General features: G+C 40.8%; 2 protein-coding genes across 2 annotated transcripts in view; one reads left to right on the top strand and one right to left on the bottom strand.

The window, feature by feature from the left end:
- The window catches only part of LOC140491390 (caspase-1-like), a 19,717-nt gene extending 9,725 nt beyond the window's left edge, over positions 1-9,992 (top strand). The window contains exons 6-10 of the mRNA XM_072589499.1: positions 90-266; positions 952-1,186; positions 3,381-3,509; positions 5,750-5,859; positions 7,109-9,992. Of these exons, the coding sequence (XP_072445600.1) occupies positions 90-266; positions 952-1,186; positions 3,381-3,509; positions 5,750-5,859; positions 7,109-7,201 (744 nt within the window). The 3' untranslated portion in view covers positions 7,202-9,992. The remainder of the gene's footprint in view (positions 1-89; positions 267-951; positions 1,187-3,380; positions 3,510-5,749; positions 5,860-7,108) is intronic.
- A 15,445-nt stretch (positions 9,993-25,437) lies between these two features.
- LOC140491389 (BICD family-like cargo adapter 1) lies at positions 25,438-59,091 on the bottom strand. The gene is made up of 10 exons (XM_072589498.1): positions 58,509-59,091; positions 54,406-54,621; positions 45,498-45,614; positions 44,525-44,671; positions 38,638-38,823; positions 38,327-38,485; positions 35,886-36,008; positions 32,646-32,776; positions 30,902-31,022; positions 25,438-26,455 (listed from the first exon to the last, which is right to left on the bottom strand). The coding sequence occupies exons 1-10, from the start codon at positions 58,734-58,736 to the stop codon at positions 26,279-26,281; spliced, it is 1,605 nt and encodes a 534-aa protein (XP_072445599.1). The 5' UTR covers positions 58,737-59,091; the 3' UTR covers positions 25,438-26,278.
- Positions 59,092-72,089: the final 12,998 nt, after the last annotated feature.

Raw genomic sequence — 72,089 nt, 5'->3', positions numbered from 1 at the left:
ACTTGATTGGATTGTTATTAAATTTTCTCATCTCAGTGAATAATTCCGTACTGGTTAAAGCCAAAATACAGCTGTAATTTATTTTCCAGGTATACCAGATATTGCCAAAACAGGACAGGAAACGTCTGGCTTTACTGATTAATAACATTGATTTTGAGGAACCTGCAATGAACAGAAAAGGTGCAGAGGTGGATGAAAAACAAATGCAGAAACTGCTGAATGGCTTTGGCTACCAAGTGGAAAAGCACAATAATTTAACAGGCGAGGTAAATATTAATGTTTGGAATGTTCTTAGCTTTATCTGATTCTTGGAACAAACGGCTGCAGCCATTTTTGTAATAGCAGACATAACACCTTAAACAAAACTTTGGCCCCAACTGGCTGATAGTTATTTGTCAGATGATTTTCCTTTAACCAAACTATTTCCAATAGAAGAAAAGATATATCTTGACAAAATATGTTAACTCCTGACTCATAAAACCACATTTCTTTGAGGAACATCCAGTAATTGTCACACTTTGGGTAACTAAATACTCAATATAAATATATTATTACACAGCATAAACTTTTAATGAATAAACCTCTATCTTCCTGTACACTTAACTGTAATGGGCATTTACCTACTTGTCATGAAAAACTGCACAGATACAGAACAATACAGTATCCATAATGGACTTAGTTTAGACATACAATATAGAACATGGTGGTTCCTGCAATTCTTCTGCCAAATGTTCTAAGAGTTCTAGATAGGGCAGGGAGTGTATGGCACAGTAATTACTCTGTAGTGGTCGTCTTTATGAATCAAATTGATCCTCAAAAATTCAGCAACACTTTGTTAATATTACTCATCATAAATGACAATTTCTTTTTACTATATATGGGATCTAGTGGAATTCAGACTGTATCAGTGTTGCTCAAAAAACTATTAATGTACCATGAATTGTGTTTCAGGAAATGAAAGAAGCACTGATTGCATTTTCAAAACGAGAGGAACACTTAAAGTCTGATAGTACTTTTGTTGTTCTCATGTCCCACGGGCTCCGAGACAAAATCTGTGGCAAACTTCACAATGAGGACAAGGAAGATACTCTTCACACCGACAATGTTTTTAACATTTTAAACAACAAGAACTGCAAAGGCTTGAGAGGAAAACCCAAAGTTATCATTGTGCAGGCATGTCGAGGAAGTGAGCATCCTTCTATACCATTATGCAATCTAATCGTACAAATGTGTGAATTAAAGGAAGTGACAGGTTTGATATTAGATGCTAGCCGAAATTGTCTATCTGTTAGAGAATAGCAACTCCTTAGTATATTACTGAGAACAGAAGCCGTTCTCTAGAGTTTAAAAGAAATGTTATCTATATTATAGGGAAATATGTTTTAAATATTAAATAGAGAAACCAGTTCTAGGTGTATTAGGGACTAATTTTGTTATTTTCATGTCATTTTTTTTATTCAAGAAGGCTAAATTGCAATGTATCTAGTATTTGAACATGCATGTATACACAAGAAACGATGACAAAAACCAGACAAATCAGCAAATAGCAGGGAAGTGGTGGACAGGATATTAAAAAATGAGTCATATTAAATTAAAATTACAAATCAATACACCACTCCTACTTTATGGAAACTGGTGTGTACATAAGAGTAGCAGCTCCTATGTGTGTTAGAGAATACATATAAGGCACTGCAGATTATATGTGTGATCCAACAAATAACAGCTCAGTATCAATATAGAGAGTAGCAGTATTGTGTAACCCAATCTCGCCTTAAAAATCAGGGCAATTATTTTGTTGAACAGATACTGAAGTGCATGCAGTTCAAATAAGATGAGCCTGTGTGCATGTCTGGATGCAGCACACCATTTTGGTCTTAACTGCAGATAATTTGAACTTACTGCTGCTTGCAAAATCAGGCTCAGCACTCAAGTGTTGATTGGACACCCTTATTGTAGTAAGAACCATGTACGTTGCTCCTTACACTTGCTTCAACTGAAGGTGAAGAATTCTGTTTGGTGTAACAAAATTATTCCCTAATAGAGCTAGAGCTAGCTACTCTCTTTCATATATAGGATGTCTATTCCCTATAATACACACAGCATTTTTTTTTAACTACATAGACACGTTCTTGGTGAGTATTACTCGATGTCCTGCTGGAAGAGGTCCAGAGAAGGAAGTATGTCTTGTCCTCACATTGGAATTAATACCTTTTCATGTTCAAAAACTCCTGACCTATTCCTCTAGCAGCTAGTGTTCCTCTTCCTCGCCTCACATCCTTCCTCCTATTTCCTAGCCAGACTAAGGATCCCTTAGCCAGATGCCCTGAGGAAGCACTTCCTTTCTCCTCCTGGAGTAGCACAGCATTTCCTCTTTTTATGTGAAACCCTCAAATAATTTCTTGCTTAAAATATTACTGGAGTGATCGTGAAGCCTTACAAAATGCCCAAGTGCCTTCCATTGTGCTTCAGAGTTTCTGTTCAGACCAATGGTAGCAAGTGAACATGAAATGGGAAACATCTTGTTAGGTAGTGCTTAAAGGCCACATCAGTGCCTTGTTTACACTTAGATAACTAGTTTTTAGTAGACCCATCAGCAGTAGCAGACATTTTATTTGGAAAACAGTCCTTGAACGAGCTTTCAAACAGCGAATCCTAGTGCATGCCTCAATTTCTTTACAAAGTTGGCATATTGGGCAAACCATGCTCTCCTAGCTGAATGTTCCATCCTGACCACCCCAGAAGATTGTCAGTACCTGAATGCACTGCCACCACTTTCCTATATTTTCCCCTCTCCTCTCCTTCCTTTTTTTTGTAGATTCTGTAGAAATAAGTTCAGGGTATAAAATAGGCCAGTGCTTTTCAACCAGTGTACCATGACAAGATGACAAGTGGATTTCAGGGAAGCTGTGACACTTTTCCTGTCTGTGCTTCTAATCTCTTCCAGAGGCTTGTGTTCCATTTTCCATATGTAGATTGGTATTGCACCTACAGTATGAAATAATGGGTGCACATGGAATTGTTTGTCTCATTGAAGTGTGCCTTAATACTGAAAAGGTTGGAAAATAAATTCAAATTTTTTTTTTTGTAAATGCTCAATTCCATATTCACATTCAAGGGCAGACCAAGTAAACAGTGACCAGGCAGGGGGTCAGTCAATAACATTATCACATGACAGCTATAGTTGATTTGGTGGCATTTTGTACTGAGGTTCAAGTTCCACCTCCTCCAGAGGTGTGTACTACCATCTCTAAATAGGTTGATTAGCAAAGGTCTGGACAATGTAATTGAGAGAAAAGTAATAAAGATGATCAGTTATAGTTGTGTGTTGTGCATTTGAAGTGAATTAATATCCTTGAGCAATCTGTGCTGTTTCTTTGCAGCCAACCTTGGCCACGCCTATGTCAGTGATTCTGTAAGTGATGAGCCCGCCTCTGACTATGAAGAAGAGGGTCCCTTTTGCAAAGTGCACAAGGAAAGTGATTTCATCTGTTTCTGCTCCAGCACCCCAGGTAATTATGCTTAACCAGTGTAAACAAGCTCTGCTTCTCAGTGCCATGGCCAACAGTTCATTTCAGACAATGGGGTGCGGTCGTTAGAAAAGGTAATGTCATAGTTGAATGCTGACAATACACAGACATACCCAACCATCACTTCTCTCAACTCTTCCTCTGAATCTAAATTGCCAGAATATTCATCTCTAACACCCTGTGCTGGATAAACAGAAATGTTCACCTCCTAAATATTGGAAAGACTGATGTCATTATCTTTAACCCTGCCAAAATTGTTGCTCCATAGCCACCAATGTTTCCCTGCCTGAAGTTAAAACAGATTCTTCATAACTTTGGTGTCATAGTCAATCCAACGTGAATTTCTAACCACACATTGATACCATCACTAAGATCTCCTATTTCTAACACTGTCACATCTCATAGATTCATTGAATCCCTGCCCTGCAGAAAGAGACCATTCAGCTTTAAAATCTTCACTGACCCTCCAAAGAGCATCCCATCTAGACTCCAGCCCTCCACCCAATTCATATAGCCCTGCATTTCCCATGGCTAATTCACCAAGCCTGCACATCACTGGACACTACAGGGCAATTTAGCACAGCCAACCCACCTAACCTGCACATCTTTGGACTGTGAGAGAAAACCAGAGCAAACTATGCAGACACTGGGAGAACATGCAAACTCACCCAAGCTTGGAATTGAACCCACGACCCTGGCACTGAGAGGTAGTAATGTTAACGTGCTGTCCCTAACACCTGATTGTGCTCCTGTCTCCCTGTAAATTATCTGCTGCTGAAACACCTATCCACGCCTTTGTTTAGGCTTGGTTATTTGAATACGTTGCTGCCCAACTTCCAATTCTCTACCTAACCCCAGTAAACATCATCCAAAACTTTGCTGCCTGTATCTTAACTTGAACCATGGCTTTTGCCCAAAGCGTCAATTTGCCTGCTCCTTGGATGCTGCCTGACCTGCTGTGCTTTTCCAGCACCACTCTGATCTAAACTCTGGTTTCCAGCATCTGCAGTCCTCACTTTTGTCTACTTAACTTGAACCATATCCCATTCTTCTGTCATCTCCATGCTTGCTGACCTCCTAGTTAAGCATTGACTTACTTTTTAAATTCTCAGTCTTTTTTACAAATCCCTTCATGACTTTAAATCTCCCTTTCTTTGTAATTTCCTTCTGTTAGGTGCCTTTTGGATATTTTACCTTAATAAAGGTGCTATAAAAGAGCTGTTGTTGTGAGATGCCAACAATCTGAGAGAAATGCAGAGATCAGAGAGTGACCGCATAGATTCAAGAGAAGTGTTTGGGATCTGAGAGACTGGTTGTACACAAGATTTAAGATTTAAGATTTGCTCATGTCCACTCATGATCATTGAAGAAGTAATTTATCTCATAGTGGAACCTTACTGCATGTAAATTAGCTGCTATGTTTCCTACATTATAATTGTGACTACACTGTAAAAGTACTTTGATAAGCTTTGAAGGATTGTGAAAATACAAGTTATATTCTTTTCATGAGATGGAACAGCTTTCTATTAATTAAAGTAATGTTTGGTTTTTAGAGATGAGAAAGAAATTTCAAATCCTGTTTATACCTTTATCTTATTCTGCCCTTTAGAAGGCAGAATAAATTGGGAAAGTGCATGATGTTCTGAATTGGAATGACTGTATTAGGCTGTGCAAAGCCTAGTTGTGTTTAGCATTATTTGTTTTTAAATTGGAGTGTCGGAAGCTGAGGGGTGACCTTATAGAGGTTTACAAAATTACGAGGGGCATGGATAGGGTAAATAGGCAAAGTCTTTTCCCTGGGGTGGGGGAGTCCAGAACTAGAGTGGCATAGGTTTAGGGTGAGATGGGAAAGATATAAGAGACCTACGGGGCAATGTTTTCACACAGAGGGTGGTACGTGTATGGAATGAGTTGCCAGAGGCAGTGGTGGAGGCTGGTACAATTACAACATTTAAGAGGCATTTGGATGGGTATATGAATAGGAAGGGTTTGGAGGGATATGGGCTGGGTGCTGGCAGGTGGGACTAGATTGGGTTGGGATATCTGGTCGGCATGGACGGGTTGGACCGAAGGGTCTGTTTCCATGCTGTACATCTCTATGACTCTGACTCTAAATTTTTTTGTATCAGATGGTTGTGAATGTAATGACAACAAATGGAATGATTCTAAGTCAACAGGATTTCTTTCATTATCAAAGAGCTGTTGTCCCTTTTGCTTTGCAGACAATGTATCCTTTAGGCATAAACAAAATGGCAGCATATTCATCCAATCGTTAGTCGACAAAATGAGGCAAAATGCAGCGAAGTATGATATTGAGGAGATTTTTTTCCAGGTAAGAAAGCAAGAGTATCTATTGAAGGAGTTGAAGGAATTATTGGGAAGCAGAAACAGTCCTTTATGCTATGGAGTATTCCCTACTGTAAAGTATAGGCAAGAACCTGCTTCATGGCTCTGCCAATGCTATTGTCTAATCACTTGCTAGAGGAGAGTTTCCCCTCACATGTGAGATATGCCTGAAGCTTCCCAGCCATGGCTCCCACCAATATGCGTGAGAAATCACTTGTGGAGAAAAATATGTGAACTTCACCATTACTCCCTACCCAATTCAGCTAAAGATGCTTTTAAAATAATTAGTTTTTGCACACTATCTACTGAGTCCAATATTCATATGTGATTCCCTCAGAGTCCAACACATCTTAATGCTGGAATTAGCTAATTATTGTTTAAAGGTCCAGCTTCATGTAGACTTTCACATGACTTTAGAAGGCAATAAAAGTGACTCTTTAACCTTCTAGTTTATCTTTTGCCCCTCAGATTCATTACTGAAATACTGGGTGCAGCATCAATGTAGAAAATCATGCGATTTCCCTACTGCAGCAGCAATGGTTCCATAGGCTGCATTAATGACACACAACTTCCCTCTTTTTTCCTGCACGATTCCTAAAGAATCCCACACCCTTTCATCAGAGCTCTGATTGCAATCATTTCTTCTTTTGTCAATGTTTGTTGTATTTTCATGTTTCGAGGTAGTTTTGGAATAGGTTTCAGTGAAAAAGTGTCACTGTGATGCTCACAAACTGTCCAAGATTGCCCATGGCCATACAATATTTTATAAAAATGGTGAACTACCCCACATATTCAAATTAATTCCAAACATTACAATTTTCTCTTGTGTCGTAAGTGGGATACCCAGATAGAGAAGGATGTGTAATCTTCCTCTCAGTGACTAAAAAATGTAGTTTCAAAATCATTCTGTCTGCTGTTTAGTTTTAAACTAACGTTTATGCGGCAACATTACTATAGAGTGACCGCAAACAGTAGAAGTACATGATGAGGGGAAAACATGAGGAAAAGAGCATGTTAATGTAAGACTGGATCAGTGTGAACAATCAGCAATAAGATAATAAAAGATGGTGAAATACTGAAAATGTGCAGAAGGTTTATGTAAGGATTAGGGAAGTGTTCAAAATGGCGCCTATGTGAAACTGTGGGAAAGCACATCCACAAATTGGTTCGCTCTGTTAAGCACTGTGGCTGTAACCTTAGTTAGTAACTGGATTTCTGCGTTTCTCCCCTTTCAGGTCCAAAAGTCATTCCACAACTTTGCAAAACAGCTGCCTGTGAAGGAGCGAGGCACACTTATGAAGAAATTTTATCTATTTCCTGGTATCTAACATATCAATTTCCAGAAGTGAACCTCAAAGTCTGACCCCACATCTTGCAGCAGAATTACGGATCAAAATTCTCTTCTGATCTGCGACTGGCACAGCAGAGGGTCAATGTTTGTTTGGAGAATTATTCTTTAAAACTTTGGAGTGGAGAGTTTAGATTGTGATGGAAGAGGGAGGTAACATTTTACTTAATGTGCTGAAAACAATATATGATGTATAAGGTTAATGATTTCTTTGGATGCTAACTATAATCATGCTAAAATGATTAATGCTTTTATTTGCTTTGCTAAAGCATTAGTAAATTCCTGTAGCAAGGCTTGAACAGATCAGTGCATTGTTAGTCTGAACAATTTACACTCCTGTATATCACTGCCACACTATCAAACATGTTGACCTGCTCAGCCAACAGACAGACCCTACTGTTTGGAAACTTTCCAACAAACCTGAGGGAAAAGTTCATCCATCCCTCCCCTGCTTTTAACCTGATTTGCCTGGTATGACTTATCTCCATACTGAAGATAATTTTAAAGATACTATTAGGACAGGATTTGTCCTTTGGTGTCATAGAGTCATGCAGCATGGAAACATACCATTGGGTCCAACCCGTCCATATTGACCAGGTTTCCTAAACTGATCTAGTCCCATTAGCCCCTACATTTGGCCTATATCCCTCCAAACCTTTCCTGTCCATGTACTTGTCCAAATGTCTTTTAAATGTTATAGTTGTATCCAACTCTACCACTTCCTTTATCAGCTCATTCCATACACAACCATATTTTTTTTCTAGAACTGGACATCTGTTGGATTTCTATCATGAGTTTTTAGTTTTCTTGCTGTCATTCAGAACACCTTCCTCATGGTGCTGTATACGCCAGTCAATCATTAATGATCCTTCCATCTCAGCACAAAACGCAACAGAAACTGCCCAGTTTCAGACTTTGATGCCAACAGGAAGTGCAGGTGCTGCATCAAGATTCAACACAAGCACACATTTTGTTTCTTCCAAAAAAATCCCAAGCTTCCAACCCCACTGCATCATTGGAAAAGGAGTAGCCATTCGACACATCAAATCTGCTGTAATGTTCAGTTAGCTAAAGAGGGATATATTTGCCTTAGAGTAGGTGCGACAAACGTTCACTGGTTTGACTCTTGGGAGGAGAAAGATGGCTGCAGAGGGCAAGTAGAATGAAACTGTATCTTCTCACATTTAGATCACCACATTGAAATATTAACATTCTTAGAAGGTTTTTACTGAGTAGATGTTGAAGGATGTTTCCCTTGGCTGTGGAGGTGAGGTTAGGAGATATTGATTGAATCAGGTTTAAAGATCATCTGAGTTGAGGAAAATTTTCTTCCCTCAAATTTCTGAATTTTTGGTATTCTCTCCCCCAGATGACTGAGAATGCTTCGCTAAAATGTATATTCAAGACTGAGATTGTTGGATTTTGTAGAATGAGAAAATCAATGGATAAAGGGGAATGAGGGAAAATGGAGTTGGTATAGAATTTAATCAGTGATCATACCAATTGGCTGTGCAGGCCTGAAGAGCTGAATGTTCTACTGTGGCCTTTATTTCATAGAATCCATAGAATCCTGACAACATAGAAACCTTGGCCCAACAAGTCCACACCGACCCTCCCGTAGAGTATCCCACCCAAACCCATTCCTCTACATTTACTCCTGACTAATGTACCTAACCTACACATCCCTGAACACTATGGGCAATTTAGCATGGCTAATTCACCTAACTCCCACATCTTTGCGAGGAAACTGGAGCACCTGGAGGAAACCCTCACAGGCATGGGAAGAATGTGCAAACTCCACACAGACAATCGCCTGAGGCAGGTCCCTAGCGCTGTGAGGCAGCAGTCAGTGCTGCCCTATATCTTATGATCAGCTAAACCATGTCTGCAGCTGGATATGTTTCCTCACATCAGCTCCATATCTATTGATATCTTTATTGCACACAACTCAATTGATCTGAGACTTAGAAACACCAAGTTAGCCAGCAGCCATAGTCTTTCCAGAGTGAGAATTCCCGATTTCTCCAACTCTTTTATGTGGAAAAGTGGCTTAGCTTTCATTTTGAAATTATCCATCCTCCTTTTTACCTGTCCTAACATAGCAAATATTTTCTCTACATCTACCCTATTGTATTATCATGTGGAGGTGTCAATGTTGGACCAAAGTCAGAAGTCACACGACACCAACTCAAGGGTGTACAGCTGATTTATTGAACCTGTTCTCCTGTTTAACTCTAGCCATTCTGGTGACTATCTCTAAGACCAGTAGATCCTTCCTAGATTGCAGGGTGTAAAACTGAATGCAGTATTTCAGATAAGATCAGATCCAAGATTCTGTACAACATGTACATTGCAATGCAAGTACCTGGCTAACATTTAATTGAGGACACAGCAGAAACATAAATGCTGCAATTCTTCAGCTGAGCAAATGGCGACTGGAATGAAAAGCTTTGGCAGCAGGGGGCAGTCACTGCCAGATTTTGCCTGTTTGTGTGAAGTCACTCGTAGTAACTTTGTCTGTTTGATGATGTGAGTCTGTATTTACATTGCTACTTTTTACAGAAGATCCCAGTCTATTTCCTTCTCAAGGAAAGTCTTCCAATGGTTGGAAATGATTGAATTGTTGAACCCAACTGGTTTTTATTTTTGTTTTTACTGGCTCATCTGAATGTTGATAAAGCTTGTTGTTAAGGTAATTCATTTGTAATTTTTGCTACTGATTTTTAAAAAAAAATAGTTCTGCCTTTTAATAAAGATAGATGTTGAAATTTCAGTAATCATGGTGTAGTTCATTTTAATTGTTTAGGTGTTGAATAGATTCAGAAATATGCCAACAAACTCTTGGTGCATAAAACTAGCTGAAATGTTTGTTAATTTATTTTTCCCAAAAATGTTTCCATTTAGTAGAAGGAATTCTCTCATGACCTCATGGTTGCAGAATGATACAGATTGTATCAAACTGTCAGGATATTGAATATCATGTACCACCGTCTTATGGGGGGGCTACTCCAAGTCAAAAGTAGCCTTTCACCAAAATGCCTGGGGCTTATGGAGAACTGACCGATCTTTCACACTTGAACAGGTTTGAATACCTGCCAGTGGACCTTTTACACTGCTAACCATCAGCTTAATGCTGATTCTGAAAATCATAAGGACAAGATAGGCTCTTCTCTCCCGACAGTGCCCCTCTCCATCTTGAACGTCAGTCAGAAGAATCACTGAGAGTAGCAAGGGCCCAGAATGTCTTTTGCATGGGAAACTTCAATACCCGTTGCCAGGTATGTCTCAGGTATTGACTGAGCTGGTCCTAGAGGATATCTTTGCTGGGCTGCCTTTGGCACTTGGTGCGAGGAGTAAAAAGTGGAAAAATCTACTTGACCATGTCCTTATCATTCTGCCTGTCACAGATGCTTCTGGCTGTGACCACTGCTCAGTCTTTCTGAAGACAAACCCCAGTCTTCATGCTGAGCATATCCTCCATGTTATCATTGTACTAAATGAGATTGATTTAGAACAGATCTAGCAGCTCAAATGTTGCCTTCTGCGAGGAGCTGCACGTCATTTTCAGCTGCTGTATTGTATTGTGCCACTGCAGCCTCCCTGTCCTCCCTCTATTCAATATCAAGACAAGGGAGCAACCCTGTTTCAATGAGAGTGTTGGGGAATATGTCAGGATTGAATGAACGAGGCATACCTGAAGACAAGACAATCTGGTGAGGCCATAACACAGGACTGCAAGCTAGTCAGCAGAAGCAACATGCCATAGACCAGGTGACGCAATCCCTCAGTGAATGGATCAGATCAAAGTTGTGTAGTCCTGTCATGTCATAAATGGTGGAGGCAACTAAACAGCTAACTGGAGGAGGAGCCCCCATGAACATGAACAGCCTCAATAATAGCAGAGCTGAGCTTAAAAATGTGTTGCTGGAAAAGCACAGCAGGTCAGGCAGCATCAAAGGAGCAGGAGAATCGACGTTTCGGGCATAAGTCCTTCTTCAGGATTCCTGAAGAAGGGCTTATGCCCGAAACGTCGATTCTCCTGCTCCTTTGATGCTGCCTGACCTGTTGCGCTTTTCCAGCAACACATTTTTAAGCTCTGATCTCCAGCATCTGCAGTCCTCACTTTCTCCTAATAGCAGAGCTGAGCATATCAATGTAAAAGACTCGGCTTAAATATTTATGATCATCTTCGGCCAGAATGGATGATCTGTCTTAGTTTCCTCCACAGGACCGAAACAAGACAGAAAGTAGTCTTCATTCACTTTGATTCATTCCAAGTGATATCAAGAAATGATTAAATTTACTAGCTCTTGCTCTGACACATTGTTAGAGATGAAGAAACTGCAAATGCTGGAATCTATAAAGTAGACAGGCAGGAGGCTGGAAGAACACAGCAAGCCAGGCAGTATAAGGAGGTGGAGAAGTTGACGTTTCAGGTGTCACCCTGCTTCAGGTCTGGGGGTGGGTTTAGGGGGAGCTGCAGATAAAGAGGTGGCAGGGGCAGGGTGGTGAAGTGGGGATAGGTGAAGACAGGCAGAGGGTACGACCTGGTTGGTCAATGGGAGGAAGCTGCGTACTAATTTCTGCCAGTTTTTCTCAATATACCTTTGGTCTGAACATGACTAAACAAAATCATAACATAGGATATAGGAGTAAGAGTAGGTAATTTGGCCCATCCAATCTGTTGTATGAATCAATAAGGTGATGGTTAATCTGGTCATAAGTCACATGACACTAGGTTATAGTTCAACAGGTTTATTTGAATTCACCGCTTTTAGAGTGCTGCCCCTTCACCAGGTGAAGTGGCATTTTAAATCTATGCTCTGTCATTCCTGTTCCTTTAAAGAACAAGTACAGCATTTTCCTATCTACTCTATCCAGGCCAATTATGATTATGATAGTAAATTTCCTCTCAACTTTCTTCTCTCTAAGGAGAACAGTTCCAACTTCTTAAATCTAACCTCATAGCTGAAGTATCTTATTCCTGGAACTGTTCTTATAAATCGTTTATGGACTCTCTCCAATGCTTTTGCATCTTGTCCATAATTTGGCATCTACAACGGTATGCCAACTTAGTGCTGGTGCTGAGGCCTCAGATATTTCCAGTCTGTGTCAGTAACTTAGGCGTAGAGACAGTATCTAATATAATGTATCCAAGTTTGTTGGGTAGGAATGCAAATGTGAAGATGACAGAGTACAGGGTACGAGACATTTAAACAGTCTAAGTGAGTGGGCAACAAATTGGCAGATGGAGTATAACGTGGGAAAGTGTGGACTTATTTCATTTGAACAAAAGAATAGAAATGCAAAATCTTTTTTAAGTGGTGTGAAACTTATAAAATGTTGATGTTCTGAGGACTTGTCAAACCCAAAAAACTAGCATGGATTTACAGCAAGCAAGTTAGGAAAGCAAATTATACTTTGGCCTTTTTTGCAGGGCGGGTTAGAGTATACAAGTAAAAAAGTCTTGCTTTGGTGAGAACTCATCTGAAATACCTTGTTAGTTTCACTCTACATGTTTAAGGAAGAATATTGGAGACTGCAATTTGTGAGTGTACTGAATGTTCACCAGATTGGTTCCTGGAGTGAGACGGTTGTCCAATGATGAAAAGCTGAATAAAATCAGTTTCCATTATATTTTCTGGGGTTTAGAGGAATAAAGGGTGGTCTTACTGAAACTGAGGTTGTTTCCCCTGGCTGGGTTATATGGAACATGGGGGCAATTCTGGGTTGGGCCAGATTTCAAATCTGGTTTGTGCCTTGAATTTGCACCATCTGATGGAAGTAGTTTTGCATCAGTATTTACTGTAGAAAAAGACATGGAAGGTATAGAATGTAGATGGTGATATCTTGAAAAATGTCCATATTACAGAGGAAGAAATGCTGAATGTCTTGAAACACATAAAAATGGATAAATCCCCAGGACCTGATCAAGTGTACCCAAGAACTCTGTGGAAAGCTAGAGAAATGATTGCTGGGCCTCTTGCTGAGATATTTGTATCATCGATAGTCACAGATGAGGTGCCGGAAGATTGGAGATTGGCTAATGTGGTGCCACTGTTTAAGAAAGGTGGTAAGGACAAGCCAGGGAACTATAGACCAGTGAGCCTGATGTCAGTGGTGGGCAAGTTGTTGGAGGGAATCCTGAGAGACAGGATGTACATGTATTTGGAAAGGCAAGGACTGATTAGAGATAGTCAACATGGCTTTGTGTGTGAGAAATCATGTCTCACAAACTTGATTAAGTTTTTTGAAGAAGGAACAGAGAGGATTGATGAGGGCAGAGCAGTGTGTGTGACCTATATGGACTTCAGTAAGGTGTTAGACAAGGTTTCCCATGGGACACTGGTTAGCAAGGTTAGATCTCATGGAACACAGGGAGAACTAGCCATTTGGTTACAGAACTGGCTCAAAGGTAGAAGACAGAGGCTGGTGGTGGAGGGTTGTTTTTCAGACTGAAGGCCTGTGACCAGTGGAGTGCCACAAGGATCAGTGCTGGGTCCTCTACTTTTTGTCATTTACATAAATGATTTGGATGTGAGCATAAGAGGTACAGTTAGTAAGTTTGCAGATGATACCAAAATTGGAGGTGTAGTGGACAGTGAAGAAGGTTACTTCAGATTACAACAGGATCTTGATCAGATGGGCCAGTGGGCTGAGAAGTGGCAGATGGAGGGTGTAGGTTTGCTCGCTGAGCTGTAGGTTTGATATCCAGACGTTTCATTACCTGGCTAGGTAACATCATCAGTGGTGACCTCCAAGTGAAGCGAAGCTGTTTTCTCCTGCTTTCTATTATATCTTTCTCCTGGATGGGGTTTCTGGGGTTTGTGGTGATGTCATTTCCTGTTTGTTTTCTGAGGGGTTGATAGATGGTATCTAGATCTATGTGTTTGTTTAGATTAGATTAGATTAGATTACTTACAGTGTGGAAACAGGCCCTTCGGCCCAACAAGTCCACACCGCCCCGCCGAAGCGTACCCACCCATACCCCTACATCTACATCGACCCCTTACCTAACACTACGGGCAATTTAGCATGGCCAATTCACCTGACCTGCACATCTTTGGACTGTGGGAGGAAACCGGAGCACCCGGAGGAAACCCACGCAGACACGGGGAGAACGTGCAAACTCCACACAGTCAGTCGCCTGAGGCGGGAATTGAACCCAGGTCTCCGGCGCTGTGAGGCAGCAGTGCTAACCACTGTGCCACCGTTGTGGTTGGAGTGCCAGGCCTCTAGGAATTCTTTGGCATGTCTTTGCTTAGCCTGTCCCTGGGTTTGCTACGTAGATGACACCATTGTCATCACAAAATGAAACAAGATAGAAGAGACATTTAACATCACCAACAACACCCTCACAGGCATAAAGTTCACCGAGGAGGAAGAAACCGACAACAAACTCGCATTTCTGGATGTCACAGTAGAAAGAAAGGACAACGGAGAACTACAAACTTGCGTATACAGAAAACCGACAAACACTGACCAAATACTCAACTACACCAGCAACCATCCCAACACACACAAACGAAACTGTATCAGAACACTATTCCAACGAGCCACCACACACTGCAGCACAGACGAACTTCGGAAAACAGAGGAGAACCACCTGTACAACGTATTCAAGAAGAACGGATACTCAAAAAACACAGTGCTCAGATTCCTCAAGAACAAACCACGATAAGCAGACCAAACACAGTCAGAAATCCTAACCACCTTACCATACATCAAAGAAGTTTCAGAAATGACAGCCAGACTACTAAGACCCCTCGGAAACCTAGTAGCACACAAACCCACCAACACTCTCACACAAAAACTAACAAACTTAAAAGACCCAGTACAACCCATGGACAAAACCAACGTCATCTACAAAATTCCATGCAAGGACTGCCACAAACACTATGTAGGACAAACAGGAAGAAAGTTAGCCACCAGGATACATGAACACCAGTTAGCGACAAAAAGACACGACCCTCTCTCCCTTGTAGCCCTACACACGGATGAAAAAAACCAATATTTCAGCTAGGACAACACATCTATCCTGGGACAGGCTAAGCAAAAACATGCCAGAGAATTCCTAGAGGCCTGGCACTCCAACCACAACGCCATAAACAAACACATAGATCTAGATACCATCTATCAACCCCTCAGAAAACACACAGGAAATGACATCACCGCAAACCCCAGAAACCCCATCCAGGAGAAAGATATAAATAGAAAGCAGGAGACAACAGCTTCGCTTCACTTGGAGGTCGCCACTGATGATGTTACCTAGCCAGGTAATGAAACGTCTGGATATCAAACCTACAGCTCAGCGAGCAAACCTACTCCCTAAATCTCAACCTGAGCTACAAACCTTGCAAAAAAGTGCAGATGGAGTTTAATTTAGATAAATGTGAGGTGCTGCATTTTGGGAAAGCAAATCTTAGCAGGACATATAAGGTCCTAGGGAGTGTTGCTGAACAAAGAGACCTTGGAGTGCAGGTTCATAGCTCCTTGAAAGTGGAGTCGCAGGTAGATAGGATAGTGAAGGCGGTGTTTGGTATGCTTTCCTTTTTTGGTCAACGCACTGAGTACAGGAGTTGGGAGGTCATGTTGCGACTGTACAGGACATTGGTTAGGCTACCTTTGGAATGTTGCGTGCAAATCTGGTCTCCTTCCTAACGGAAGGATATTGTGAAATTTGAAAGGGTTAAGAAGAGATTTACAAGGATGTTGCCAGGTTTGGAGGATTTGAGCTCCATGGAGAGGTTGAATAGGCTGGGGCTGTTTTCCCTGGAGCATTGGAGGCTGAGGGGTGACTTTATAGAGGTTTATAAAATCATGAGGGGCATGGACAGGATATATAGACAAAAGTCTCTTCCCTAGGATGAGGGAGTCCAGAACTAGCAGGCATAGGTTTCGGGTGAAAGGTATAAAAGAGACCTAAGGGGCAACCTTTTCATGCAGAGGGTGGTACGTGTATGGAATGAGCTGCCAGAGGAAGTGGTGGAGACTAGTACGATTGCAACATCTAAAGGACATCTGGATGGGTATATGAATAGGAAGGGTTTGGAGGGATATGGGCCGGGTGCTGGCAGGTTGGTCGAGATTGGGTTGGGATATCTGGTCGGGCATGGACGAGTTGGACCGAAGGGTCTGTTTCCGTGCTGTACATCTCTATGACTCTAGTGAATGTTGTGGTAAGCTTGTAGACAAGAGTGGAGGGTGTGAATATTTAAACAGATTTATGCGTACAGATCCAGCAAGCTGCTTTCTCATGGAAGGTGCTGAGTTTTTTGTGTGGTGTTGGAACTGTCCAAGACATGTCGAAATATTCATTCATTCTCCTAAAGTGCTTCTTAGATAGTATTCACGCTTTGGGGAGTCAGGGGGGGAGTTATTTGCAGAATAGTTCCCTGCACTTGTAGACATAGTTTTAAACTGGCTGGTCCAGTTAAATTTCTGGTCATTGGCAATCCTGGGACATAAATGGTGGAATAATGGTAATACCAAGGGAAAATGGTATTTTCTTGTATTGAGCAAGATCAATGTCTAGCACTTGTGTGATGTGACTTCCAGTTCTTTGCTGATGTTCAAAAGTAACCTAACTGGGTACTAGTTGACTGGGTTTGATTTGTCCTGTTTTATATGTACAGGGTGTACCTGTGAAATTAGTCACTTTACTGCAAAGATGCCTGTGTTCTAGCTGCACTGGAATAACTTGAGTGAGGGTGCAGGTAGCTATGGCAAGACTCCAGCACTGCAGCCAGGATGTTGTCAAGGTGAATGGGGTCTTTGATGCATGTGATGTTTTCAGCCATTTCTTATAATCACATGCAGTGAATGGAATTATCTGAAGATTGGTATCTATGATGGTGGGAGTTACCAGGCATCATTGAGAGGATTTCAGCAATAGCAAAAGGTACACAGAAATGGATAGAAATATAAACAGACAAAGAAAGACAGCTAGCACAGGACTGTTGTGCAAATATTATTATTACTAAAATGTTTTAAACTTTTGAATTCCTCAAAATGATCTACCCAAATATTTTCTCAAAGGATTTTAAGAAAATGCAGGAAGAAGGAGTTTCCATTGACTGTAATTCCTTGCATCTTACCTTCTCAAAAAACAGCAATTAGAATCAGTTTGTTCAGGAACCCACAGTTTTTGCATATATTAAACTGTGACTAGATACAATGATAAATATCTGACTGGAATTGCCCACCCTGCATTCACACCCTTCAAACTTTTCAGGAAATAAGCAGCATTAAAGTGTTCAAATGTCAACCTGCAATGGATAAACACTGGAGTGTCAGGGGATCTGCAGCAATTCACTTTGAACACAGAATACAGAGGAACCTCAATTATCTTAATATCAACTATTTGAATTTTGGATTATCCGAAGAAGATCCCAAGGTCCCAATAGAAACATTACATCAAAAACATGTTTCCAACACTGATCGCGTGTTTTGTTTACAATGATTAAAAATGAACTCAGCTTACTGAAATGCTGCCGAAAACAGTCCTGAACATCAATGGGAGCCCAGGCTCTCTCTCTCTCTCTCTCTCTCTCTCTCTCTCTCTCTCTCTCTCTCTCTCTCTCTCTCTCTCTCTCTCTCTCTCTCTCTCCATACACTTTCCCTGGAGTTCTACACAGGAGTGTACCCTAAACCCCCCCTTCCCCAGATAATCTCTCCAACATTGTCCTGTACAGGACTGAGTTGGAATTTGTCAAAAAGTTGTGTGTGGCAGATGGGGTGGGGGGTGGGGCATGAATAGGAGGGGCAAACAGTGAGTGGGATGGGGTTGGGGTCAGATGGGGGGATGGGGTGGGGGAAGGTGGTGGTTGGCGGGGGGGGCACGGGTGCTCGCGGATAGTGTGCTGCTGCCTAGTCTCCTGAATGGGAAGCAGACGTAGCAAGTGCTCACTGTGTCAATCCCATTGAACTGATAGGAAGGGGCAGGAGGCTTTAGCAATGCTGCAGGTCCCTTACACACAAGTGTGTGTCTGCTCAGAAACAAACCCTGAGGCAGAGTGAGGAAAAATGAAACTTCAGAGTTTCAGAGGAGAGACATTGAATCAGTTATCTGAATAATCAATTATCCAAACAAAATACTGTCCGCTTATCTCATTTGGATAATTGAGGTTCCTCCTTAATGTGACTGTGCAATGAAACTATGACTACATACTGCACAAAAATAAGTTAGAACAGAGGTTAATAAACATGCATTTTACAGCTATCCTTGCCCTGCGCAATGATCTCACGCTTCACCCATTGTCCAAACGTAATTCATTCACAGCCATGTAAGCAAATTACACACTGATATCTCTGTGAGTTCATCTTCACAAACAAGTCAAGCTTTATTTTTCTGCAAGATAATATTTGGACATTTGGGTATACAACTATGCTCAAATTTACCATTACCTCATCTCCACCCGTCTCTAACTTCACAGGTTCAGACAGTCTGTAGATTTCACCATCCTTCCAGCATGAATTCTCTTCGAACTTTGTTTTGTAGATCTGTAAATCATTGATTGGTCTGTAAATCATTTACCTCTCTGATGTGCTTAGTGGAAGACATTCTTTCTAAACCCAATAGTCAATTCATTTCATTTCCTGGAAGACCCTTAATCTCATGAATTTCCTTTGCAGAAAAATACAACTTTGCTTACTCAGGTAGTTTCTTCAGAACACATCTGGAGGACCTTTAACCTCATGAATGTCCACCAAGAAGGAAGAAACAGTAAAACTTGTGAATGATGTGTACTGGTCAGACTTGTTTCAGATATTTCAGAACAGTGCTCCAGTATAACCAGCACATTGATTTCCAAGTGGTACTGTTTTCTTACTGATTTTTCTCTCTGATGGAAAATGGTTGTTCAATTGAAACAAGTACTTTCTTTTTGCAGTGTCTTGGAGTTCTGCACCAATGTATTTCTTCTGAATCTGTGGATGTTAATCTGGGTTCCATGCAGTTGTGTGCAGCTCCTCATTATTTTGTGCCAGCAAATCTTCATTCTCAATCTTCTGATACATTGAAGAATATAAACAGTTTACTTCAGCCTGGTGAGTAGGCTGACATCTTCATTGACCCTCATGGATGTCTTCCTGACAAACTACCCTAACCTCAGTTATGATGATGGAGGGTTGCTGCTTTAGTGTTATGTCTGTCACTGGTGCTGATAATTCTTCCTTGGAAATTGAAGGATTAAAATTTGCTTCTGAGCTTGCATGTCTCATCGTTTGATGGAAGTTAAATCTGCTGTATCAGTTTGCCCATCATTTGAAAGTTTCCTTTTATGACATTCCTTTTAGGAAACCCACACAGACATGGGGAGAATGTGCAAACTCCACATAGAGTCACCAGAGGCTAGAATTGAACAGAACTGTCACTGTGTGATAGCAGTGCTAACCACTGCCCCACAGTGCCACCCCATAAAGTTAGATTTTTTTGCTCCACATTTTCAAATTTCACTATTTGCCCATGGTAGGATTAGAGCCTACACCCTCAGATTATTACTCTGGGGTTCTGGCTTGTTAGTCCAGTGACATAACCTCAGTAGATTCTAAATGATGTCAGAAGGAGGTTATGTCACTGGACTAACAAGCCAGAACCCCAGAGTAATAATCTGAGGGTGTAGGCTCTAATCCTACCATGGGCAAATAGTGAAATTTGAAAATGTGGAGCAAAAAAATCTAACTTTATGGGGTGGCACTGTGGGGCAGTGGCAGTTGTGTTCAATTCCAGCCTCTGGTGACTCTGTGTGGAGTTTGCACATTCTCCCCATGTCTGTGTGGGTTTCCTCCAAGTGCTCCAGTTTCCTCACACTGTCCAAACATGTGCAGGTTAGTGGATTGGCCATGCTGAAATGTCCAGGGATGTATAGGTTAAGTGGATTAGCCATGGGAAATGCAGGATTACAGAGATAGACAATGGGGTGAGTCTGGGTGGGATGCTCATTACAGAATCAGTGGGCAGAATACGCTGTTCCCACACTGTAGGGATTCTATATTTTAAAACATTCTTTCTTCGTTTTTGGGTTCTGCTATAAATCTAGAAAGCCTTGAATTCATGTATTCAACTTGCTGTTTCAAAATCTTGAAGTACTTCATCAAAGGTATCTGATTTATTTTATATTTTGGCGATTTATAACATTATCTCTAAATACAAGTCTATTTTCTTTTTCATCCTGAGATTTAAGATTTAATTTTGATACAATTCTATAGCTTAAGAACCACTTTCTCCAAATTGTCCATCATTCTATTTTATTACGCCCATCACTTAGTATTAAATCTCTGTGACTGTATTATTTCTCCTACTTTGATACCTTCATGTAATTAATTATTCTTCTTGCTTTAAAACTATGTCAAATGCTGCAGTATTCTCTGCCAAGTAGACTGTAAATTCTGCACTCCAGCAATGTTGGTTGTTTTGCAAACTTTTAAAGTGTTCCGTTTAACAATGTTATTATGCTTCTTATATTAAAGCTTCCAGTTCGGTTTTTATAGCATCATGCTGCTTTATCTAATTTCTTTTAAAGCTTTAAATTCTTTATTACGAAAGGACTGCATTAATTCATTCAAATAAGTTTCTAAAATCTGCTAAATAACATTGCTGTATCTCTGTACTACTTGCAGGTGTTCTGCCTTTGTGTAGTAAAAATTGTGGTTTCTCATCTTCTGAGGATAAAATCAAGGTTTTCCACCTTTTGCAGGCAAACTGAATTTTTTTTGCATTTCTGTCATCAAAATGGACACTAACCAACTTTTCATGGCTTAACAATGCATTTCCCTTTCCACATTCTCCACAAAGCCATATGGCAGTGGCCTTAATACATCTTCCAGCCAAAATTGCAGTCTTAGAAGGAAAATTATTGATCACCCATTTCTATCACTGTCTTACAAATCTTCTATTTGCCTGTTAGTTACTCTGTTGTTTATCTTCAAACTGACATTTTACCTAATTAAATCTTCCCCACAATGTTCAAGATGCTGTGACCATTTTATAAAGTAAAGCCATAGTCCATTACCGTAACAACAGCTCATGGTAGTAATGCTTGTTGTGAACTTGAACTAGCAGGGAATTTTCACTTTACTCTGAATTTGAGACTACTCCTAAAGGGCCACCTTCTTTAAGGACTCTGTAGGTGCCAAATGTGACCAGTTCTTTACAGCTCTTGCCAGCTCCCACTGTTTTCCCTCTTCTTACCACCCCCACCCTGATCTGAAACATTGTTTCTGCTTTTTTGTTTCTTCCACGTGTTTTGCTGACAGCTTGTTTGGTTACAGGGTCTTGTAGTTGCTGACTGACTTGTGTTTTTTCTGGCTCAGCCAGCATTTATTGCCCATTCCTAATTGCCCAAAGGGCAGTTAAGTGCCGAGCACATTGCTATGGGTCTGGAGTCACATGCTGACCAGACCAGGTAATGATAGCATACTTCCTTCCCTGAAGACCATTTTTTTAGAACAATTGACTGGGGTTACACGGTCACCATTAGACTGGCCTTCTAATGCAGAATTTTATTCAAATTTAGCCAACTGCCATGGTGGGAATTCAAATTTATGTCCCCAAAACATTAGTCTTGTAATTCTGGATTACTAGACCAGTGACTCATATCCAGAAGGGATCTTACACACAACTGAACCTTTATTTTTCAAACCATCACCCATGACGACCAGTGAGTCTTACCCCTCTGCCATCACCTGCTGCAGCTGAACATTCTTCAAGATGGAATTTTTAAATAAATAATTAATTCACTTGTCTCCTGAATTTTTATTCCTCAGTCCACTTGATTTTTTCCATCATTGTTATCTTTGGTGCTTAATGTATGTGTTGCAGAACCCACCAGCTAATGATGGTAGTGCTGCACTATACAGAATATAGCATCTGTTTGATTAACAGTGTTAAAGGGTGAACCACTCATGAATCTTAACGACAGGACAAACAAATCATATTTTATTGCATGATAAAAAGAAGTACAAGTTACATTGGCTGGTTGGATAAGATAAGTGAGATTATCACGAGGCACTGATGATACATCTATCTCCATGGAGAACTCAAGCTGGATAAATTATTTTCCCCCACTTAATACTGTATGATATCATCACAATGGGTGGAACTTAATGTAGTCTCCATCATTAATCCTTTCATAACTATTAGTTTATACAGTACCCACTGTGAACATATTATAATGGAATAAAGTGAAAATTAGTTGGATCCAAAGTCTCAAGATCTTTGTTGATTGAATTGATATTCACCAACTGAAATATTCCATCTGGCCACAAGCCCTGGGCTGGCGATGAAATTCAAACAATGTTATTGTGATGAATCAGTAGCCTGCAATCTTTCTAGTTCTGCATCATTTTTAATGTTCCTTCCATTAAAGGCACCAAATTAATTGAGTTTGTTTTTTGCACAATATCTTCCTTCATTGTTAATTTGCTTCCGCCAAGTACATTCTTCCTTTTTAAGGTTCCACTATTTGAAGCACACTATGACAATTAAGAATTTTATTAATTTGTCATATGAAACAAAAATAAATCGTATAGCTATTGTTGATGTCTAAATAATGCAGCAGTGTTTGGCAAGGTGCATCAGATGAGAAGGTTATGGCTCTAAGAAGCAGGATTGCTCATCTATAGATGTGACAGATGCCTAACAGAGACGTGGTGCAGATATTGGTGGAGCTGATAGCCTAATGGTATTATCACTGTGCTGTTAATCCAGAGAGCAGGGTAAGGTTCCAGGACCTGGATTCAAATCTCAATACAGCAGATAGTAGAATTTGAATTCAATAGGGAAAAAAAAAACCTAGATTTAAGAGTTGAATGATGAATCCATTATCAATTGTGGGAAAAATCCATCTGGTTCACTACTGCCCTTTAGGGAAGGAAGCTGCCATCCTTACCTGGTCTGGCCTACATGTGACTGCAGACCCGCAGCAATGTGGTTGACTCTTAACTGCCCTTTGGGCAATAAATTCTAGCCTAGCCAGTGATGCCCTCATCCTGTGAATGAAGATAAAAAAAGTCTGCAATAGACTGAAGCAATAGGTTCAGGTAGACAGTTGTTTGTAGAAATGGGACAAACAGTATTGATTAGGTGAATAAGATAGCATTTTTTACTATGACACATGAAAACAGCTAACTTAATGGGTATTGCAATGACTTCCTTAAACATTTACTCCAACCAGGAGTGCCATCATGGTACACTGCAGTACCTTGCCCAAGCTTCTTTTGTAGCACCTGGCAAATCTACAACCTCCACAAAATCAGGGGCAACAGGCACATAGGAATACTACTAGCTGCAAGTACTCATCAAATTTACACCTCATCCTGCCTTCATCATGGCTGGATCAAACTCTTGCAACTCCTTATCTCAGGGTTCTAGGTGTTTCTTTGCCGAATAGACTGCAATGGTTCAAGGTGGCAACTTATGATCACCTTTTCGAGAACAACTGGTACTGGGTAATAATTGCTGATCTTGCCAGCAATGCCACATCCCAGGAACAAATAAAAGGATGGATTGACACCATGGTATAGAGATTGAATGTTAGTAGCTTTTGCAATGCTTTGTGTTAATGAAGTTTGTTGTGACTTGATGGCTAATCAAAGTCAGGCAGACAGAGCCAAATCTCACCCTGGGTGTATAGGTCAACATCTTGTCATGGAAACCTGGCTCCACGCCAGAGTTTTACTTGTTTACTTCCTCGAGTTCATTATTGTCTTAGAGTTTGAATAAAGCAACTTATAAGCAGTGTACATGCCAAATTTATAAATGCGCATATACGATATACGTGGGTTTTCAATCATATCGTGTAAGTCTAAGAGTCACTGGTATGGTGTCTTTTTATGTGTAAATGTTCAATTTTTTCTTCCTACACCAGAGCTTCACAAACTTTTTTCCCACTGTGAACTCATGTCAAGGTTTGAGTATTGTTGCAAGTACGTTGTGAGAGTGGAGCAGAGGGGCTGTGATAGGAAGGGCCTGGCAGAGTGAAAGCACAGCTGTTCTTTCTTGGTCACAGCTCAGGCCCCAAAGATTCAGCTTGCAAGCCCAGTTAGGATCCAGACCCCTATTATGAAAAGCCTGATTTAATACCAGTGCAATGACTGTTTTTCCATTATAAAACATACACAAGGAAGTTGAACAGTTCATCAACTTCAACTTCATCTACACCTTCCACCCTGACCTCAAGTTCACCTGGACTATCTCAGATTCCTCCCTGGACCTCTCCATTTCCAGCAAACAACTCAACACGGAAATCCACTACAAATCCACCTACTCCCACAGCTATCCAGATAACACCTCCTTCCACCCTACCTGCTGTAAAGATGCTATCCCTTATTCCCAATTCCTCTGCCGCATCTGCTCCCAGGAGGACCAGTTCCACCATAGAATATCCCAGATGGCCTCCTTCTTCAAAGTCCGCAAATTTCCCCTCCGACATAGTCGACGATGCCCTTCAGCACATCTCCTCCACTTCCCACACCTCTCCTCTTGAACCCCACCCCTCCAATTGCAACAAGGACAGAACCCTCCGGGTCCTCACCTTCAACTCTTAGTCTGCCATCGCAAGGAGTGTAAAACCTGTGCCCACACCCCCCCCCCCCCCCCTCACCTCTGTCCAAGGCCGCAAAAGGATCCTTCCACATCAGACTGAGATTTACCTGTACTTCCACAAATGTCATCTACTTGCATCTGTTGCACCCAATGTGGTCTCCTCTCCATCGGGGAGACAGGATGCCAACTTACAGATTGTTTCAGAGAACATTTCGGACACCCGCATTGTCTAACCCCACCACCCAGTGGCTGAACACTTCAACTCCCCCTCCCACTCTGCCAAGGACATGTAGGTCCTGGGCCACCTGTCACCAAACCCTTACCACGTGGAGGAAGAATGCCTCACTTTTCGCCTTGGGACCCTCCAACCACAATGGATCAAGGTGGATTTCACCAGTTTGCCCATTTCCCCTCCTCCCACCTTATCCAGGTTCCCAACCTTTCAACTCAGCACCGCCCTCTTTAACCTGTCCATCATCCATCCCCCCAATCTGCTCCACCCTATCACTTTCACCCCACCTTCGTGTGTCTGTGTGTGTGTATATCAGTGTGTGCACACACATACACACACACACACGGCCATTATTGTTAGTGGATATATATACACATACCTGAAACAATTATATTTATGTTTTTTCCCTATAATTTAAGAACTCAACAATCACATACTCTTGTGAAGTAATAAATAATATTTATTCAACAATGGCTGGATGATGCCACAAAAACTTGGAGAACCTGTGGAATAACTAAGGTTTTTTTTAATAGATTTTACACTTTCAATAAAAAGAAACAAAAAACTTTGTACACTGGAAATTAAAAAAAATACAGAAAAGGCTAAAAATGCAGGTAACAGTGTTGTTCTGTAAAAAGCCAGACAGATTAGTCTTTTGGGTAACAACTTTCCAGTATGACATTTAGGATTCTGATCAAGACCCAAAAATCTGAACTAATCTTTTCCATTTACAGATACTAATGGAACTTCTGTCCATCGGCAGTTTGTATTCTATTACTTTACAAATTTATTCTTTTAAAGAAACCTTCATTAATCACCAGTTATGGAAAAAAGCATTGACCACCTTGAGCTCCATGCAGCCTGTCATGAAGCTGGTAGATTTAGTATTACACTGTAAAATAAACGATTTTATATCTGTTCATGTCTTGACAATCCATCCACCTCCTCTTGATTTTTTTGCTTGTCTGCAGAATCTTGCAACATTGACATCTCGTCCTTTGCCTTTCTATGTTTTAGTTGATTTTTTTAAAATCAACTTTTTTTTTTCCAAACTAATTCTGCATCCAGTAGTCTACGCCTCTGGCTTCAGGCTTTTTCTTGATCAATACATGAAATTCAGTGGCATTTTCAATAGAAGAGTTTTGGAGATCGTCTGTGTCCCTGGAGGTTTGATACACTCTGTAGAGTAATTTCCCAGCCTATCAGCCACGCGGTTTTTCACTGTTTAGAAAAGGCTGACGAAGATTGTAGAGAGGAAAGGAGTCAGAGGCAACCACTGCTCACCTCTTAAACAATGAGAGGAAGCCTTTTCCTTCGGGAATCTGATTTCTATGGAGAAAGGAGTAGCGACGTTTGGAATCCCTGTAGTGGCTGTCATTTTGGGAGGAAGCATTCAAGGCCTGTTCGGTCTTCTGCTGGGTTTTGAGTTGTTGACTTATCACAAATTGCATGTCATCCTTTCAATAATACAACAGAAATTGAAACAGTAAATCATTTTGCTGATTAACTATTCGAACATAAGAACTAGGAGCAGTAGGAGGCCATCTGGTCCTTCGAGCCCACTCCGCCATTCAATAAGATCATGCCCGACCTCTTCATGGCCTCAGCTCCACTTACACACCCTCTTACCATAATCCTCAGTTACTTCATTGCTCGTTATCATAGCTTTAAAAGTATTGACTGAACTAAAGGCAACTACTTCACTGGGCAGGGAATTCCATAGGTTTACAACCCTCTGGGTGAAGAAGTCCCTTCAATTCAGTCCAAAATCTACCCCCCCAATTTTGAGGCTATGCCCTCTTGTCCTAGTTTCACCCACCAGTGGAAACATCCTCTCTACATCTATCTCATCTATTCCTTTCATCATTTTACATGTTTCTATAAGATCTCCCCTCATTTTTCCCAATTCCAACGAATAGAACCCTAGTCTACTCAGTGTCTCCTCATAAGCCAACCCCCTCAACTCTGGAATCAACTGAGTGAACCTCCTCTGCACCCCCTCTAGTGCCAGTACATCCTTTCTCAAGTAAGGAGACCAAAACTGCACACAGTACTCCAGGTGTGGCCTCACCAGCACCCTGTACAACTGCAGCATAACCTCTCTGTGTTTAAACTCAATCCCTTTAGCAATGAAGGACAAAATTCTATTTCACATCCTAATTACCTGTTGCACCTGCAAACCAACCTTCTGTGATTCATGCACAATGACATCCAGGTCCCTCTGCATAGCAGCATGCTGCAACCTTTTAACCATTCAAGTAATACTCCTTTTTACTGTTACTCCTATCAAAATGGATGACGTCGCATTGTATTCCATCTGCCAGACCTTTGCCCAAAGTATCTCTGTTCCTCTGCAAAGTTTCACAGTCCTCTACACACTTTGCTCTGCCATTCACCTTAGTGACATCTGCAAACTTTGACATACTACACCTGGTCCCTAGCTCCAAATATTTATATAAATTGTGAATAATGGTGGTCCCAACACTGATCCCTGAGGCATACCACTGGCACTCATTTATCTCCACTCATTGCTTCCTGTTAGTCAACCAATCCGCTATCCATGCTAATACTTTACCCATAGCATCATGCATCTTTATCTTATGCAGCACCCTTTCATGCTGTCAGTTCAAAAGATCAGTGAAGCTATTTTTAATTACCCCCATCTACCTATTTATTTCTCAATTTATCTGTCAATTGTTGCTTGATCAACTCAGTCACCAAATTATTTATTTAATCTATTAAATCGATCTTCCCATCAAGTTCCAATCCCATTTATCATTAAACATACGAACAGCAGAATGAAATGTGTAATCGCATTCAACTCAGCTCTTTAGTCATCTCCCCATTTAAGTAACACAATCAAATATAGTCATCCATATACAACCACAGAAAACCTTCCTAACAATAATTAGAGCTACACTGACAGTCAACATATCTTTCCTTTTGAGGAGTAGTTCTGGAACAGGAGTGACAAGAACTACATCTGTACATTGAGGCAGAGGTTGTAGCCTGATGATTTATGGAGCTATGTAGTACAATTGGTACTAGTTACATCAAAATAGTGCCAGTTATATAACCAGTCACGTTTATGTAACATGTGACTAGAATCACATATGCTGTTTCTCCATGATCTGAATAGCTATAATTAATGGTAAATCACAAATTCTTGGTGCATTCTCTGTTAACACAATACATATTACAGATAATTGGCAGTTTATTAATTATTTAGTCATACTTTCCTTTTTTTATTGTTCTTAATGCCGAGTGATCGAGACAAAGTCAAGTGGTGTTCTTTCTTCAAGGTCTGGATTGTTGGTTTGAAACTAAACCTTGGAGACTGAAGTTATGGTGCAGTTACAAAGGAAAATAAAGTTACCTGCATTTTACTAGCATTTAGTAGGGATTTGTCCTTGGTTGAACTTTCACTGTTGAAACCTGCTTTCCCTCTCGTCTCATTTTGTTTCATTGTCACTGTCCTAAAAAGGTGCTGTCTTTGTTCTCTGTGACTGTCTTGCACTGTGTTGCTTTGCTCAGTTTACATGCCTCTCATAACACTGCCTGCAGTCCTCTCCCAACATCATATGTGTCTAAGTTTTGTTCTTCCCACTCCCATTTTCCTTGTTGCTGGCCTTAATTTACCCATCGTCTCCAACTCAGTGCACTGAAATACAGTCTCTCTCTCTCATTTTCAATTCAACTCATCAGTTGCCAAAATATATCTCAGTTGTTATTCATACAATGTACTGCTCTATATGATTTGTATAATGTCCCCATGACATATTAAATATTTAAGATGGAATCATAACATGTTACAGCAAGAAACAGGCTATTCGGTCTACCAGTCTGAGTTGACATTTCTCTCCATGAGATATTGACGTCAATCGGTTGTGGGAATGTTCGCTGAGCTGGGAAGTTGATTTGTTGACATTTCACCCCCTGTCCAGGTGACATCTTTAGTGGTTTGGAGCCTCCTGTGAAGCGCTGCTGTACTGTCTCTTCTGGAAATTATTTGGTTCCATTCCTGCTGGTTCCAGTTGTTCATTGTAGTGGCCAGTCTATTGGGTCGAGGTCAATGCGCTTGCTGATGTAGTCTCTGGCTGAGTGCCATGCTTTTAGAAATTCTCTGGCTGTCCTCTGTTTAGCTTGTTCAACGATCGTTATGTTGTCCCAGTCGTATTAGTGGTCCTTGTCATCAGTGTGTGGGGCTACTAAGGACAGCTGGTTGTGGGGTTTAGTGGCTCGATGGTGTTCATGGATGCAGATTGCTAGTTGTCTGCCTATTTGCCCTATGTCAGATTTGACAAAGGGTCAGTTAGACTTGAAATGTCAGCTCTTTTCTCTTCTTACAGATGCTGCCAGACCTGCTGAGGATTATCCAGCATTTTCTCTTTTGGTTTCAGATTCCAGTATCCGCAGTCATTTGCTTTTATGGGTATTGGGACGTTTGTTCTGGTGAGTTGCTGTGTGAGCATGGATGCAGGTTTATGGGCTGTCATGATTCAGAGTGGTTGGAGAAGTCTGGCTGTCAGTTGAAACATCTTTATGTAAGGTAGCACGGCTAATGAGTTAGGTCATCGCATGTCCTCATTGTGATATTTGTCTGTTAGGCATCTGTGGCTGAAGTTGCGGGGATATTCGTTCTTAGCAAATACTCTAAAGGTTGTCTTCTTCTTTCCGTCATAGGTCAGGAGTGCTGCAGTATGTTGTAGCCATTTTCAAAAGGTTCCCAAATGTCAGCTTCTCATGTGTGTGTGTGTGTTTGTGTGGTTGATGTTGTAATTCAGGACCTGGTTGGCTTTCCTGAACACTTTTGTGGTGCACTCACTGTTCCGTGTTCTTTGTTAAATCACATCCAGGAATGGGAGTTACTGAGTACCATGCTTCTAGAAACTCTCTGGCTGTCCTATGTTTAGCTTGTCACATGATTATTGCGTTGTCCCAGCCAAATTTGTAGTCCTTGAAGTCTGTGTGTATGGCTACGAGGGATAGCTGGTCATGGCATTTTTAGGGGCTTGTTGGCATTCGTGGATGCGGAATGCTTGTAGTCTGTCTGTTTGCCCTATATTGTGTTTTGCATGGAATCCTGTAAATTACTTTAATCTTGCACATGATGGATATAGGGTTTTTGTCCTGGTGAGTTGTCGTCTGCACAAACACATTTAGAAAAAACAGGCAGACAACTAGCAATCCACATCCATGAACGCCAACTAGCCACTAAAAGCCACAACTAGCTGTCCCTAGTAGCCATGCACAGATTTCAAGGACCACAGATTCAACTGGGACAACACAATCATCATAGCACAAGCTAAACATAGGGCAGCCAGAGATAATCTAGAAGCATGGCACTCAGCGATCAACTCCATCAACAAGACTCAATATACTGGCCACTACAACAAACATCTGGAACTGGGAACTGGAAGCAGCAGGAACGGAACCAAATAAATTCCAGAAGACACAGTAAAGCAGCGCTTCACAAGAGGTTCCAAAGCACTGAAGATATCACCTAGACAGGGGTCTGCAAATCATCTTCCCAGCTCAGCGAACATACCCACAACCACAACAAACTGCACCCAAGATACAAATCTTTACACAAACCTTGAACTTAGATTGCTCTCCTGCTGACTTGTCACAACTTTTAATGTTCTTTCTTTTCAAGAAATTATTTTTAAAAGCATTCATAAACAGTCTTTCAAAGTTTGTGGCATAGAATACCACATCAAAACAGTCCTCTGTGTGGGAGAAAAAAATAATTTTCTAAACGCCCCTTTGAATTCCCTAATTATCTGACCTTGAATCTACTCCACTAACTCCTGGAAATTAACAATCAGTAGTTGCTTCATCACAACCCTACATGTCCTTGAATATTTCAATTAATTCACCCATTCCATTAGCTGCAGACGTACCTGCCAAGCTTCTAATTCCTGTGACAGACCCACTTTCTGTTGAATGGTCTCCAGAAGCTGGGAGTTCAATGATTTCATATCCATTTGACAGTTGAGGAGCTCTGCTTCCACTGCATTTTTTCTGTAAAAAGCATTAGCTATTATTTACCACTTTTTCCAGATTAACTGTTACACGTGCATTCATTCTGGTGTTCAATTAAACAGGCTTTTCCGTCTTTTCCCTTCCTATGTCAGGTGTGATCAAAAATCACACAACACCAGGTTATAGTGCCATAGGTTGCCCTCCAACCTGGTGTCGTGAGATTTTTTTTTAAATCTTGCCCAACCCAGTCCAACACTGACAACTCCACGTTATGTCAGATGTGGCTCAGTTGGTAACAGTCTTAACTGACAGCAATAAGGTTTACATATTCAAGTCCCATTGGACTTGGACACTTAGAACAAGGTTGACATTTGAATGCATTACTGGATCAGTGCTGTTTTTTTTTAAGCAAAAGATGTTAAACCAAGGTTTCAAACACATAGTACTATTCCAGACAGGCATAGGTGAGTTAGTCCGGATTTCATTGGCTGATATTTATCACTCCATCAAAATGACTAGAACAGATTGAACCATTATCATGGTGCTGCTTCTCATTGCTTGCTGTGTGTAAATTATCTGTTGTGTTTCCTCTGATGTAACAATGAATACACTTCACATTTAGGTAATTAATGTCACGTGATCGTGAGAAGGGATATATAGATAGAGTCCAAGACTTTCTTTTCATATAGGACTTGGTGCCACACCCAAACTCATTGGGTCAATACCAGCATAATGACTTAAAAATAGCACTAACAGACAAGGAAAACCATATAAATGTTCGTGCCAGAGCAGGGAAGGGCAAAGGCTGAATTAATCTCAGTTAACAACAGTAACATTTTAGGTTTATATAGTGCTGGCTGAGCTCACTGAGCTGGAAGATTCAAGCAAATCTACAACCAGAACCGCAACCTGAGCTACATATCTTTTCAAAACTCACTGATTTATATAGTCCCTTTCAAATAGTAAAATATTCAGTTATTTTACTTGAGCATTACTAAATACAATTTGACACCAAGCCATATGACGTCAGGTCTCCAAAAGCTTAACTGAAGAAGTTGTAAGTAGTATCCTAGAGGAAGAAAAGGAGGGGAAGCAAAGTGGAGAGATTTAGGGAGGGGTTGCCAGACCTTGGCCTCTTGTTAACTAAAGACATGGGGATAAACAGTAAAGTGAACAAATCAGGATTTCGCAGCAGGCACAGATAATTCAGGCATGCTGGACTGGAGAATTTTACAGAGATATGGAAGTATTTAAAAAATAACAAGAATTTTAAAATTGAGGCATTGCTCGAATATCAGCCAGTAAGCATAGAAGTGATAAGTGAAAGGGAGTTGATGCACTTTAGGACACAAGCAGTCAAGATTTCAATGATCTCAAGTTAACTGAAGGTGGAAGGCCAGCCAGGAGTGTTTGGAATAGTCAAGTCCAGAGGTTAAAAAAAAAGCATGGAAGAAGCTTTCAGCAACTAAATGAGCTGAGATGAGAAGTGTTGTGCATTGGGAAGTAAGCAGTGTTAGTGGTGACACCGACATGTGGTCAAAAGCACACCTGTATCAAATGCAACACACATTTAAGAACCATTCCCACTAATACCAAAGGTCATATAACAGCTAGAGACTAAACTAGTGGGGATAAGCAAATCAAAACAGGCCAATCACTTACTTCGTTATCGCAATGTCTCTCTCATGGATTGCTTGCAGGAAATGCCGATGACCAGAGTCATTCTCCAGGCTGCACCGCAGACTATCATTTTCCTTCCGGAGATTCACCAGATCTGTGTTTAGCACCTCCAGCTAGAGGATTCAATCATGCACACTGCTGAGTGAAAGCACAACCTGTAGTCTACCTGCATCAAGTCTCACCACATCCACCCCAAACCAAATAAGCTATGACCTGAAGTGTACACTGTGCCATCGATTAATGCAATGTCAATGCGACTCAGCTCAGCAGAAATGGAGATTGCTATTGAATACCAAAAAGGAACAAGCAGTTAGCTGGATGGATACATTAAATGGCTTTGTGGATAGGTAGTTCTCCTATTACATGTTCTAATGAAATCTCACTTAATAGAAGTAATGGGTCCCACGGGAAAAGTGAGGTTGGGGCAGACCAGCAAAAAAAAAATCACTCATGGTCAGCCAAAAATCACCCAAGAGTCGAACACAAAGTATAACACTTGCCTGAATGAAGGTTGAAATCATATTTATTTGTGAAACAAAAGTAAAAATAGAAGGATGCTAGGAGATTACAGGGTGACCTGGACAGGCTATGTGAGTGGACAGATGTATGGCAGATGCAGTTTAATGTGGATAAATTTGTGGTTATCCACATTGGTGGCAAGAACAGGAAGGCAGATTACTATCTAAATGGAGTCGTTAGGTAAAGGGACAGTACAACGAGATCTAGGTGTCCTTGTACATCAGGAGAAAGTGAGGACTGCAGATGCTGGAAATCAGAGCTGAAAATGTGTTGCTGGAAAAGTGCAGCAGGTCAGGCAGCATCCAAGGAACAGGAGAATCGACGTTTTGGGCATAAGCCCTTCCTCAGGAATTCCTGAAGAAGGGCTTATGCCCGAAACGTCAATTCTCCTGTTCCTTGGATGCTGCCTGACCTGCTGTGCTTTTCCAGCAACACATTTTCAGGTCCTTGTACATCAGTCAATGAAAGCAAGCATGCAGGTACAGCAGGCAGTGAAGAAGGCTAATAGCATGCTGGCCTTCATAACAAGAGGAATTGAGTATAGAAACAAAGAGGTTCTTCTGCAGCTGTACAGGGCCCTGGTGAGACTGCACTTGGAATATTGTGTGCAGTTTTGGTCTCCAAATTTGAGGAAAGACATTCTGGTTATTGAGGGAGTGCAGCGTAGGTTCACGAGGTCAATTCCTGGAAAGGCGGGACTATCTTATGTTGAAAGATTGGAGCGACTGGGTTTGTATACCCTTGATTCTGGATTAGTGGTGCTGGAAGAGCACAGCAGTTCAGGCAGCATCCAAGTAGCTTCGAAATCAACGTTTCAGGCAAAAGCTCTTCATCAGGAAGGGCTTTCCTGATGAAGAGCTTTTGCCCGAAACGTCGATTTCGAAGCTACTTGGATGCTGCCTGAACTGCTGTGCTCTTCCAGCACCACTAATCCAGAATCTGGTTTCCAGCATCTGCAGTCATTGTTTTTACCTTGTATACCATTGAGTTTAGAAGGCTGAGAGGGGATCTGATTGAGACGTAAAAGATTATTAAAGGATTGGTCCCTCTGGATTCAGGAAGCATGTTTCCGCTGATGGGTGAGTCCCGAACCAGAGGACACAGTTTAAAACTAAGAGGTAGGCTATTTAGAACAGAGTTGAGGAGAAACTTCTTCACCCAGAGAATGGTAGGTATGTGGAATGCTCTGCCCCAGAAGGCTGTGGAGACCAAGTCTCTGGATACTTTCAAGAAAGAGTTGGATAGAGCTCTTAAGGATAGTGGAATCAAGGAATATGGGGATAAGGCAGGAACAGGATACTGATTGAGGATGATCAGCCATGATCACAATGAATGGTGGTGCTGGGTCGAAAGGCAGAATGGCCTACTCCTGCACCTATTGTCTATAAATTTAACAGTGCGTTTAACAATGTAAGAAAGCTGCTGTCTGTCCAGCACCACTCACTGAAAGCTGCTGTGTTGGCAGCTGACATCGCACATGCGCAGAATGGCACAAAGTCCACTGGGGCACCATGCACGCGCAGGACAGGGTAGAGATTTCCGTGCAGATATTGGCACATGCGCAGAATGAAGAGTGCGAACCGATCCCAACTGGAATCAGGCTATTGTGAACGGAGGTAAGCGTTCTCAAAAATACCCTTCCCGAATGCTTCAGCGAAGTTATGGCCAAACCATGCTACCGAAACACGCGTTATCCCAGAACTCCCCTGTACTCTCAATCCAGCCCATGTTCAATGCACAAAACTAACACAATAACAAAGTTAGCAATCGAATGTGGATAGATTGGTGTGGACGATGATAACTAGTGGCAACGATACAAAAGTCCTTTTGTTTACCCACTCTCTGGATGTGGGCCTCTGACTGGGCCAGCATTTATTGTCCATCCCAAATTGCCCAGAGGGCAATTAACAATCAATCACATTGCTGTGGATCTGATCACATGTAGGCCAGACCAGTTAAACTGACAAATTCCCTTCCCTAAAAGACATTAGTGAAGTAGATGGGTTTTCCCAACAATCGACAATGGTTTTATGGTCAGCATTAGATACCTAATTCCAGATTTTTTTTATTGAATTCAAATTCCACCATCTACCATGGCGGGATTTGAACCCAGGTCCCCAGAACATTATTGGGGTTACTGGATTAATAGTCCAGCGATAATAGTCTTCTGATGTTAAACCATACTAATGAGCAATGTGATTGGAGGATTCATCTTTGTGCAATTTAGTAAAAAATTTGGGGTTTCAGGTAAAAAAAAATCAATTCTTTTACTGCAGAGTTCCAATTTCTTCAGAAGCAACCAGAGATATCCCAAGCAGTATCAGTGGAGTTCAGGTTTTCAACAGAGTAGTGAAATGAGATCAGAAAGCCTGGATGAGTTTGCTCTTCCCTTTCCCATCTATAAGTAGCTATAAATTCTGTGAGCATGATCTTAACCCCCACAATCACCTGATGAAGGAGTGGTGCTCTGAAAGCTAGTGCTTCCAAATAAACCTGTTGGACTATAACCTGGTGTTGTGTGATTTTCAACTTCATCCACCCCAGTCCAACACCAACTCCTCCAAGTCATGGCTTTCCCTTCTACACTGTCCAGGCGTTGACCCTTGGACTTTGCCAATTTTCAAACTACGTGAGCTGGTTCAGTTACACATTGAACAAGCAGCGAGCGTGTCTGTGATGCATGATGACCTCATGAAGCATTACCTGTCTCTGAAGCTCCTCAATCATCTGCTGCTTCTCTTCATTCATTGCCTGTTCCTGCCGGTTTAGCTGTCGCTCCCTCCTTAGCTCCTCCTCCAATTCTTTCTGACTGCTTTCTGAGAACACCTTATGCAAAAAAGATTGAAAATGGTGAAAGATGCATCTATCAGAAATAGCCCAAGGGCATCTGAGAATATTAGCCAACATGTACCCTGACATTAATTTCATATTTGCTACATTTATGCAAGCATTAGGTTTATAATCTCGGATATGAAAACTGTTGGATTGTCAACTACAATGGAGCCTGGTAAGCAGATCATCTGTACACTGACCAATCCTATTAGATTCATTTCAGCTACTCAACTGAATGACCAGCATTTTGGTTTTCTGACTCGTTGTTCTCCACACACTTAATCTTGACCTCAAGGATGCTGCTGGATGGGTGTAATTTTTAATGGTTATTTGACCTCCTTTAGCAAGTTTAGCTGTTGTTGGTTGAGCATATTCTCTGCTATTTTTGTTGCCCACGTGTCCCTAAAGAGGAAGCATGCATGGTCCACCAACATCCTTCAGGCAGAGAGAGAGAGAGTTGGGCGCCGTAGGCCTGCAGGGTGTTATTATCCCCTCCAACTCCAGTTCAATTTAGTCTCCTCCCTCTTTCCCGAACTTATTTTATTTTTAAAACAAAAGGTAAGAATTGCTTAACTTGTCAAACGGATGATTTGGTGATGGATGTCAATAAAAAGAAGCTTTCCCTGGATAATGGGGGTGGAACAGGGAATAATTCTGTCTTGAAGAAAGCATAGTGTGAGAGAAAGGGGGCAGAGGGCACTTATATGATAATGAAGAGAACTCTAAATCTAAATGTATCACATGCTCCCTTTCTTTCTACTAGGACATCACTGAAACCAGTATTTAGCTCTTTCACTGATACAGGCCAGTTATCATTTCACTCCCCTTTCTGAAACATCAGGGTAAAGGTGAAATGAGTGAACAACTTACAAATCTATCTGGTAGAGCTGTGGCTGAGACAATAGGACTTGCCATTTTTAAATGTAGATACCTCCCTCACAGGCACAACTGCAGGAGGAGGAGGAGGACTGGGAGGTTTTTAATGAAATAGTCTCCATTGCAGGCATCTAGTGTTATCATGAAATCCTAAATCCTATTTGGAACAATGAGGTGTGGATGTAAAGCTTCTTTTCCAATTCTCAACTTTACACCTCAAGTCTTCAGAAGAGTGACTGTGGTGTCAGCTGTGACTCAGCTGGTACAGAGTCAGAACGCTGCTGTTTCAAGCCCCAGGGCAGCACTGACTGAGTAGCTTCTGGTTGAAGGAACTAGTTTGAATGTAATGCTCAGCTGGAAGCTTGCAGTGCACACAGATTGGCTGCTGTATTTCATACATTACAATAGTGACTACATTTCAAAATTACTTAATTAGCTGTAAAGTACTTTGGGACATTGAGGTTTTAAAAGATGCTCTATCAAAGAACAAAGAATGATGCAGCACAGGAACAGACTCTTCAGCCTTCCAAGCCTTTGCCAACGCATTTTGCCCTTCTTACTAAAACTAATCTTCACTTACAGGATCGTATCCCTCTATTCTCTTCTTATTCATGTATTTGTCTAGGTGCTTCTTGAATGCCGCTATTGTGTCTGCTTCCGTCCCCTCCTCTGGCAGCACATTCCAGGAACTCACCACCCTTTGTGTGAAAAACTTGCCTCGTACATCTCTTAAACTTCCACCCGTCCCGCACCTTGAACCTTTGTTCCCTAGTAATTGACCCTTCCACCCTGGGAAAAAACTTCAAACTTTCCACTCCAACCATGCCGTTCACAATATTATAAACTTCTTTCAGGTTCTAGTGAAAACAAACCCATCTATCCAACCTTTCTTCATAGCTAAAGTCCTCATACCAGGCAACATCCTGGTAAACCTTTTCTGTACCCTTTTCAAAGCAGCCACATCCTTGTGGTAGTGTGGTGACCAGAGCTGTATGCAATATTCCAAGTGTGGCCTAACTAAAGCTCTATAAAGCTGCAGCATAATTTGTCTATTGTTATACTCAATGCCCCTTCCAAATTAGGCAAGGTAGTTAAAAAGGCCTATGATATGCTTATCTACCTGCACTGCCACCTTTCGTGATCTATGCACCTCCACACCCAGATTCCTCTGCATAGCAATACTCCTAAGGGTTCTATCAAAAATGTTTTTGCTGTAGAGAGACTGTTAATAGTTTCCTCTTCAAAAATCAAGGTTTCTAAAAATTCTCTTCCATTCAGTAAACAAAGAAATCTTTCATTCCCTCAGTAGCCCTTCAATTTAAAGTCCCATCCCAAAGGAAATACCAGTGTTCCACCTAGTGAGAAGCCTGCCCAACTTTTCCATTGTTCCATGCAGCTCTCCAGTGACGGCTGTATGAGTGTAAGAGTCTCCTTACCTGTGGAGCTGGGCCATGTGTTAGGCTGTGGACCTGCTCCTTGAGATGCGAAAGGGCTGCCTGCAGACTATGAAACTGACATCCAGTCAAACTGTCAGAGCACTTCGCACCACTCAAGGGGAGTAATTGCTGATGGATTTTCACAATATCATTCTTTACCTAGAGTAAGTCACAGAAAAATACACCAGACAAATCATTTAGAAACAGCAAGTTCAGCCAATCCCCTCCTGAGAGAAAGGGTCCTGTAAACTACAAAACTTAAAATACTACAATCTGCGAATGCAAATAGCCAATGTAGTAGTTCCCTATACCTGATCTTTCTCAGCCTCCCAAACCTGAGCCTCAGTCTCCAGATTGTGCTCAATTTCAGAGAGAAGGGAATCGTTGAGATTGGTGGATTCCTGCATCATCAGCTGCTCGTGCAGCTCCTGCACTTGGTTCTGTAGTTGGTGATTCAGGTCCTGGACTTGTCTGACATTCTCCTGTGCCAGGGTTAACTATTGAATGAAGAGAACAGCCACAATTAGAGAAAACTCACACTCTCAATAATATCTCTTACTGTTGTGAACGTATCCACATAACCCATAGGATTAAAGAGAAGAGATTGGAACAAGAGGTGGTTATCTGGTTAGTTAAGATAACTCTTCGGCAAAGCAACCAAAATGTTCTTCTCTTCCCCATCGTCTTCCAAACAAACCACCTTTCCTCCCCAAGTTACTGACTCTCTCTGGCAAACATTGTATGGATGACATCTTGGCCAAATAGCCATTCCTGATATTCAAGGCAAATAAGTATCACCATCCATTTCACAAAGAAATAGAATATAGGAACACAATTAGGTATTTGGCCCTTTGAGCCTGTTCTGACATTCACTATGGTAATGGCTGATCATCCAACATTCTGGCCCCACTTTCCCCCATTCTCCTTTGATCTCTTTAGTCCTAAAATCTTTATCTGCATCTTTTTTGAAAACCTTATGTTTTTACTCAACAGTCTCCTGTGGCTGTTAATTCCAGAGTCTCCAGCCCCTGAATAAATTCCTCATCATCTCTGTCCTAAAAGGCCTACTCATTATCCTTAGACTATGACCCCTTGTTCGGGACTCCTGGGTCATTGAGATCATCTTTCTGCATTTGCCCTGTTTAATCCTGTTAGAAACCTATATAATTCTATGAGATCCTCGTACCTCCACATTCTTTTAAACTCAAGTGAATACAGTCCGAACTGACTCAGTATCTCCCTACATGTCAGTCCTTCCATCTCAGGACTCAGTCTGGCAAACCCTTGTGGCACTCCCTCAATATCCAGACCACCCTCCCTCAGACAGGGAGACCAAATGTGTACACAATATTCTAGACGTGGTCTTACGTGCCCTGTAGAGCTGCGGTAAGCCGTCCTTTCTCCTGTACTCAAATCCTCTCAGTACAAAGACCAACATTTGTGTTTTCCAATGTCTGCTGCACCTGCATGCTTACTTCCAGCCACTGGTGTATAAGGACACCCAGGTCTTATAGCACCTCCCGTGCTCTCAACCTCTCTCTATTCAGACTTAAACATGTGCCTTGCTACCGAAATGGATGGCCCCACATTATAGTCTATCAGCCATGAATTTCCCCATTTACATAAGAATTAGGAGCAGGAGTAAGGCCATCTGGTGCTTCGAGCCCGCTCCGCCATTCAATGGGATCATGGCTGATCTCTTTGTGGCCTCAGCTCCACTTACCCGCCCTCCCACCATAACCCTTAATTCCTTCATTGTCCGAAAAAAAAAGAAAATCTATCTTAGCTTTAAAAACATTGACTGAACTAGTGTCAACTACTTCACTGGGCAGGGAATTCCACAGATTTCCAACCCTCTAGGCGAAGAAGTTCCTTCTCAACTCAGTCCTAAACCTGCTCCCCCTCACTCTGAGGCTATGCCCTCTTGTCCTAGTTTCACCTGCCAGTGGAAACATCCTCTCTACGTCTATCTTACCTATTCCCTTCATAACGTTACGTGTTTCTATAAGATCTCCCCTCATTCTTCCAAATTCGTATGAATATAATCCCAGACTACTCAGTGTCTCCACATAAGCCAACCCCCTCAATTCTGGAACCAACCGAGTGAACCTCCTCTGCACCCCTTCCAGTGCCAGTACATCCTTCCTCAAGTAAGGAGACCAAAACTGCACACAGTACTCCAGGTGCAACACCCTCTCTGTTTTTAAACTCAATCCCTTTAGCAATGAAGGACAAAATTCCATTTGCCTTCCTAATTATCTGTTGGGAGAGTGTGAGGACTGCAGATGCTGGAGATCAGAGTTGAAAAATATGGCGCTGGAAAAGCACAGCCGGTCAGGTAGCATCCGAGGAGCAGGAGAGTTGTTTATGTTCAAACGTCCATTCATCAGGAATGAGGAGTGATTACCCATTGTACCTACAGACCAACCTTCTGTGATTCATGCACAAGGACACCCAGGTCCCTCTGCATAGCAGCATACTTCAACTTTTTAACCATTCAAGTAGTAGTCCTTTTCACTGTTATTCCTACCAAAATGGATGATGTCACATTTATTAACATTGTATTCCACTTGCCAGACCTTTGCCCATCACTTAAATTATCTCCATTTCTCTGCAAAGTTTCACAGCCCTCTGTACACTTTGCTCTGCCACTCATCTTAGTCTCATCTGCAAACTTTGACACACTACACGTGGTCCCCAACTCCAAATCATCTCTGTAAATTGTGAATAATTGCCATCCCAACACTGCTCACTGAGGCACACCACTAGTTACTGTTTGCCAATCACAATAGCACTCATTTATCCCCACTCTTTGCTTCCTGTTAGTCAATAATCCTTGATCCATGTTAATACTTTACCCGTAACGCCATGCATCTTTATCTTATGCAGCAGCCTCTTGTGCAGCACCTTGTCGAAGAAAATCTTTTGGAAATCTAGGTACACCACATCTTCCTGGTCCCTGTTGTCCACCATGTTCATAATGTCTTCAAAGCATTCCAAAAGATCAATTAAGCATGGCCTATCCTCATGAACTCATGCTGCATCTGCCCAATGGGACAATTTCTATTTAGATATTTTGCTATTTCTTCCTTGATAATAGACTTGAGCATCTTCCCCACTACAGAAATTAAGCTAACTGGTCTGTAATTCCCCATCTTTTGTGTACCACCCTTTTTAAGCAGTGGCATCACATTTGCTGTTTTCTAATCTGGCGGGAGACATAAGTCTAAGGGTAGAAAAGTCTCCCACCATTTCTGTTACTACCCTGGGATGCATTCCATCAGGGCCAGGAGACTTCTCTAACCTTAGCTCCATTATCTGGCCCAACACTATCGCTTCCATGATAATGATTGTTTTCAGGTCCTTGCCTACCTTTGTCTCTTTGTCAATTACTGGCATATTATTCCTGTCCTCCACTGTGAAGACCCAACAAAATTCCTATTCAATGCCTCGGCCACTTCATCATATCCTATGAGTAGATGCACATTCTCATCCTCTAAATGACTTTACTTTAGCCACTTTTTTTTTACTCAACATGTCCAAATCACACTACTATAGATGAGATCATGCAAAGCCCAAACATTTATTCAACATCACATTTCAGTAGGCTAGATAATTACTAAGATCAGTCCAAATTAATTCTCTCTTCCTCAAGCCCAGGGGAACAAAACGTATAGTATAGAGTTCAGTTGTCAAGTACAAAGTGACACCAAACTTGGGGTTTTAGTATTACATTAGAATCTTTGCTCACAAACGAGCAAAGGTGAAGTTTATGAGAAGTAACCTTATTGATCATGGACTCTACCCCCTACTTAATCTCTTAAAATGCTGTTCTGTACAGATATTCCCCGATACCCAAGTGACTAAGCATTTTCCAGGACAAGAACTGTTGGGCCTGTGAAGCTTTTTAATATGTCATTTTTGCCCAATAATTTCCAGTCTAGTACTTCACTAGGAATTTACCCAGCTTTTATTTTGATTGCATTTATCAGCAGAGACAAAAACGCACATATACACAGAGACACAGACACAGACACAGACACGAACGTGCGCACACAGACACACACACACAGGCAGGCTGACGTGCGCACACACACTGACACTCACTCACTCACTCACAGGCTGACACAGTATTGCTGGCTACTACTAAATGAAAGAGAAAACCACGAGAGCTGGAAATTTGACATAAACAACAGAAAATAACCATTCACCTGTCAATTAAGTAGCAGCTTCATACCATCAGAAATAGCTGAACTGTTTCCTCACTTTTGAGTTCTACATGGCTGACTATTCCTGTTCACAGAAGCACTATGAAAAGCTGCCTAGAATGTGAATGAAAGCACTCAGTACAACAAAACCATCCCAAGAGCGGAAACTCTTGAAAGTGCTATTTCCTCTCTTGAGGATAAGCTCGATCTTACTGACTTTCAGCACCAGTGGAAAGCTGCCTGTGTTTGTTTGTAAAGTTCTATACCTCTACGTGTGTGCGTACATGTGTGGGAGTATGTGTGTGTGTGCGTGTGTGTGTGTATGTGTGTGTTTCAGAGAGGGAAATTTGAGGTTTAGGTTCCTCCATGTGGCAGGCTTGCACTTGCTTTTGTAAACTTGGCTATGATTGTACGTCCATTGTAAAACAAGCACAGTTGATCTTAATTCATTCATTCTGAAAACTGTCTCCCAGAACGTGTCTCTCATCACTGCATACAGTTATTCCTTCATTTTTTTTCATCTTTTTGCATTGTAAGACAAATCCTCAGCACAGTTTATCATAGTGTAAGATCTATCTGGGAGATTTCCTGCTACCACCCTCTTCCCCATAAGACCTGCTTTCTCTAGTAAGTAAAACATCTTGTGAAATGATGAGAGGAGGCTCTTGTCTTAAACAAAATGTAATTTAGACTCAAGGTCATAGTGTTGTACAACATGGAAACAATCCCTTCTGTCCAACTTGTCCAAGAACAATAAATTTACACCCTAAGGTCTCTTTGTCCAGCAACACTCCCGAGGCCCTTACCATTAACTCCTACCCTGATTTGCCTTCCCAAAATTCATCACCTTACATTTATTTAGATTAAACTCCATCTGCCTGTCCTCAGCCTATTGAGGCATCTGATCAAGGTTCCATTGTACTCAGAGACAACCTTCATTGTCCACTACGCCACCAATTTTGGTGTCATCTGCAAACTTAATAGCCAACCTTCTGTCTTCTGACACCTCACCTGTGGCTACTGATGACACATATCTCAGTAGTGGGCACTACAATCACTTCCTTAGCTACCCACAAAGTTCTGGGATACACATGATCAGGTCCTGAGGATTTATCCACCTATACGCTTTATCATCCAACTGTACAATTATGGACACTTTTCAAGATATCACTATCTATTTCTTCAAGTTCTCTAGCTTTCATATCCTTCTCCACAGTAAATACTGACATGAAACACTCATTTGGTATCTCAGCCACGCCCTGCAGTTCCACAGACAGCCTTGTCGATCTTTCCCTGTTACTCTTTTACATTTAATGTATTTGTAGAATCTCTTTGCCAAAGCTATCTCATGTGCCCTTTTTGCCCTCCTGATTTCCCTCTTGATATGGTCCTACTGCTCTTAAACTCCTCTGTCCCAGCTGTCCATACCTGTCATATGTTTTCTTCTTTTTTTTTGACCAGAGTTTCAATTTCTCTAATTATCCAGCATTCCTTACATCTACCAGCCTCGCCCTTTACACTAACAGGAACATACTGCCTCTGGACTCTCCTTATCACATTCCTTTAATCTCATTTTATAACATGATAGCAAATAGGTACAAGTTCCATTGGTGTAATAAGTATTGAGTGTGTGATCTTACTCCTTTGTGATTCAAAGCTGTCCCTCTGCCTGTGTCTGTGTGACATCATCATACTGTGCAATGCTGAGCTTACTCCTCAGGATCAACTCTGGCAGACTCTTACACCTTTATACAAGCTTGATCATCCACACTCCAAGTGTGAAGAATTTCCTGTTATTAGAATCAAAATGGTAAAGATAGAACAAGGAACCTTTATCTTAAAGTAACATTTAATTTGAAGAAAGAAACAGAAATCGCTGGTGAAATTCAGCAGGTCTGGCAGCATCTGTGGGAAGAAAGCGGAATTAACGTTTCGAGTCCAGTAACTCTTCATCAGGCCAGTTCAGATCAAGTCTAACATTAGATCTAACCTGCAGGAGCTGTTCAGTGTTCTTCTGTTGTAACTGTGAGAATTCTTCCTGCATGGAGTCAATGATGTTCTTTAGTGCCAAGTTCTCCTTCTGCACTGTGACTATCTGCTGCTCCAAGTTATATTTCTGCTCAGCCAACAGCTCTAGCTATTAAAAGAAGAGAAATTCGTTAACACTCCAACGTGTCCATCTTAAAAACATCTCCTTAAGGAGATAAATCCTGGCCAGTATGTGTGGCAAGATCATAAAAATGTTTATGGAAATTTCCTCTGGTCTGCATCTCCAAACTCAGAAACATCTCTAAAAATGAAAATCAGTAAAAAGATAAGTGACCAAGGAATTGGACTGCAGCTGGATTTTTGTTATCACCCTAAGTAGCCAACATTTGGAACTAGAGCTGACAGTCAGGCAAACACCAAATACTTGCAAAATCTGTACCTGTTGTTAAGAAAATGCTTTCAGCACTGTATGCAAGTACAGTTTCTCAGACAGCACTATTCTCAGTCCCCATATTTTAGGCAATAACCGTACCCAATTCCCAGGTCCCATAAAAAACCTTAATGTGAAGGGACCCAGTCAATATTACAGTAGAAGACGGTCCAGGCCCCAGTGAATACCAGCTATAGGAGACGGTGCAGGCCCCAGACCTCTATCTGTTGTATAGACAGTTAGTACATGAAAGGGTTAACTAACCTCAAAACAAAACCACCCACTATAAAGGACTGACTGTTTCTAGAAGGTGATGACTGGTTGTTCAGTTATCTTGAAATTGTACCAGAAAATTTCAGTGGCAGTAATGTGTGCTTACTCTGAACTATTGCAAAGATAACATCTTTTTATTTTTTGTAGTTTTGACTGTGGTCCAAAATGGAAAAGACTACATAGCTATCTCAGGCCTTAACTTCTCATCCATCTGGACTACAAGCCCAGCATTAATCTTTGGCGCAGATTCAAGTTCAAGTATCTTACCCACCTCAACATGAAGGCTCTGTGTCCTTGTTGCATTCTCATTCGCCAGAAAATCTTTGCCCATAAACCTCTCCCTTAGTGTTTTGATCTCATGGGCGAGGGCCTGCTCCACCTTTGCTGCCTGGAAGAAAGAAAATCAAATACTTCAGTTTGTACATTTATCACATCCATTCCTCCCTGACTAATTTTCCAAAAGCAACAAAACTTAATTTGCACACACAATTTTTTGAAAAGAGACTGAAATATATGATGAATGTTGTTCATTGCAGGTTTAGCCTTGGGTAGATGCTCCCAGCTCACATGTTCCACAATATACTCTTTGCTGTCTGTGTTTATCAATAAATACTATTAAAAGATAAAGGAATAGTGGCAAGGTTGGAGACTGAAGAATTGCATAAAGCTGGGCAATTGGCTTTTTATGAAGCAGTTAACAAAGGTAGTTTTACAGCTGTCAGACTGAGAAATTGCTCAGGGGCTCTGAAATTGGGGTTTCACCAAAATAACAAACAAACAAACAGTTTCATAGCTGACTTGGGAGGTCTAATATCAGGTTTCAGTGTAGCTGCAGAGGTATCCAGAGGTAGCAGTGATTGAAAAAAAAAATCACTGCCTGAAACTCCAGCAGAAGAGGACAACCTTTGGTTTTACAGCCTGATCAGTTAAATGTTTGATTTTGAGACTTTTACAAATCTTTTAAATCTTAATCTGGTAACTTTTTTCTGTAAATCTATAACAGTGAATAAGGTGAGGACTTTTTAAAATTCTGTTTATGCTGAGATCTATCTCTTGGTTGACATTTAAGGTTAAGGATTGGTATTAAGTTATCCCAGAGCAGTGCTTTTGAGCTGTAAGATTGCTAACACTGCGTTGTTGAGAAAAGTAATTTCTGGATCTGCAGATTCTTAAAGGGGCAGAAATGGCTTTTAGTAGGGTAATGTGCTCTTCCTGTCAGATCAGGGAGAATTTGAATGTTCCTGGACACTATGTTTGATTGAGAACCCTATTGCATTGCATGGATTGCTTGGAATGGCAGTTGGAGGAGTTTACAAAAACAAGGAGGTGTGATGAATGGCAGTTTCAGGAAGGTGTAGATACTGCATACACAATTACGTAAATGGCTGACCAATAGGAATGTTAGGCAAGTTAACCAGGCAGTGCAGAACTCTCCTATATGCAGTTTTGGATACTATGGAGGTGGGGGGAAAATCAACCTCTCAGAGGTATGTAGCACTGAGAGCCAGGTTTCTGGTACTGAGACTGGCTCTAATGTAATGAGGGATGTGTCAGACTCCAAGCCATCAACTGTGATAGAGGACTCTCTAATCTGGGGCACAGGCAGATGTTTCTGAGGCCATCAGCGAGGCATCAGGATGGTGTGTTGTCTCCCTGGTGCCAGGGTTAAGGAAATCTCGGAGAGGGTAGAGAATATTCTGAAAGAGGAGAGTGACCATCAAGAGATCCTTGTACATGTTGGTATCAATGACATAAGAAAAATGGACAAGGTCCTGAAAAGAAATTATAGAAAATTAGGCAGGAGGTTAAAAAGCAAATCTTCAAGGATTGTAATATCTGGATTACTCCCAGTGCCTAGTGTTAGTGAGAGTAGGTATAGGAGGATACAGCAGATGAATGTGTGGCTAAGGGACTAGTGCAAGGGGTTTGGATTCACATTTTTAGACCGTTGGGATTTCTTCAGAGATACAAATGACCTGTACACGAAAGACATCTTCCACTTGAATTGGAAGAGGACATTATCCTTACAGGGAAATTTGCTCGTGCTATTTGGGAGACTTTAAACTAGTGGGAGGGTGGAGGGGAACCAAAGTGATAGTGAGAAAAGGCCAAGGCTGGTACTATAAATAAGGGGAGCAAGCCAAATAGTCAAGGCAGGCAAGAGCTTGGCAGAGAACAAGATAAGACTGATTAATTAAACTGCATTTACTTCAATGCAAGTGGTCTGACAGGTAAGGCAATTGAAAACATGGGACTGGGATATCATAGCTATGACAGAAATGTCACACAGGGATAGACAGGACTGGTCACTTAATGTTCCGGGGTATACATGCCATTGGAAGGATAAAAGGGGAGGCAGGAGTGGAGGGGGAATGGCAATTTTGGTTAGGGATTACAGTAGGGTTGTACTTAGGGAGGATATTCCTAGGAGATTGTCCAGTGAAATTATACGGGTGGAATTGGGAAGTACAAAAGGGATGATCACATTGTCGGGATTGAAATATAGGCCTTCCAATAGTCAGTGGGAAATTGAGAAGCAAATATATAAGGAAATCTCAGATATCTTTAAGAATAATAGGGTTATAATGATAGGGAATTTTAACTTTCAAAACATAGACTCGGTCTGCCATGGTGTTAAGGGCTTGGATGGGGTGGAATTTGTTAAGTGTGAACAAGAAAGCTTTCCTCATTCAACATGCAGGAGGTACCTGCTAGAGAAGAAGCAAAACTTGACCTTCTGTTGGGAAATAAGGCATGACAAGTGTCAGTGAGGGAGCACTATGGGGCAATTGATGATAATGCTATTAGTTTTAAAATAGTTATGGAAACATTTAGAAATGATCACAAAAGTTAAAAAGTTCTAAATTGGAGTAAGGCAAGTTTTGATTGCATAAGAAGGAACTTATGCAATCAAAGAGACCTTGGGTTGAAAGTGACTTCGGGTTGAAAGTGGAGTCACAGGTAGATAGTGCAGTGAAGGCAGCATTTGGCACACTTGGCTCCATTGGTCAGAAATTGAGTATAGGAGATGGGAGGTCATGTTGAGGTTGTACCATTTTTGGAATACTGCATTCAATTCTGGTCACCCTGCTACAGGAAAAGTGTTGTTTAAACTTGAGAGGCTGCAGAAAAGATTTACAAGGATATTGCTGGGACTGGAGGGTTTGAGCTATAGGGAGAGGCTGAATAGGCTGGGGCAGTTTTCCCTGGAGCGTCAGAGGCTGAGGGATGACCTTATAGAGGTTTATAAAATCATGGGGGCATGGATAGGGTAAATAAACAAAGTATTTTCCCTGGGGCGGAGGAGTCCAAAACTAGAGGGCATAGGTTTAGAGTGAGGGGAGAAAGATTTGAAGAGGACCTGAAGGGCAACTTCTTTGTCCAGAGTGTCGTGCGGGTATGGAATGAACTGCCACAAGTAGTGGCGGAGGTTGGCACAATTACACATTTAAAAGGCATCTGAATGAACAGGAAGGGTTTAGAGGGATTCAGACCAAATGCTGCAAATGGGACTAGGTCAGATCGGGATGCCTGATTGACAAGGATGAGTTGGACTGAAGGATCTGTTTTCATGCTGTATGACTCTAATAGAGTTGCTTGATGACTGGGTATGTAACAGCATTGCCTTGTGTAACATTGGGACATGAAGCTTGTTGATGCCATGGCCAACTTCTAACCTGCACGGAGTTAAATGATTTCAGTTGGAGCAGTAAGTGAAGTACCTCAGTAAGCTCAGTATCCCTGGGGTAGGAAATATTAAAACTCAACCAGCATGTTTGCACTGCAATACCAAATCAATTTTTTTTAAAAAAAATTGGGAATAGGGCCTTTGGTTCAGTCAGATATGGACTAGAATGGAGTGTGGTGCTAGGAAAACACAGCGGGTCATGCAGCATCCAAGAAGCGGGAAAAATCGACATTTTGGGCAAAAGCCCTTCATCAGGAAGCCCTTCTTGATGAAGGGCTTTTGCCCAAAACATCGATTCTTCTGCTCCTCGGATGCCGTCTGACCTGCTGTGCTTTTCCAGCATCAGACTCTCGACTCTGATCTCCAGCATCTGCAGTGCTCACTTGGTTTCAGCTATGGACTCGGTATATTTCAGCTGTGCATTCTGGCCTGTTGACTCTTGCGATGAAGAAACTCAAATGGATAAGGCCCTGGGGATGCATCAGCAGAACCAAATCTCAGCATGAATCAGCACATTCTAGAAGATTAAAAAGACAATTGGAATAAAAAGAAGCAACCAAACAGACATCATATACAGTGACCAAACAGGTTATGAAAGCAATTACAAAACAGAACACGATATAATGGCTGAACAGAGAACACCACTTTTCCTATGCTGCTGGATAATATTCCCACAATATCTCAAGTACCCCACATTATTTATCACCCCAGGTAGTATCCCCATTTCATGACCTGCCAAAAAAGTTTCTGCTGTTCTTACATTCTTTTTTAATTCTTTGTATATCCCAATACAGAAAACAAAACACCCAACATCACCAATTTCATCTTGGCATAAGAACATTGATGTTATCTCGGTCATTCTGTCTGGTACTGAGCAGATGCAAAAATGATGTGGTTTTGGGTAAACAGGACAGAAAAACCTTATGATTTGTGTGAATGGACAGCCACGGTGTCTGCTTAAAACTGGCTGAGCCAGTGTCAATGAAAACACACCCAACAAGATCAGCACCAAGAAAAAAAGTAAACTCCAAAATTTTTCATTATAATCCAGTCTATCCTGATTAGCAATTTTCCTTCAACACATGACGTTATTGTCATTCAGCCCATCTTCTGTATCTGCAGCAAGGATCATCAGCTGTGCCTATATTGATATGATATGCACGTACAAAGCAATGCCTACATCACCCTCTACCAATACCTGACCTAGCCCCACAACCCTAAACATACCTACCCCTACATCACACCTCTACAGCTATCTGTCCTTAAACTACACCTCTACAGCTATCTGTCCCCAAAACCTCACCTTGACATGAAAGTGTTCCTACATTATATCTCCACAGATACCTGCCCCCATGCCATATCTCCAGATGTACCTTTGACTGGTACATGCTGTTTAATACAATCTACTAGTCATAGGAATGTCTAATCCACACACACAGCATCACATCAGCAATGAAATTCATAAACTACATTACTCATGTGTGGTAGACAGAACATCTTTCTGAATTGGCCGCAACATTCTGTTTGTAAAGATAACATTCACGTAGCTATTGAACTCTAATAATGTGACCTGTCCAGTTTCACCTTTTGCTAAAAATTTCGAGATGCCTTATTCTGGGGTAAACAAAAGTAAACTAGGCACTTTTCAAAACAAAGTGGTGGCCATGGAGCTATTCATGAGCATACATGATACACAGTAAGCAATGGCCTGGTCACAGTAACCATTATCCCACAGGACATGTCCCTTTGATTGTTCACACTAGGTAGATTGCTGCTAATACTCAATGGCTGGTGTTTGTAAAGCTTAGAACCTAACATCTAACATCAGATGAGATTCCGCAACCTGGAGTTGTTAAGAATTACACTAATAAAGAATAAGATCATTAGTTGGCCTTGTAATGTGGCTCACACATACTTAGTCAAAACTACATACAAAGGCACCTATATCTGCATATCAAAAGAACATGTTCATGTTTGCACCTTTTTTTGAATTATACAACAATAATTGTTCCCTGGTTCACTAGCTATGGCAATAACTTGACCAATCAGAGCCAACATGCCAACCAGTCATCACCATTTTTTCATGTGGTATAAGTTGTCGCTCCCTTAGAAACATGGCATTCTTGTGACTGTCCTGATGAGACCAAGATGAATAGCTTTGACCCCATGTCTCTTTTTTTGCCAGTAGTAAAGGAATTAGACATTGTGCAAGGTGAGCACCTTTGTTTTGCATTAAAAAGTCCTATACAATATTTAAAGAGTAGCAAATGCTCTTACCATCCTCAACCATAACTACAACAACAAATTAACTGGAATTAATCTCATTTTCTAGTTGGAAGGTTGGCATTGGTGAGGATGCTCACAATTCACTGTTATGCTTAGATAAGTATTTGCATTAATTTTATTGCAAATAGTACCTCTGCGATGTATTAAAACACCTTTAACCATTTCACTGCAAGATGATTCAAATCCCCAGGAAGGCACTGATCAGAAAGACTGACCTCGCATTTAGAGACATCCACCATTCTAACTGTTGAATCTGATTCAACTATTCAGGCCAGAAGTATTCAACCATGAAAGCTTTGAAAACAGAGAATCAATTCTCAGGAACAGCATTGGGAACAGCCTGATGAAGTAACAATTAGCTGGTGCTCCTTTACCATCACTATCACGCTCTCGTGTCATTCAAGGGTGTGCAGCTCAGGAAATGTCAGTGACTCCATTAAATGGGAGGCCAGGGGTTAGCAAAAACAGAGGCATTCAAAGGTGTGCCAACATGACTAGCAAAAAAACCCACTGATTAGCTACGTATAGCAGACGTAACACACTCATTAAATAGTGTACAGCAAATACGGCACACACAGCATTGAGTACAGCAAACACAAGGTGTACGGAGTACAGCAGATACGACACACACTGGGAGCAGCAGGCAAAGCATACACTAGGTATAGTATACAATGGAAACAGCAGGATCAGCACACAAGTTGTGTATGGTGGGCATTGAGTATATTACACACTAGATACAGCCCTCATGAGTACAGCAGAAACAGCCCACACTGGGTACAAGGTATGCAGCACAACAGATGTAACTTCATCTGTTGCTTTGAATTCAATGTCTGTGTTATGTACAAGATGTATTCTTGAAATCATAACACACACACACCCCCACCAATCCAGAAGGAGTTTTGCTGAGGTTTAAATGAAAAAGCAATTGATGAGATTATTAGTGGAAAAGTGTACATCCCTCATATTTAAACAGCTCATGATTAAACAGCAGTTGTGATAATTGGGTAATCTGTTGCAAACATTAATTATCTGTCCTTTAATATTTTAACAGAAGACTTCTTGGAACATGCAAAACTCCCCCAGGAACCACACCTACATTATTTTAAACTTACCATATAAAAAAAAAGGTCAGAAAATTGCCTGAGGAAAGTTTACATTACACCATTGGGTGGGGGAAATGTAGTGCTAGCAGCTTTGAGAGATGACGCTCACAGAATTAATCAAGGCCAAAACACATTCAACACAATGACGTTACTGAAGGTTTTTCCAGTACAATAACATATTGTGCAACCCACGCACAGTGGACTTGACATAATAAAAACTCATGATTAAAGCCAACATAGAAACTTGTGGGAGACTGGTTAGTCAGACAGGGCTGCCAGGAAGATGCCAGCATGAGAGCAAAATTACTCTCTTCAAAGTGTCCATTCCCTAATGGGAATTAATGATGGAATCTCTACTGGAATGCACTTAATTAAAACTCATTTCCTTATGTTCCTGTTACTCCGCATGCACGATTGCACCCATTCAGACTGTTTAGGATCAAACTGTACTTTAAAGCAGGAGGAACTGTTACCCTCTTCTGCATGTGTAACCTACATTTCTCCTTTAGCTTACTAGATAAACCCGTCTGTCCTTTTACAGGTGAATGAGAATTTCTGGAGCCAGCACTGAGCAACAAGTTACACTCTGTCATCAGAACAAGTACACCTGTTCTTTCTGTGAGCAATAACAACACAATTAAAATCAAACATATCGATTAAGACTACTTTTCCAAACCTGTATACATTTAATGATATGTGAACTGGCTGAAATGAAGAGTGAAGGGTTATTTTTACTTGCACCAAAGAAAATTGAGATTGCGCAGATATAGAAGGATTATGCCATGAAGGAGAGTTAAACACAAAGATGAGAATTTTAAATTTAAATATTTAGGGACCAGGAACTAAATGTAGGCTAAGGCGAATAGCTTGTGTAAGGTAGTGAACAGTCAGCATAGTTTTAAGATAGCTGAAGTTTACAGAAGACGAAGATGGGAAGTCAAGCAGAAAACTTTGGGATAGTGAGTCCATAGGTTACAAAGACCTGAGTAACATTTGATTATTTCAGTTAGGTGATACAACTGAGAGAAACCAGGGAAATAATATTTTAAAACGTCAACTTAAAGAAGCTGCATTATTGTTATTTGAACTATTTCAAGTACTTTAAAATCAAAATAATAAATTCAAGAAAGAGTGATTTGCAACTTTATTAAGTGAAAGGTAATAGAAATCTCCAACAAAATGGGGTGAGCGTTGGGTCAATTAAAATTTTCATTGATGAAATGGGTAATGTTTGTTCAATAAGAATATTAGGGGTTATATTTTAAGAGGGGCTAAAGTGCTTTAAAAGGTACAGATCAGACTTAAACAGCAGGATATCATTATCAGGCTGAATGCCCAAGCTGTACCTGTTCATATGCTTTAATTACTCTTTGAACTGTTCTTTAAAATAATAGTTCTTGAAAACCTATTTAATCCTGAATATCTGCATGCAGGTTGACTGTCAACTAGCTCCTCTGCTTTGGCCTCAGATACGATGAGATTACCTAGTGAGTTTCACTCAGATCTTGGACATAAACATTTAATGAAAATGCAGTTCACAGAAGAATGACTAAAATTTAACTATTTTGTGCATGCCTTGAAACAAAACTAACAGTCTTTTGCTCAGAGGCTAATGGATCTCAGGATTAAAAGATTAGATCTGTATTCAGTATCCTCTGTTTAGCCCAGAGACTTATTCCACGGAATTTGACCATAGATTGCAGTCTTGATACTGCCGTGTAGCTATTTGCTACTCGCTAACATTATAACAGAAGTCCTCCATTTGTGATGAACTTTCCAGTCCTTCCTGATTTGTGCCCAGCAACTATGCGTGGTTTGACACAGTCATAGACACACAGTAAGTTTATTAGTAAATTACTCCATGCTCAGGGATTGAGCAGAAAGCATGGGGTCTTCCCATGTCTGCCTTAGTACCACAGAGCATCCACAGTAATGGAACCAAGTCTTTTTGGGAGGAATTGAAAAAGATAAAAGAGTAATAAAGACCCCTCCTCAAGAGATACATATAGCGCAACCAAGCAATTGATGTAATTCACTGGAAGATTGTTTGGTCAAAATTACAATAGTTAACAAGGCTCCTGTTTAATATATCCAAGTCTTACTTTGTTCAGTTGCTCCACCAGCCTCTGGTTTTGTTCACTTAGGTCACATTCCATCTCTATTTTAGCTTTCTCAATCTCTTGTAGATATTGCTGCTGTTTCTGCAGCTCTAGCTGTAACTGTTGTAGATCACTTTCTAGGTCTGCTACTTGAGCCTCCCATTCACTCCTCCTCCCCTCATGTTTCAGATGTGATGAATATTTCTCCTGTTCCAGTTCCTGAAGGAAAAAAAATTGAAAATGTGAATGTTCAAGCAAATGGCAATGTTAAACTATTATTATATGATGCAAGAATTGATATGCAGAAGAATGGATCGTATCCATATGTGTTACCGGGAACTACCTTCACCAGAACAACTTGTGATCATGCAGCAAACTGCGAACATGAACTTACTGATTATTAATAATTATGAGATAATTAAGGACAAGAGAAGTAATTTGGTCTATCATAACCCATCATCCAGAAAACCTTTTTCTCTCCTATTTCAGCATTTAGTTATTACATTGTTAATCATTTAAGAATGAACACCTTCATATTGTACCTGGGGGTCTATTCAGGATGGTAATTGTTCTTTGTGTTAAGAAATTCCTTCTATTTGTCTTTAAAATTCCTTCTTGTCAATATGAACCTTGTCCTACTCTTGAATTCTGGATTTACCTTTTCCATTCCTTTAGTGATGTCATATTCCAGTAAGATTATCTATCAGGTGCCTCATATCCAAACTCAATGAAACAAATTCGACCACTCTGTCATCATCATACAAACATTTGACATTCCTTGAGCACTACACACACAACTCCAGTTGGTAAGTAATCGATATTTTTAAAACTCTTTGGTTTTTTTGCTCTATTCATTTGTGCATTTTAACTTAGTATGATTGGACTTATTCAATTCTCGATAAATTGGTGGATTAGTCATGAGGATCAAATTTGAAGATTATTTGTAAAATAATAAATCAGTGGCTTTGGAGTGGCAAGATTACAAAATGACAAACCTCAAATTTTTTGATGAAGCTGCAACTCGAATGAATGAAGGGCAACTTATGATATGGTTCAGAAACAAGAATAAACCAAAGCACCTTCAAGTCTTTTCCACCATTCAGTGAAGTCATGGCAATTTGTATCTTAACTTGTTCCACTTACCTTAGCTCCATACCCTTCAATACTCTTGGCCAGCCAAAATGTATCATCAGAGTTTAAACCACTATGGAATTAGGATCTATTGCTTTTAGTGAGAGCAAATTTGATACTTTCCACAACTTATGGCAAAACTTATTTTCTGAATGGTCTGACTCAGTGTTTGAAGCTATTATTTTGTATTAGACTGCCCCACCAGCAGAAAGATTTCCCGCTATCTACCCTAAACAAATCATCCCAAAATCCAGGCAATACAATCCTCTCTTATGTATGCTCCTCACATGATCTGAATTTTGGAACTCAGGTAATACTCTGGCCTTTTTACGCTTCCAAATCAACTTTTATAAAAATGCGATTTAAAGGAATTCCAGGAAAAGAAGAAGAAAATTAACATTTTTTTTGGTAAACTAATTCACATCTGCCAGATTATGAAGGGGGCCAATGAATTTAATTTAGAGAAATGAGAAATTGTTCCTATCTCAGCAGAATAGAACAAGTTAGGAATAAGAAGTTGGAATACATTGAGGGTAAGATTTATGTAAGACATTAGAAGGGGAGTGTTACAAAGTTTTTGTCTGAGATGTTCTCTTGGGTACAGTATGTGTTGTGGTCTGAGCATCAATAGTGTACTCAAATTCCCCAATATCTGACTACAAAAGGATGTATTCATAGTATCACTTCATTCTATATTTATGTGTTTTGACACAACGTTTTGGAGGTATGCCAAAGAACTATTTGACAGAAAGACGTCACATACAAAAGGCTAAAGGTATTTTTGTTTCATGGTAAATAAACGTAAGAGAACCATAGTTATGATCAGATTCATTTGGTTCACACAGAGCAATTCATCATTGCATAATAATACTAAAAGAATATATGCTGCCCTTCCTGTACCAGTACGTCATCTAACGTCTCTGAACAAAAACAATTTTAAACTGAATTCTCCACTTTCCTTCTCAGCTTGGTCAAAATTTGTCCGTAGTTTTCTGTTTCAAACCTGACTGACATTACCGCATTTACATCTGCGTTCTTTTCCTCTCTCTTCACTACTGGAAAGTACCAAATGAATCTGGGTGATATGCTTATCATTCGTTACAATATTTTCCCAAGAGGGAAACATCAAAGGCTAGCTCATTAGTTACATCGCTGTCACATTTTATAAAATTTATCTGAACAATTTTACTTTAAAATAAAGTTTCAAAGTAACTGGCTTTCTCCAAATGCTTTATGAAATAGATGTTAAAACAAAGAGAGTCAAATCGATGTAAAACTGATTGTTGCCCTTAAAAAAAATGAAGAGGGTGATAGGATTGATGGAAATGTTGGTAAAAAAAAGGGCGGGCTTTTTGGTCTTAATGCCCTTCAGACTCCGAAACATTTGTATGTTGTTTCAATATCTGCAAATTAGGCAACTAAAGTGTTATTTTCTCTGTTCTGAAGAAGGGTTTCTGGATCTGAAACGTTAATTATTTTCTCTCCACAGACCTGTTGAGCTTTTCCAGCAACTTCTGTTTTTGTTTCAGATTTCCAGTTTTGTCTTTTTATTTCGTGTTATTTTCTTCGATTCTTCTCGTCTGCACTGAGGCTGCTCGCAGACGCCAGTGAATTGGATCAGATTTCACTCTGGCTCGACATGCCAACCAGCAATAAAAAAAGATGGTGTGTGTGTGTGTGTGTGTGGGGCTGAAGCAGGAGAATGACACCTCGTCACGATGCTCATTTGAAGAGCCTGGGCGGGCATGATGAGCCGATGACCGCTTTCTGCGCTGTAAGATGTCTGTGATCCTTGGGCATAGTCTGGGCATGTCCATCCCGGGTTATTCCCCATCCCAGGAAGAGAAGCACAGTCCAACCTCATTGTACCAGTGAGGAACTTGAAACCAGAACTATCGCATCTGTCAACCTCCTCCTGGCTCTGGTACAGAGGTGGATAAAGTTAACTGAGCCACATCAGTACCAAAGCTGTTCCATAATAAAAAAATGTTCACTCTCATGGCGATATGGACATGAGCTTATCACTTATTTACTACCACTGAACATCACTCGCCCTGATTGAAATATCGTTGATGAAGCTGCCAACGTTTGGAAAGTCGATTGTGGATTTGCAGTACACGCTAGGGCAGAATACTCTCTCTCAGTTGAATTACTCTTTCCCATATTTCCTGCTTCCAAGAACTGAGCAGCTTTACTAGTTACACCGAGACTCGCGTTTGCTATGTCTCTTTTCATTTTAAAACAAAATGTTTCAACAAACTACAAACATTTGTTGCAAGAGTTCGCAGAAACTAGCCGCGAAGAGACCGGCAGCGACTGGAATATTGCCTGGAATTTTATTGACAGCTGCTCGTTTTTCTCCACAGATCAATACAACGAATATTACAATCTGCATCCCCAAGTTGTGATGATAAATTACTTGCGGTATTTTTGTTGATAGCTGTGGGACATCTGGCCATTAATATAATGCAACAGAAAATCTCCAGTAGGGCTAGAGCTGACAGGGCTAACTAAGGCAAAGCAGGAACAAACGGGAGTTCTGACCCACCTGCACGACGGCACAGTCTCACACAATGTCAGCTTTAAGTGTTTGAACCTGCGCTTTTTTAAAAAAGCGAAAGTTTAGAAGTGCCTAAAGAAATTGGATTTTAGAATTGCCAACTATTCCGGACTCATCTTTTTTTTAAAAATGCAGATAACTTGCTAATGCCTTTCGTCAAATCAAAACACAGTGCCCAGAGCTCCCAGTTCCCGTTAGAAATCCGGAACCCTCCATGTAGGAGAGACATAAAGTTAATTTTTCCTCTATTTTCTAACCAATTTAAGTCTCAGAGATGATTAAAAAAAACACTGAAGATTTGAAATTAAAATGGCAAATACTGAGATACAGACCAGGTTGATTAACTTCTGGGAGTTCATTCTTGTTCGGATGAATCGGGAATGCCGGGGGCGGTGGAATGGTTAAGTGCACTCACCTCTAGCTTTTGGCTGAAGTGCTGGTGGATTTGCTCGTTCGTCCTCCTCAGCTCCTGGTTCTCCGAGAGCAGAGCCTTGCCCAACTCGGCCGCCAGCTGCACTTCCTTTTCCCTCTGCCTGAGCAAGGACAGCAGCTCGGCCGGGACATCTCCCAGCCGCTCCCGAGCGAACGGGAACAAATCCTCCTCCCGCGGGCTTTTCATCTCCAGGAGTCCTCCGTCAGACATACAGGAAAAAGGAGGCGGATTGGGGGGGGGGGGGGGCGAGGGTCCTGAGGGCAGAAACAGCTCCTGCCTGCCCGACCTCCCTCAGCAAACACACTCCGAGATACTGGGGAAAAACAGCCTGTGTGCCCACCAGGATCCAATAGTGACTATTCCCCCGATAAGTTGGTAGGAGAGTGTGGGCTGTTGGTACAGACTGTTCCCCTCAGCTTCTGTGCTGTTTGGGTTTATATAGAGGGGAACCCGGTGGAAATGAGCGTCTTCCCCTGAGGAGCCAGATGGTGAAATGAGAGATAAGAGAGAATGAGAGGGGGGACCAGATCAATTCAGGAGCTGCACCCAATCCCCGCGCCTTTCAATGGGAGGGCCGCGTTAGGAGACAGTGACTGAAAGATCCAATGAGGCGCTCGGCGTCCCAGGCAAGCCGCCAGTCAGTCACCTGCACTGACACCAACACATACCAACCTTTGAAAGGAACCGAGTGCACAGGGCACGCCCTGATAGCGTCTCAAATCAAACAACCGAGTCCCACAGCGGAGAGGCATTCATGTCCCACCAGGTCAAACCAGGCGTCAAAAAGAAAAACTCATTATCAACTCCACGAGATAGCATCGACATCTCTAACAAAGGAATTTGATTACTTGTCCCCCCCTCCAGACCAACTCACAGCTCGTCAACATTTCCAGCCTCCGCGCTATCTGCTGCTGAAACGCGCAGCTCTCTGTCCATTTGACAGCGAAAGGTGTTGGAGGAGATGTAGAGATGGGTCAGAATGGTTCCAGGGTTGAGGGACCCCGCTACGAGGTTAAATTGGACAAGGGCTTGTTTTCCTTGGAATAAAGTGGAGACCTGTTCCAAGTGCACAAGAACATGATAAGATTTAGATGAAATTGACAAAGACGATACCTCCTCTCCACTTTCATCCGTTAGAACCACTTTTAACGCAATCTTATTGGGTTTATCTCATCCTTGGCTCTGCATCACTGCAGCAATGCTGGGACTTTCTTTCGGCTTAAAGGCCTTGGGCTGAATTTTATTATCATTAGTGAAGCAACAGCACGATCTGGTCACTTCAAAGAAAGATGCCCACAAAGATCTTAAGATATCTGTGGTATGAACTTTCCTTTACTAATGTCAGTTGGTGGCATGTCGAAAGGATCTCCATGTAGAAGCAGCAATATCATCAAACAAGGACAGTAAAAGAAAAAGCTGGGAAAATTCATTAAGCAGAATCACTGGAACCGGAGAAGCTCCAGTTCTGAAGAAGGGTCACTGCTCCCTTAACTTAACTCTGTTTTCTCTCCACAGAAGCTGCCAGACCTGCCGAGTTTCTCCAACCATTTCTGTCTGTATTACAGATTTCTAGCATCTGCAGATCTTCATTTATTTGGTTAGTATGTCATCAAGCAGCCAATCACATTGAAGTATTCTCATAATTAGCAATCCTGTAAGTAAAAACACATTGTCCTTCACTATTAATTTAATTTTTCAGATGTCAAAATAAATGACTCCACTTTGTTTGCTGTCTTTACCTCAATGTAACTGACAGCAACTTTGGGGATTTGGTCATGAATTGAACAATTTGTTTGATTTTATAGTTGCACATTGGGCAGGCCACCTTCTGATGCTTTATTTAAGATATAGCTTATAATTTATGTAAGATATAGCTCAATGATGTCTTGTTGACAATTCAATAATACAGTAATGTAAGCAGGTAATATCAGGAGCCTGCTGCCAATTTGAAATAAAACAATTAGCAGGCAGAATTTGTTAAAGAGGCATTGATTGCAAAACCCAATTCATCTTTTGGTAATCTCACAGCATAAACATTGGGACTGACTGACATCTGGTGGAAAAGGGTGGATTAAAATGGTCTCTCAGTCGGAAATAGCTGCACGTAGCAGCTGAAGCTGCTGTTGATAGTTGCAGTGTGAGGCTGATGTGAACTTTAGTTCTTTGCTATTGTTACACCACATTCCAATTAAGGGGAGATTGAGAAAGGAGGGGGCACCAAGACAGGGCTTTTTTGGAGAGTCAGGATTCTGACAGACACCAGAGATTGCTGTTTCCATGGAGATTGTGCACTCTGGAGGAGGCTTCCCCATTGAGGAGGAAATGAGGAAGGAGAGATAGAGGAAGCCAACTGTCCAGGTACAGGGACACCATGTGATTCAGGCAGGTGAAAGACCTCTTTCAGTATCTGCTATGCAGTCTGCTTTTTTACAGGAGTCTGTCACCAAGTATGGATTCTCCGAATGTTGCCACTAACCTGAAGATCGCATGCCCTTAAATGGGTGTCCATGATTGAAGGAGAAAGTGAGGACTGCAGATGTTGGAAAAGCATAGCAGGTCAGGCAGCATCCAAGGAAGAGAATTGACGTTTCAGGCATAAACACTTCAGCAGGAATTCCTGAAAATTCAATTCTCCTGCTCCTCTGATACTGCTTGACCTGCTGTCCATGACTGAATCCTAGTTTATGACCCAAGCCATCTCCCAACCAGACATCCCATTCCACTTGTCTGATTGGGTGTCAAGCTCTCCTTCAGCCTGCAATGTGAATTCACTGGCTTCCTGCCAGGCCAGCGGACACTTGCTTTGCAGTGGTGCACAACAAGGGGGAGATCCTGGCTTTTTGTTTTGTCTCTCACCCCACTAGGAAACAAAACAATCCAACTCATGGCGTCTGTCTTTTTTCAAATACTACCTTCATTGTAGAGCTTGCCACAAATGGCCAGGTCCATTGCGATAGTGAAGTGATGAGCACTTCCACTCCAATATAATAGTCTCACTATCAGTGAATCAAGGGCCAGAAGGGCTAGCTGGGAAAGTAGAGTTGCAGCAGAAAATCAGCCATAAATACACTGAATGGCAGAAAAGGCTCAATGGGCCTCACTGAAACAAGAATAGACTATTTTTAATCCTCTTAAAAACCTTGGGGAAAGTTACATGTTATTGAAGAAGGCTAGATTTTTCCACAGTATGTTAATACTATAGTTCACGCTTAACAATTTGTTGTCCTTGAAACAATAAGTTTATATTTGTGAATTGTTTTGCAGTGTTTTTTCTTTCTTTTTCAAGTCTATTTAATTTTGCTTCTATATTTATTTTTCTATTTGAAAAGTTAAATTAGAAATGAAGGACGTTTTGTGCTTTAACTTGCTGATTTGTTGTGACTATTTTGATTTGATTGGTTACTTTGTTGAAATCACTGCTGCTGTACTGCAAGGCTCTTTGCAGCAGATTGAAACTGCCATGGAGAAAGGAGAAATTCCCATCCCAGAGACTGCTCATTCTTTGTGAGCAGTTTTCTTCCAAGGTCACTACTGAGTGCCCTTTGTACCCTTGCTGGCCATTCAATCCTGACCAATGATTGTTACCAAAGTGAGAGATATGTATGGATGGTTTCCCCCTTTTCTCCACCCAGCTTTTAAATAAAGACAGTAGTTTGAGAAAATGAATGCTTTAACCATTTGAGTGCTACCACTCTCAAGAGCAGACACAGGATTGATCTTCCTCTAAGTTCAAAAACAAAGAATAAAGGTTTCTTTCTCAACAGTTGGATGTAATCATGACAACATCACACACACACACACACACACAAGAAAAGGTGATGACAAAGAAAGATCGCATGAACTTTGGTCTTTAAGAATCTAACAAATCACAATACAACTGATATTTAAGAAGGAAATTGGTAGAGATAGGGAGGGTATTGAGGACTGAAGTCAAAGTAGACCTGATATCTCTCCTCTTAGGTCTATCGAACTTACCATCTTTAGACGGGCATGGGAAGAAACTATTTAATATTCTTGCATACTGTGCACGGAAGAATATTCTGATGAACTAGGTGTCTGAGAACCCGCCAGGCTTACTGGGATGGCAGAAATTAATTATGGAGCACATTCCCTTGGACCTTTTTACAAACATGGTGCACCACACAACAGACCATTTTTATAAGACATGGCAGCCCTACTTGAGTTATTTGGATATAGATTTGTCAGTTATTTTAACCAGGGCATTTGTGTAACCAGGTTGGTTAGATTTGTCAAGCCATGGGCCCTGGAGGGGGTCTCCTGAGTTAATACGGGGTATATATACAATGCTCCCGTTCCTTTGTTTGGGAGCTTTGCAGTGAGCATAGCTGTTCTATATTGTGTGGGGTTTTTTTTTGCTTTTCTTTTTTTTTGGTGTTGCTTTGCACAGTATTAGGGTTTGTTTTGTATATAGGGTAGGTTAATAATTGGTAGACAGTGGTTGTATTATAATTTGTTTTTTTGTTTTTATTATACTGATATTTGTTATTGATTGTATTTTTCAAAAGTTCTATGTTTGTAAAGTTAAAAAAAATTGCAAATAAATATATTTACATAAAAAAAAGGAAATTGGAAACATTAAAGGCCTAATAGTTTATTTTTTGATGTAGAGGAGCCAGTGTTTAGACTGGGGGGGGGGGGAGACAAAGTTAAAAACCACACAACATCAGGTTATAGTCCAACAGGTTTATTTGGAAGCACTAGCTTTCGGAGCACTGCTCCTTCACCAGGTGGTTGTGGAGCATCAGGAGCAGCACTCCGAAAGCTAGTGCTTCCAAATAAACCTGTTGGACTATAACCTGGTGTTGTGCAGTTTTTAACTAGGTTTGTTGTTTGTTCACTAAAGAAAATGGATAGTGGAAGTTTCAACCAATGAACTCATCAAAGCTTGCTCCTTGAAACAGTAAGTTTCTGGCCAGCTGGAGTTGTTGAACTATACAGATAGTTGTGTAAATCTGGGTTAGCTCCACTTCTCTGTCCATTATTGCATTTCTATGCAGAATTCTCCCTTTGCTGGGAAATCTCTTTCTTTTGAGTCTTTTTGTCTCCCGGACTGGCAACAGGGAGGAAACATATCAATTCTGACTTCTGACTGTCAGCCACAGAAATGTCTGTCTGTGCCTCTGACTATATAATCCCTTATTGCATTCAATCACTTGGAACCTGATGTACTCCTCATTTCATTAGAGTCAGTCTCAGTACCAGAAACATGACTGTTTGTGCTACCTTCCCCTGAGAATTCATCATCTCCTACGTTATCCAAAAAATACTTGTTTGAGATGGTCACAGGAGACTCCTGCACTACCTGCCCCTCTCTCCTACCTTTCCTGGAGGTAACCTGACTGTATTTGTAGTTTTTTCCTGTTCTGAGAACTGCTATCCATCACACCCCCTAACTCCTATAAATTTCTCATTGCCTCTAACTGCCACCCCAACCAATCTACACGATCTGATAGGATTCATAACCAAACACACGTACTGCAGACATAATCATCAGTCCATGGAAACTCTCCCTAATCCCCCACATCTGACAGGAAGAGCACACCACTCTAATAAAGGCCATCTTTGTAACTTAACAATCTACAGACCCAGAAAATAGCACCGCCTTACTGCTCTAAAAAAACACTTCTCCATATTAATTTAGTACCTAAGTTTTATATTTTTAAAATTTAATCAAGAAACAGATCTCAATAAAACATATAATAAAAAAAGAACCCACTCTACTCACTATTGTAGATTTACAAGGAAAACGAACAATTACACTTAAAAACTATGTACTAGCTTCTCCTGTGCTGTGAGCTCTCCCACACAGGTTCCTCCAAGATCAGCTGTGAATTTCACTGTTTGTTCATTTTTCTTAGACGCAGTCCAATGTCCAGAGATACTTGAACTCAAACAGCAAAGGCAGCAGCTGTGCAGATTCACTGCTGGGTCAGACAGCAGCGTAGGTATCTTTCTTGTTAGATTCACTGACGATGCAGTCTCTACCTTTGTTATTCTTCCTCATTTGTTAAAAAAGTGCAATTGTTTTGATCTTTTTCTCAAAAGTTCAAAAACAATGCAACAGCTTATAAAGCAGTAATTATTGCTCCTGGAATTCAAGGAAATCAGCTCCAACACCTAAAATACCTCATAAATACCTCTTACAGCCACAATTTTTTTCCAACCTCCAGAGATACTAAATGAATATTTTGCATCAGTGTTTACTGTGGAGAGGGACATGGAAAATATATACTGTGGGGAAATAGATGGTGACATCTTGAAAAATGCGCATTTAAGGAGGAAGTGGTGCTGGATGTCTAAAAACACATTATGGTGGATAAATCCCCAGGACAAGGTCAGGTGTACCCTAGAATTCTATAGGAAGCTAGGGAAGTGATTGTTGGACACCTTGTTGAGATATTTGTATCATCAATAGTTACAGGTGAGGTGCAGGAAGACCAGAGATTGGTTAACGTGGTGCCACTATTTAAGAAAGGTAGCAAGGAAAAGCCAGGGAACTACAGACTAGTGTGCCTGACATCAGTCATGGGCAAGTTGTTGGAGGGGATCCTGAGGGACAGGATTTACATATATTTGGAAAGACAAGGACTGATTAGGGATGGTCAACATGGCTTTGTGCATGGGAAATCACATCTCACTAACTTGATTGAGTTGAGTTTTTTGAAGAAGTAATGAAGAGGATTGATGAGGGCAGAGCAGTGGATGTGACCTATAAGAACTTCAATAAAGCGTTTGACAAGGTTTGTCATGGTAGGAAGGTCATCAAGGTTAGATCACATAGAATACAGGGAGAACTAGCCACCTGGATACAGAACTGGCTCGAATGTAGAAGACAGAGGGTGGTGGAGGTTGCTTTTCAGACTGGAGGCCCGTGACCAGAGGTGTGCCTCAAGAGTGGGTGCTGGGTCTACTGCTTTTCGTCATTTATATAAATGATTTGGATGTGAACATAGGAGGTATACTTAGTAAGTTTGCAGATGACACCAAATTGGAGGTGTCGTGGACAGCAAAGAAAGTTACCTCAAAGTACAATGGGATCTTGATCAGATAGGCCAATGGACTGAGGAGTGGCAGATGGAGTTTAATTTAGAGAAATGTGAGATGCTGCATTTTGGAAAGGCAAATCAGGGCAGGACATATAATTAATGGTAAAGTCCTGGGGAGTGCTGCTGAATAAAGAGACCTTGGAGTGCAGATTCATAGTTCCTTAAAAGTGGAGTCACAGGTACATAGGATAGTGAAGGTGGCATTTATTATGCTTTCTTTCATTGACTAAAGGAGTTAGGAGGTCATGTTGCGGGTGTACAGGACATTGTTTAGAATATTATGTGCAATTCTGGTCTCCCTCCTATTGGAAGGATGTTGTGAAACTTGAAAAGATTCAGAAAACATTTACAAGGATGTTTGTGGGGTGTAGGATTTGAGCTACAGGGAGAGGCTGAATAAGCTGGGGCTGTTTTCACTGGAGGCTAAGGGGTGACCTTGTAGAGGTATATAACATCATGAGGGGCATGGATAGGATAAATAGGCAAAATAATTTTCCCCTGGGGTGTGGGAGACCAGAACTAGAGGACATAGGTTTAAGGTGAGAGGGGAAAGATTTAAAAGGGACCTAAGGGACAATGATTTCACACAGAGGGTGGTGCACTTATGGAATGAACAGCCAGAGGAAGTAGTGGCAGCTGGTACATTACAATATATAAAAGGCATCTGGTTGGGTATATGAATAGGAAAGGTTTAGTGGGATATGGCCTAGGTGCTGGCAAATGGGACTAGACTCATCTTGGATATCTGGTCAGTATGGATGAGTTGGACTGAAGGGTCTGTTTTCATGCTATACATCTCTATGACTGACTGACTGTCTGTGTGCTATATGTTACACGTTGGGTATTGTATGTCAAGCTGTATGTTAATGCAGTTACCATAAGGTGACCATGTTCCCATTGTTCACACAGATGTACCCAGAGAATGATAGCACTGACACACATGAGATTTGAACCTCAGCCATTTGCACTTTCTTGTGATACAGCAATTTCTCTTCACTTTTTCTGTAGAATTTAATTCTATGAACATACAAACAAATGAACTAGGAGCAGGAGAAAATCATTTTACAGAGTAAACTTGCTTCAACATTCAATAAAATCATGACTAATCAGATTGTGGCTTCAAGTCACTCATTTCCTACAGTCACTAGGTCTTTGTGACCGTTGTACCTCAGTTTCTGTAGACACTGTAGTAGCTGTGAACACTACAGTAGAAATCTATTGCATTCTTAGGAGTATTCTAAAATGTCATTTATACTTAACTGTTTTGTCAAGACAAGCAGGCTTCTTCCAGTTTTAAGCAGTTCCATGTATATTTGTAGACAAGTAGGAAAGTCAACTGTTTCTCTTCCATTCTATCATGTTTCAAGATAAATTGTCTACTTTCCATTCCATTTTTAAACGTTGTGTCCATTTTTTAATATAAATTCATGGGGATAATTATGTGGGTGTAACATTGTTATGATCAGATTTGAATAGAAGCTAAATTATCAATCTGAATAAACTTTAAAACCATTTAATACATCTGTGAACATCTATTATAATAATATTAAGCTTGCATTCCACAAATGCAAGTTCCAGCACTAGTGAGATATTTCACAGTAATTATGACATTTGTACTACATTACGAACCAAATTACACCTCAAACTGTAACCTTTTCATGGATTTTACTAAATAAAAATGGAAGTTTATGTTGATTCATTGATTGCTTACACCAATGGTGCAGAAGGGGTTTGTTCTTCACTAGTGCAAGAGGAATAGGGAATCACTGGCTGTAACTTAGGTGGTTTTCTTTCTGTATTCTGTATCTCCTTGGATTTTTACTCATGGTGTGCTTATAAAAGGGATACATTTTTCCAATCCCAATGGACTCTAAAAGCTTTTGAAGTTGAATTTCTTCATGTAATACATAGTTTACCCCTTGCTAATTTTGAAGTATCAACATTTGATCTTTATTGCTTAAATGGGTGACTGCTTTGCAAGGTGTGGTCTGGTTGTTGTGACTGCCTGATATTATCCTAAACATGTATGAAGGTTGGGAGGGAACAAGCATAGTTTCAACTTGTTACTATCGTCTCATGACTATTGAACGGTTGCGTATGTAGCTTTTGAGAATCTAGGAATCATGACTGGCTCTTTTTTTTTAAACAATCAAAACTCACTGCCCGTGGAAATATATCCCAGTGAGGAAAGAAGGGGAGAAGAATAAGAAGAAAAACATCTGCAGAGCATGTCTGAAACTATATACTGACAATATTAGGTTTCTGCTTCGCTTTGTCCATAGTAAATAATATTTATTTCCTGAGTTGGTTAGTCCTGAAAGCTTTGTCATAGAGTCAAAGAAATGTACGGCATGGAAACAGACCCTTTGGTCCAACCCATCCATGCCGACCAGATATCCCAATCCAATCTAATCCCACCTGCCAGCACCCGGCCCATATCCCTCCAAACCCTTCCTACTCATATACCCATCCAAATGCCTCTTAAATGTTGGAATTGTACCAGCCTCTACCACATCCTCTGGCAGCTCATTCCATACACGTACCACCCTCTGCGTGAAAAAGTTGCCCCTTAGGTCTCTTTTATATCTTTCCCCTCTCACCCTAAACCTATGCCCTCTAGTTCTGGACTTTGCTGTTGATGTTTTTTCATTCTTACTGCTGTCACCAAAATATACCTATACAAATGTTAAAGTTAATGCAGAAATCTCACCATTTCTGGCCATCGCCAATCTTCTGGTTCAACAGAGGTTGTTGAAAAGTCTCAGTAGACTTGGCTGCATCTGTGAAGAGAAATCAGAGTTAACGTTTCAGGTCCAGTGACCCTTCCTCAGAAGGGACAGTAGCTAAGAAATGTTGGTTTATATGCAGAAGATGGGGTGGGGGGTGGGGAAAGAGGAGTAAATGATAGCTGGGGATGGAGCCCAAAAAGAGAGAAGAACAGTTGGACAGACAAAGGAGTGGATAATAACCTGGCTAGGAGGGAGAATAGCTATTAATGGAGACTGTTAGTGGCTAATAATAGATAGTATGTAATGCAGAGTATGTAATAATAAGGCCTGTGTGTGGAGTAGGAGACTAGGACATGGGACAGTTCAGGCCCTGAAATTATTAAAGTCGATGTTGAGACCAGAAGGCTGCAGGGTTCCCAAGTGGAAAAGGAGGTGCAGTTCTTCCAGCTTGCTCTGAGCTGCGCTGGAACACTACAGCAAACCGGAGAGAGATGTTGGCCAGGGAACAGGGTAGTGTACTAATGTGGTAGGCACCTGATGAAGGAGCGGCGCTCTGAAAGCTAGTGTGCTTCCAAGTAAACCTGTTGGACTATAACCTGGTGTTGTGTGATTTTTAACTCTGCTGTTACAGCTCTGCATACCTGATGCAACCAGGTATGTCCTGCATCTTGAAAATGCTGCAGCAGTCCCTGGAAAGATTCACATGATGCAATATTGAACCCTCCATTACAAAGAGGCGACACCATCACTGTTGCACTTCCTTTGAATCTGGCTCAATATAATATAGATGGCCAGTCAAAATAAATCATATACATTTATTAGTGATTTGCTTTGTACTGAGTAGGTTAAACAATATGCTGTGGTGCAGAAAGATTCAAGTGAATTGATAATACACTGCATGACCAACCTGATGCAACCAGGTATGTCCTGCATCTTGAAAATGCTGCAGCAGTCCCTGGAAAGATTCACATGATGCAAAACCTTTGTCCCTAACCTTTGGACACAAATTAGGTCTCCAAAAATTCAATAACCTTGAAATATCACCAAGAGAATCTGAGAACAGTTAAAAGAAGAATTAAAGAATAAATCATATATTGGAAAGTGATCATAGTGGACGTATTCTGTTACCAATGTAATAAAAGCTGCATGCAATATGTCCATTAAAGTAACGTGCAAATATTGCACTGTGCTCTACTTACCAGCCTTGTCACCCAATATGTTTATGAAGAAACCATGCACTAACTCAAAGGTCATTCTGAGAAACTGCTTTATATCAGGGTGTTGCATGTGTGTCTACTGCCATTCACATTCTATGTTTGAGTGACTGGGTATGTATGACTATGCACAGCCAGGCACAATGGCACATGCTGTCCTCTAAATCTGAAGTGTTACCCCTGACTCATCAGCACATATAAAGCAGCTCCATCTGTTTACTGTTCCTCATCATCAACATTATACTTCTCAGCCAATTTATCAGGCATCAAGGGAAATGAGAATTGTACAATAATATTCTCCATTCTTTGAAATTTAGGAAAGGTAGGGAATGGGAAACGGGTGACAGTATTAATCATAAAACTAAAGAACACTCAAAAGAGATGATGGGAATTAAAAAGTCGGACACAGAATCGATTTAGTTAGGACTAAGAAGTAGTTACACTACTGAGTGTGTATTGCAGTCCGCCAAATTAAGTGAAGAGAAAGAAACAAATACACTATGAAATTACAGAAAGATACAAGAGCTCTATAGCAGTGACAATGGAAGACTGCAATTACCTTAATAAAAATAAAATACGGCAGATGCTGGATATCTGAAATGAAAAAAAAACTCCTAGAGAAATTGAGCAGGTTTGAAGCATCTGTGGAGAGAGAAATAGAGTTAATGTTTCAAGTCCAGTACAACACTTATTTTATTTAGGTTTCAGAAGGTAGTCCATAAGATGCAACTTCTGCTCAGCTTCTGTTTCTCTCTCCATAGGTGCTGCCAAACCTGCTAAAGTTTGATTATTCTAATTTGAACTGGGATAGTAACAACGTTGAGGGCAGGCTATTTGGGAGAATTGCTAAAATGTATATGAATGCTTCTTTGATCAAGTGTAGATCCAGCCCAGTGAAAGTGGAAATGGTATAGGATCTAACTCTGGGAAATGAAATGGGGCAAGTGGGAAACATAAATTTTGAGGAGGTGCGAATAGGCTACAAGGTGGACTTGAAGTGGTTAAGCCAGTAGATATAATGTGACAGATGGAATATAATGTGAATAAGTGTGAGGTAGAAATTATGGAAACACAGGATATTTCTTAAATGGTGAGAGATTGTGAAGTATAGGTATCTAAAGTCTCCTTGTTGATGAGTAACTATAAATTCAGGATTATATTTATTTCAATCAAGTTACCTCTTAATCTTCTGAACTCCAGCAGGTACAAGACTAACCTGTCCAATGTTTTCTCTGGAGAAAAATGGCTCATTCCAATTATCAGTTATTTCACCAAATTTCCGATTATTTGACAATTTAGCAACACAACCACCCTTGACGTGATCAGTGCAATTTTAATTTTATTTAGTATTTCTCAAGGGTAGTGTCTGAGAATTCATTGGCAAACTATTTCAAGATGTGTACTTAATGGGCAATGACCTATTTCACATCGCCATCTGACTATCCATGTTCAGACTGTCCAGCAGAAAATGTGAAATACACTATCCAATTGCTGCACTTTGTACAATGGCAATGGAGAAAGGATTCCCAACTCCACCACAACTTATGTTTGGTAGCAAGTATTAAAGATCTTGCCCAGCAACCAATTGCTTACTCATTGTTGAGACACATGACATTCACCCTCAAAGGCAAAGAATGAAAGATGCTGAATGAGTGAGCAGGGAAAGAACTATCAAAACTGTACTGGGTGGAGTATAAATGGAAATACAAATTCAAATACTTGGACACCAGCAAAGATTTCCAGAGTTTGCAACCGGCCCTGACTATATGGAACCAACATGATTATGGTTCTACATTGCAAAAGAATAGAAACCAGTTCAGACCAAAGAACAACATACCAATCATGCATTGAGACAGTGACGAAGAACACCCTGATAATGAATCTGTTGTAATATTCAGTGTGAACAACCAAAAGGAAGACAACTAAGTTTTTAAACAAGTACAGCAGTAAACAAAGTATACCTGTCCATGTGAGTACACAATCACCAGATCAGGACTGGTTATCAAACTTTGAAAGTGTTACATTGGAATTTGAAATGCTAATCTTGCAAATTCTGCTTTAACTGTGCAAGTTTAAAAATATTTTATTTGAAATATAAACTAGAAAATGAAAATTTGGATGCCGTTTTGCAGAAAATAAACAAGATGGGAATGAGTAATTCAAAACACAAACAAATCAGTTGTGATGCTTAAGAGTCTGAATGGTCTACTTCTGCTCCTATTTTATATAGGATTCCCTCAATGCCACACTGTTCAGCTTGGAAATAAAAAGCTGTTCACTCGTTGACACTGGGTCAAAACCTTGGAACTCTATCTAAAAAAAACCACCATCTTATGAACTCTAACAGCTCTTCAGTATCTTTCTAAGAGAAAGGAATCTTGACTTGCCAGCAACACACATATCCCATGAATGAGTAAAGGAAAATTAGAGGGAAAAAAACAAGTGGTGAGGACATTTTTGGGAACAATAATCAAGAACAAATTGGCACTTCAAAACCTCCTAGTGGTGGACTCAAATGTGGCATTATGACTTGGGCTAGGCAGACTTGAATAG

Source organism: Chiloscyllium punctatum, chromosome 19, assembly GCF_047496795.1.
Source record: "Chiloscyllium punctatum isolate Juve2018m chromosome 19, sChiPun1.3, whole genome shotgun sequence".
NCBI classification, from domain to species: domain Eukaryota; kingdom Metazoa; phylum Chordata; class Chondrichthyes; order Orectolobiformes; family Hemiscylliidae; genus Chiloscyllium; species Chiloscyllium punctatum.
This window is presented reverse-complemented; position numbering and strand designations above follow the sequence as displayed.

Coding starts and splice junctions, on each gene's coding strand:
- LOC140491389 (XM_072589498.1), bottom strand. CDS start 58,736: ATGTCTGACGGAGGACTCCTGGAGATGAAAAGCCCGCGGGAGGAGGAT. Junction 44,672..45,497: donor CACAGAGCCTTCATGTTGAG/GTGGGTAAGATA, acceptor TTCTTTTAATAG/CTAGAGCTGTTGGCTGAGCA. Junction 36,009..38,326: donor CACATGGCCCAGCTCCACAG/GTAAGGAGACTC, acceptor TTTTTGCATAAG/GTGTTCTCAGAAAGCAGTCA.